Genomic DNA, 72,089 nt, shown 5'->3' with positions numbered 1-72,089 from the left:
ATCAGCAGAGGGTCTCTATGGCCAGTTGCTCCCAGCAGCAGCACTGTTGCTTCAAGGATTTGCTCGTTTTTGTGTTCCTGTATAGGCAATGATGAGCCACCTGTCCCCTATCAAATGCAGCATCTAGTTTAACGGTGCAGTATCTTTAACCAAAGTATGAAGAGGATGTTGTAAATTCCCAGAAGGTCCTTAAAGCTGGGGCACCTTTCAAAATAGATCCCTCCATTCTCATCATTATGCTCAGGACTGTGGCCTTGTCACCTGTTGTTAAATATGTAAAAACCAAGCACTGTGACTGGTGGTAGGGGACACACAAGTGGGCAAATGTGGCAGGTACACCCTACAACGCAGGGTTAATGTTAAAGCTGCCTAGCAAATATTAGGCCTGCCCCCCAGCAGCTTCTCCCCTGGTTGCAATACCTCTAGAATCTCACAAAATCCAGATTGTAGAGCCCCTCTGCATGCAACAGAGCTCTGCCTTATCCATCAGCACTGGCTGTTGCTGAAAAGTGCACCAGTTAATGCTGCTGCACTGTTGTGATGTCTTTGTGATGCTAGCACAAGTCTAGGCACCAATGAAAATTCCACTTGCTTTGCCGTCGCTAGTTTGCACCTATAGTTTGTATAGGTTGCAGTTGCATGTTTGTACCTATAGACTATGCCTTTCCCATTACCATGGCTAATGGTACTGTTCTGACTATTTTTTAAGTTACATGGTACTTTGAAAAACTAAAAGTGTGGCTGTCTGAAAAAGGACCAAAACAAAACCCAATCCTGGTCAGGGATACGTGTGTGAATGCATCTGTAGGGTCACCACATGAGCAGATAATCTGATCATAGGCCTAAAATTTGGTTTCCTGAGAAACTTGGCCTTTATTCCCATATCACAGTTGTGGTCTTCTTGGCTGAGGAAAAAGTGCATCATGTCTGGAGTGATGTCAGTCGCTAAAGGAAAATGAGAACAGAAAGACTGGGGCCGTTGCTCAGGTGCATGTGCTCAGCAAACATGTGATGAGCGGACATGGGCAAGCCATGCCCCCATGGGCACTGCATTTCTTGTGCAGGGCACATGGAAGGCAGCTTTGTGAAGGGGCAAGGCTGTCCGTGGAACTCTCCATACAACTGGAATATGGAAGATTTAGCACTCCAATTTGCATGGAGAGGTGACACAGATCGAGCAAGTTCTCCTCTTCGCAAAGTTGTCCTCCATGTGTATCGCAAGCATTGATTGATTGATTGATTGATTGATTGATATACCACCCAGTAGCTGAAACTGTCTGGGCAGTCAACAAGAGTTAAAAGAAACAAAAACAAGAAAGACATAATACAGTAAGACAACAAACCACAAGCCCACAGCAAATGCAGCCAAATCTGCACAGAGGTATAGCAGTGGTACAGGATAAAATGCAGTATTAAAAACTGAAGTTAGAAAGTTAACTATGAAAACACTAGGCAAATAAAAAGGTTTTCATCCAGCACCAAAGAGAATATAGAGTCGGCACCAGGAGCACCTCTTTGGGGAGCTCATTTCATAGCCAGGGTGCCACAACCGAAAGGGCCCTTCTCCTGGTAGCACCCTCCTTACTTCCTTTGGAGGTGGCTTCCAGGGAAAAACCCCTGAGGATACAGATGGGGCAGAAGTTGGTGGGGCTAATGTGCTCACCTTCTTTGTGTGTTTGTTGGACTCTAATCCCAAGTGCCTGAGTAGAGCTTTTCTGTGCTAGCAATACAGGGCTTGAGAAGCTCTTTAGCCCATGACCATTGTACTGTTTTTTCCACCACATCCATAATTTCTTGGATGGTGAGTCTCCGTTAAGAACCACTGGGCATGGCATTCCGCTTACCTACCTCAGAGCAATAAATGTGGCGATAGAGCAGAGGTGAGGGCTGTGGCCACCATGCTCAGCTTTTAGCTTCCAGAGGCACGCAGCTGGCTACTGTTGACCGATATGCCCCTAAAACAAGAAACACCAAATTTCTTGAATCCCTCTTTCTGATCTAGTAAGGGAGCCTTGCATTCTTAAATCATTATTCCTAGTATCCCTTAATAATGCTCTTCTTGAAATAAGGAAAACATCCAGCTTGGATAGAAAATGTCAGCCCAGTGCTCAGCTGCTGTGAAAAAGGCAAGCTCCATGCTAGGCATAATTAGGAATGGAATGGAAAACAGAACTGCCAAGATCGTGCTGCCCTTATACTTATCTTTGGTACGACCGTACTTAGAATATTGTGTTCAGTTCTGGTTGCTTTACAGGAAAGTTGACAGTATTGAGTTGGGAAAAGTGCAGAGAAGGGCAACAAAAATGATCCGGGGGCTGGAGCAGTTTCCCTGTGAGGAGTGGCTACAACAAGTGGGACTGTTCAGCTTAGAAAAATGGTGAGTAAGAGAAGGCATGATAGCGAGGTTTAAAATTATGCACAGAGTGGAGAAAATACAGAAGGAGGCATTTTTCTCCCTCCCAAAATATTCACACCCGGTCACCCCTTGCAGCTGTTTGGGGAAGGTTTAAGATAGTTGATGATGGAATTTGCTGCCATGAGAAGTAAGGATGGCCACCAATTTGAGTGGCTTTTCCGAGGGGTTGGACAGAGGCATAGAAGAAGAGGCTCTCGCAAGGCTACTAGCCTTGCTGGCTATGTGCTCCCCCCTTCGCCAGAGGGGGCCCGCCTGCATGCACCAGTTGCTGAGGAGCTCGGGCAGGCAGAGGCCTCACACCCTCCTGCTCGAGGGACCCTGTGGGCAGCTGGTTTGCCTCTGTGTGTGCAGAGTGCTGAACCCAGTGGAGCCCTGATCTGATCCAGCCTGACTTGTCTCCTGTTCTTATGTTCACTGCAATCTATAAAATGACATTTAAAAATTAACATGTGGTTATTGTATTGTAAGTTATGATAAATCTGCTATTATTAACACTCTGCCCTTTCTTATTGCCAGTTTAATTTCACTCAAAGTTTAATGTTGTGCTCCTGAACAGTGCCTTGGGGGTTTGTAGTTTAATGGAATAATCATTTTCCTTTCTAATTTTCTATTTAAAATACCAAGCTCTTTTGCCTTTAAAGTTCACAACTTTGGCCTAGTTCTCACTTAGATGGAAAACTTGTGTCTCCAAAATACCACTTCAGACTGCAAATTGCAGCGGGGTGTGGGATTCACATGCTGGAATGCCCTCTCTCTCTCTCTCTCTCTCTCTCTCTCTCTCTCTCTCTCTCTCTCTCATGCGCGTGCGCACATCGAACACAGGGATCTGACTTCACACCGAAAATGCAAGGCAACAACCTTGGGGGATTTCAGGGCTGGGGGTACAGAGGCGCACTCAGTTGTGAGATGTAACACCCAGCTGCAGTTTGTGACATCTCACGGGGAAGTGGGTCTCCTTTTACTCGGTTTCCCTTTGGATCGAGGATAGCATAATCTACAGCCACAATGAGATTGGCAGCCGAGGCACAAATTTGGCCAGGTTTGTAGAACCATGAAATTAACATGTCCTTTGAGCATTCCCCTGTAGAAGCAACTTTATGTTCATTAAATGTCACCTACGATTGTATTTGCATTCTTTTTAATTACACCTAGATGAGTGTATCTGCTGCCTTGTGATGACTTGGAAGTGAAGTCTTGTAAACGTTGGCTAGGCGATGGTTTAACACCTGTGGTGCATGTGCAGCATTTAATTACTCCTGTCAAGCATCCCTGCATCACCTCCTCAAATTGCTCTGCGAACATAATTTATGGTCTGTCCAGATGGAACATCTGTTCCCATGGCAGTTTTCTTTTTCTGTTGTATTAAAGCTAATCAGCAATCATCCTTCCTATGTAATGAAACAAGGGTGCCATCCTATGCTTGTTTAGACAGGGAAAAGCCCGGGATCGCCCAGCCAGCATGGTTACCTGGGGAATGGAGGATGGTTTGCTGTCGAAGCAAGCAGAGAATGGAGCCCGATGGTGGCAGGAGCCCTGCGGCACCTTCTGAAACAGCCTTCAGAATGAACAGGCCAGGTGATCTTCAGACTGACAGACCCTTCCATCCTAGTCGTTGATTTTCCTTTGGATATTTGACTGTCAGAACAGCTCGGCTGCTACCCAGCCTGGCTGATGCCAGCATATTTCATGCCATTTGTTTGCCCCATGCATCTATCTGCTCCCTTATCCTCCTCTTTCCCCCCTGCCTGCCTGCCTGCCAGAAATCATTCCTGCTATGTGCCTTGCTGGCTTCTCATCATATTCTTCTTCTGAGAGAACCTCTGGAGCCCGACCTTTGTGCGATCTGCCGATTGAGTTGTGTTCACTAGTAAAATGCAGGCCTGCCATGAAAGGAATGTGGCGTGACTCCGTGGCAGAGGACAGGATATGCATGCCCACGGCTGCACATTCCCTCCTTGGCAACTGCAGGCTGGGCTAGAAAAGTCCCTGCCTGCAACCCTGACAGCCAGTGTGGTGTAGTGACTAAGAAGGCAGAACTGGGACTCAGGAGATCCAGGTTCGAGTCCCCGCTCAGCCATGGAGGTCCCTGGGTGATTTCAGGCCAGTCACAGACTCTCAGCCCAACCTCCCTCACAGGGGCATTGTTGTGAGGGTAAGATTGAGAGCAGGAGGAGAATGATGCCAGCTGCTTTGAATTCCTTGAATGGAAAGAAAGGCAGGATATGAAATTAATAAATAAAGCAAGCAAGCAAGCTGCTGCCTGCCATATGGGCTAGTGTCAACCATATGGGCTAGATGGACCCTGGGACTCAGCATAAGGCAGCTTCCTGTGATCCTATGAGCGAGGGCTCCATTACATGATTTGCCTGCACTGGCTTTTTAGATTCATTTCCAACACAAATGCATGTTCTGACACAGGCAGCCAAGTGACTGTCCCCCCATCCCACCCCCGGCTGCAAGGCTGTACAAATTGGGTGTTAGCAGTCAGCTGCACAGTGCCTGTAAAGCTGTCTCCACAGTCTAATGCAAGATCTAAGCCACAGATGTCTGTGTATGCCACCCCGCAGTCAGGCAGCCATCGCGGCCTGTTCCGCAGCCATGCCCCTGAGTGGTTAAAGAAAACATGGCTGATGCAAGCTCTCAGGCAAGTGGGCTCAAAGGGATTCCTGTCTAGTCAGCTCTGGTTAGGGTTCCCCTGGAGCATTGCAGCCAGTTCCGAGACCCACAGTTTAAGAAAAAAGCAGATAAATTGGAAAAGGTTCAGGCAAGGGTATCAAGGATGATCAGGACACTGGAAACACAGTCCTAAGAGAAGAGATTGGTAGACATGGACATGTTTAGCCTGGAGAAGGCTGAGGGGACATATCACAGCTCTTTTAAGTGCTTGAAAAGAAGTGGATGAAGGCCAGGAACTGTTTTCAGTCATCCTAGCATGCAGAGCACAAAAGAATGGGCTCAAATTACAGGAAGCCTGATTTCGGCTAAACATCAGGAAGAACTTCCTGGCTGTGAGAGCAGTACAGCAAAGGAACTGATTAGCTAGGAAGGCCATGGGCTCTCCCACACTGGAGGCATTCAAGATGCAGCTGGACAGCCATCTGTTGGGGTTGCTTTACCTCAGAGTCCTGAACTGAGCAGGGGAGTGGGCCTGATGACCTGATCGGGACCCTCCAACTCTACTATTCCATATGAAGCCATCATTTGACTGCTGTCTGATCTGATCAGCCTGCTTGCAGAAATAATTGGATTAGCCTGGAGGGCCCACAACAAGTGATGCACTCAGTACCTCCAGCACCCACTGCTCCCAAAAAGTAACGCAAACAACAAAATTTCCAGCTCTCTTCAGGGCTGTGCCTGTTCTGAACTGAGTACCCTGGAGACTTCTCATCCAGAGCAAGTATCCATTGCTCTTTTCCACTTCTTATTCCCATACTGTGACACATGGATGGGTGGAGTTAAATTGCAAGAAAACAAGGTGCCTTTCTTGCCCCTCTTGCAGATTTGGATTTATTTCCAGATGAAGGCTGAGTGAAGTCAGGGAAGTAAGTGAGAGTTCAGTATCTCAAGATTCACTAGCCAGATGGTTTTATAGCCACTGCTTCCAACTGTCCTTCGAAATATGTAATTCCATTCCAGGAAAATGCTGTCCTGAACTTGATGCATTTGTCATGATAACTTCCTGCCCGCCCCCCCCCCCCCCAAGTATTATGAGCCTATAACACACCTTCTAAAGGCTTTTTCTGCAGGCAAAATTAAGGAATTAAGGAACGGTTTGCTCATTGGTGGTGGCAATGCTGGGAGGAGAAAATCTCACATGCATAGCCTGAAACTAGTCCAAGTAGGTGATCGCTGTTACAGAGGTGAACTGTGCTAGCAGATCTGTGTGGTGTCTGGAGAGGGGCTGGTGTCACCAGGCTAAACGTCACACCGTGTGGGACTGTAGATGCCAATCCTCAAGATCCTTCCTTCACTACAGTCTGCTCTGGCTTATGCAAACAGTGAGGAGCTTTCCACCATACCAATATATGCAGGATGGGTTCTTCTGGTGGGTTCCCCCTACCCTGCAGGCGATACTCGACTGTTGCCTTTGAAATGCTCGATGGCAGGGAGAAAAGAGCAATAGCTGCACAGAGCAGATTTACAAGTCAGGTGTTTGTATCAAGCAGGCAACTTCTCATATTCTTTAGAGCTCAACATTACTATAGTGTTCTTTTTATATGATAACTGCTCCAGTAATGGCTTTCATTTGCAGTAAATCTCTCGTTCTGCCTTTCCCCTCCGTATTAAACCTAGGACGATAACCTTTCCAGGATGCCAACACTGACGTTCTTTGAAGCTTTAAGAAAGAAAGGCATTTGAAAAAAGAAAAAAGAGAATGGTCTGTGCTAAGAGGTATTTAATGAAAAGATGTAATTATACTACCCCAGGGCACCGGAGAAAATCTGCCTGGGATGCAGAACTAAAGAGAAGCTTCAAGCAAGAAGCCCAAGGATATAATCTCCCAATCACGGCTCCTGGTTCAGAACTATCACACAGAAGTACATATCTATTATTGCTTGGAATACTTCCCCTCCAAGGCTAACCAAAATATTTTGAACAAACACATTTTAAGTATTACCGTGGAATAACGATCATGTAGACTTCCCTTATCTGTGATGGAGTTGTCCATGGTATTCAAATGTTTTGGATTAGTGTAATGGGAGCTGGGGGACTGCTTTGCAAATACCCTGGGCTGACTGAAAGGCAAACAAGTGGGTCTGAGATCAAGCTAGAACTTTTCCTGGGAGCTTAAATGATGAAACTGAGTCTGTTGTACTTCGGTTACATCACTGAAGGCAAGACGATAATGCTAGGGAAAGTCAAAGGCGGATGAAGAAGAGGAAGACCAATGATGAAATGGATTGAATCTATAAAGGAAGTCTGGAAGTCACAAGAGTTAACCAGGACTATCAAGGGCGGGGCATTTTGGAAAACATTCATTCATAGGTTCACCATAAGGCAGAGATAACTTGATGGCACATAACAGCAACAATGGAAGCTACCTTTTAAATGACAGCACAGAGGTTACCATTCAAACTGTAGTGTGTCTTCTGGGGAGACACAAAAAGGGACTATGATTTTGTTCCTGTGAAATGTTTTGCTTGTAGCAAGATTTTCTAGGCCCGGTGTTGGAATATAATATCTAGTCCAACCATGTAAGAATAGTTGACTAAGGTTTTCAAATGTCTTGAAATTGAGTCTGATAAAGAAACAATTTTGTTATGATGTCAGTAGCACTTGTTGGAAAGTGGATTCTACACTGAACACTAAAATATTCCTTACAGTTATGAAAAGTTGGATGGACATCTTTTTCATAATGTATGTCATTATAAATTTTGACCTGGCCATTTCCTTGGTCAAGCAAAATCCTCACAAGTGCTCCAGGTTGGTCTTGGAAATGCACCATTATGGAAACTAATTATATTTGCAAAGTACTGAACTGTTATGACACACCTTAAGCTTTCAGTGCTCATTCTCTCTTACAAAATGAGGCCAAATTGTGGAAATATCATGGTCCCCAATATCTTGGTAATTCCTCTACTCAGGAGCACCATATTCCAACATTACCTATGAACTCTGCGGAATGGACTACTGGCACCCAAGGATCAAGAATGCTCTGCAGAATATTCATAGTTTAAGGCCCCACAGGGACCCAATTACAAGAGCCCTTTGGAGTTGTTTCTCCCTTTCCCCATTGCAACCTGCTTCTTTGCTTGCCTCTTGCTCTGGCTCAAACCATAGTAATGGTAAGGAGGCACAACCTGCTTGCTCACTTGTCCTCTGTCAAACAAACAAGTGGTAGCACAATCAGAAAAAGGATGGAGAACCATGGAAGGTGGCGACCGTGGGGGCAAGAGGGGGCAGGCCCATTTGGCTGGCCTTCCTCAAGGGCTCTCAAAATTCTGGAGCTGGCACTGCTCCCAAAGCTCTCTCCCTTGAGTTCTGACCCAACCTGGGGTCTTCTCCTCAGCCTAGCACCAAGCTGGCTGCAGCAGTCCCGAGCCTGCTTCCTGTCCATTTCTGCTGCCACTTTCTTCCGGTGATGGGTCAGGCAGATTAATGCTGCCCTTGGTCAGCACATCTCCCACCTGGGCAGGTGAAAAGAGTGCAGCAGTATTCTGCTGTATTGATTCGCATTCTTTTGTTTTGTTTCCAAATGCACATCTGTAGCTCAAACCAAACCCTCAGCTCCAAAACAAGAAAGGAACCAGTTACCATAGTTACCAGCTCTTGGCCTCTTAAAGCAAGTGATAAGCTTTTCTCTTAAAAATGCACAGAGCCCATTTTAGCACTAGAGCTAGTGGTCAGAGTGCTGGACAGGGACTTGCGAGATCCAGGTCCTAGTCCCCACCCAGCCCTGGAGCTCGCCAGATGGCTTCGGGCCAGTCCTTGGCTCAGCCTCACAGGGCTGTCAAGAAGATGAAAGAGAGCAGCAGGAGACTTATGGAAGCCACCTTGAGTTCCTCACAGGAAAACAGTGTTGGGATAGAAATAGAATAAGTAAAATAAATAAATTTTGCACATCACGGGGCAGCAGGGGAGCTTCTGAGCCTGCACATGCTGTTTGGGCCAGGCAGCTTCAGGGGGAGACTGTACCTTAATCCTAAAAATGTCTACCTTGAAGCATAGGCCCATTGGGTCGATTAGACCTGCTGCCCCGCCTAGTAACTAGTTCCAGGGATACAGTCTGGCAGATCCATGGCAATAATGACTTGCTCTGCTCAGTCACCTGCAACTCACTTTGAAGTTTGGAGGTCCTAATGACAATTTGCCCACATGTTCCAATAGCGTATTAGGTAGAGGTCTCTAAAATGAAGAAAGCATATTCTTGTCCAACCCATTCAGGAAGTTTGGGTCCTCCAAAGGGGTGGTTGTGGTCGTCCCAAATAGATGACAAAATTGGCCTGAAGAAGATGCCTGAAGAAAGTTGATGCACAGCGGCTTCAGATGCACGTTTTAAACTCAGAGCTGTGCTAGGGAATCTTGCACAGACAGAAAACAGCTCCTGATGTTTTTACTGTAGATTCATGTGCACAGTTTGGTCACGGTCCAGTACAAGAGCAAGACTCAGTCCTCTTGTTTACAGTGTGGTTGTCCTTGCCTAATTGGGTGAGCTATACTGGCATTATCCAGTGACTGTCCTGGCTCATAGAGGTTATTGGTCCAATTGCTTTTGTACAGAAGAGGAAGAATTGTTTCCAAGAGGGTCAGCCTCACTGCCATTTTTTTAATCTCTCCTAGCATCTTGGCTCCTATGTTGTCTGGGAAAGGGTTGCAAAATAAGGGCTTAATCATCCAATAAACTAGAAGTACATATGAGCTCTCCTCATTTAGTACTTCCTGCAGTAGGAAGTTTTCTTGCCCTCTCCATAATTGGAACAAGTCCTGTAGGAGATAAGCCAATCTAGTTATTCTGCGGTCATCTGGTTATTCTGCAGTCATCTAGAGTGCCAGTTTAGCGTAGGAGCTAGAGGGTTGGAGTGGATCTGGGTTCTTGTCCCCCCTCAGCCATGGAGTTCATTGACTGATTTTGGGCCAATTGCAAACAGCCTAACCTACCTCACAGGGTTGTTGTGAGGACAAAATAGGAGGAAAAACTTGTAAGCTCTGCCAGGTTCCTTGCAAGAGGAAGAAAGGTGGGGTAAAAATGTAATGTAGTACAAATAAATAAATAAAATCTATTTGTCCGGGTCTATTTGACTTTTAAAATTACATGTGTATTAGTAAAAACCTTTTCAAAAGTAAATCTGTAGGTAAAAACCAGGTTTAAAATATGGTGAATATTTGACTTGTGTAAATATTCTTGTAACCCTACAGGCTAATCCAATGGACATTTGAACATATAGGATCTTGGCCATATTGTGTCTCTTTGCAGAATCCCCTCTGCAGAAGAGATTTCCCCTCCCTACAGATCTGAGCTGGAAATTTTATGGTCTCTCCAGAGCAAATGTTGAGGGTGTGGGGACTCCAAAGGGGAGGGGAGAATGGGAAAAATCCAATACTTTACTGGAAATCCTGCCATGCAATGTTGGATGTAGCTCACAGAATGACCAGGCCAGGCCAGGACATTCCTAATAATCCCCAACCATCTCCCCTTCCCTTCGGACAGCCCTTTTCCACATGCAAAATTTGCATAGCTGTTTCACCTAGCTAAATGTATCCTATACATGGCATATTATAATGCCCATGTATATTAATTTAGGTATTTAAAAGCACATGTATCCCACCACCTAGTAAGAAATTTATCTGACAGAATGATCATTGGCTATTAAAAGTGGGGACTCCAACTATGATTCCTGCATTTCAAATGTTGTTTTAAGCTTCAATCAGAAAATAAGGTAAAATTACAGAGGTTATTTCAAGTTAAGCAAGCAGTTTAAATTCATTTCAAACAATGAATATTTTGTTAGCTTCCCAAGCTTCAATTAAACTATCATTTTCACTCTCTAATTCAAAACATGTACTCCTCTGCTAAAAATCCCTAATAGCTAGAAAATGTGTGTGAGTGTGTGGATACTTTTGACTGTTTCTGTTTAATGGGATTTGATTCTAAATAAAAGAGACAAGATAAAACAGAAAAAGGTACTGATTAGCCACAGTGTGGTATGATTTTATGTTGCTAAAAGTAGCCACTCATATCCCACACATACTGTGGGTAAGTGACTGCCAATTGTAATCTAAATTAAGAGGTCCATTCATTCTGGAAACAAATGCTTCTCGAAATGAATCCACAAGCAAATCATTTTGCAATGTGTTTCAACATACACCTCCAGGAGAACGTTTTAATTTCCCTAGTGTTTAGACAGCATCAGCAATCTTAAGTGTCTGTTAAAAAAATACTGTGAATAAACCAGGAGCCTGGTCCTGTTAGGGAAGGGCTGTGCTTTCATCTACTCATTTTTCAGTTGCCATTTATACCAATTTACTGCAATGCAATCCTAGGCATGTGTATTTTGAAGTAAATTTATGTGTATTTAGTGGAGCAGATACAAATCCCAGATAAATGTGCATAGGATTGCTGCCTCAGTTTGGCTTATAAGTGACCCTTAGTATTGCCCTTTACTTGTACCCCAAACTCTAGGATGAGAACAAGAAAATAGCAGCTTATTAAAATTATTTCTTCATGGATTTGATTTATTCGGCAATGGCATGTGTTTAAGAACATAGGACCATAAGACCAGCCATGTTGGATCAGACCAAACCTTGTTAAGTCCCCCATTCTGTTTATATTATGGCTAGCTAGACATGGGAAGCCCATGAGGAAGATATAACTGCAAAAGCATGTTCCCCATCAACTTTAGATAGATAGATAGATAGATAGATAGATAGATAGATAGATAGATACATACATACATACATACATACATACACACATACATACATAGAGTCATACTGCCTTTGAATCTTAGAAATAATGACCTAGTTTTCACATAACAGTAACCCATGCATTGCTGAATTGTCATGGTGTGTTAACCTGGGCACACTAATGATCCATGGATTTTTAACTATGAAGAGGTAATTTGTGGTTTGTGGTTAAGTTGCGAACCGTGGGTTGTTTAAACCATGAGTTGTCATTATGTATGAACCCACTACTGTGGGTTGTTTATGGGTTATTTCACCAGGCTACACAGGCAGCAGACCATAGTGGTTTAAAAAAAATCAATCCAGCCATTCAGCCTATCAGTACTACAGCTCCTCAGAGGCATTTGTGAAACAGCAAGGGAGTAGGTGAATGAGGAGGGAAATAAACCACCAGGGGTTGGGAAGACAAAGAAAGGTTCAATTGCCTGGGAAGGGCAATAAACCATAGGTTAGCATTATGCCTAAACCAGGTCAGTATATAGCTGCCATGACCAATAGCCAGGGATTGCTTTAAGCTCTGTGAATGTGTCTAAACCCCTTTTAAAGCCAGCCAAATTGGTTGTCATCAACCAATGACTGCATCTCACAGAAGCAAACTTCAGAGTTGATAGCCATCTCTAGATCTTGTGGCAGTAAATCCCATAGTTAAAGTATGTGCTATGTGAACAAGACTTCATTTTATTTGTCCTGAATCTTCCACTTTTCAGCTTCATTAAATGATACTAGCTTCTGGCTGTATGAGACTGGAAGAAAAATCTTTCTATCCACTTTCTCTATTTCATTCAGAATTTCATACACCACTATCATGCTCCCCATGTTAACTAAATAATAAAAATATAAAAAAAAACTTAAGCAGTTCCAGACATCATACCCTTTCTTCAATGTGTAGTTTCTCCAGTCCCTTGAACATCCCCCCCCCATTTTTTTTCACCTTTTCTAACTTTATCATAGACATTTTTTGTGCAATGTCTATATTGTTTTATACTGGAAGTATAAGTGTGTTAGGTTTGCTTTCAATTCCTTTCTTAATGATCACTAATACATTTTCATCAAGTTATTCACCATGTTCCCATGATTGCCTTCTCGGTCGGTCAGCACCAGCTCAGATCCCTTCAGTCTGGGATGATGATGAAGATGATGATGGTTTTGTCCCAATGTGCATCAATTTATCTTTGCTTACAGTGAACTGCATTTGCTGTTTTAATGCATATTGTCACTGTTTGGAGAGAACTTTCAGGATTCTTCATAATTTCCCATAAGCAAAACTGGCCTTTCATTGTTCATTCCTATTTCCAGACCATTTATAGGCAAGTTAAAGGCTACTGATCCCAATAAGAAACTTTGTGGAACTCTGCTGTTTATATTTCCAGTTGTGAGAATTGGCCATTTATTCCTAGAGCTTTTTTACATGAAATATTGACATGCTTATCATTCCCTACCAATTGTTGATTACAAGTTCTTTAGACTATGTCATGAAATTCCAGTTTCACTTCAGCTTTTAAACAGCACTTCCAGTAAGTGGTTTGGTTGGGTTTGTTGTTTTACAGCAGGAAATTGTGGTATAATTTAAAGAAAATTAAAGGAAACACTATGTGTTTATGTAAGTCCATTGCACCAACTGCCATCTTGAAGTTATGTAGCTGAAATGCAGGAAAGAAATTTTTATTTTATTTATTTAAAGTTTTTCCATGCCATCCCATTACTAAAAGTCTCTGGACAGCTTACAAAGGACAAAAAACTAAAGAACAAAGAAACTATGATGACAACAAGACACAACACAATGCACTACATCCAATAAATAATGATAAAAACAAGGATAAAACCAATTAATTGTTTAAATGCAGGGTTTTGTTTTTTGATCTCGATTCGGTTTTAACTTTGTTTTCATTGGCGATATGTTACTGTTGGTTTTATGAATATTCTTAATTATTCTTAATTGTTGTTTTTGATCATGGATTGTTTGTTTTGATTTCTGTAAGCCATCCTGAGATGACTTGCATATAGGACAGGGTATAAATATTTTAAATAAATACATAAAATAAAAAGGTCTTCGCCTGACACTGAAAAGAATAGAGTGATGGTGCCAGGCGAACCTCCCTTGGGGAGCGTATTCCATAGTTGGGGCACCGCTGCTGAAAAGGCCCTTCTCCCTTTGCGCTGCAATTCTGTGTCAGTTCTGTGATGAAAGTGAAAGTAGATGTAGATTAACAACTCTCCTTAGAAAAGCTCTTACCTTCTGTTTTCTTTTCCTTAACCAGTTACCAACCCATACCTCTTCTCTTATTCCATGCCTGCTGTGTTTGCTCAGGGAGTTTTCATGAGGGACTTAATCATCAGCCTTGTGGAAGTCCATATAAACTGAATCTGCAGGATCACCTATGTCCACAAGTTTATTGATATTCTCAGACAACTCTGAAAGGTTAGTGAGGCAGGACATACCTTTGCAGAATTCTTTTTCAGCAGACTTGTCCTTTTACATGCTTCATAATTTTATCTTTAAAGAAACCATCCAGCAATTTATTCCAAAAAGACATTGTTAAAATATAGGACAACCAGATTTCAGAAAGTGAATATCAATGATGCCTGAAATAACCAGTATTATATGTGTGCTTGTATGTGTATAATTCATGAGCAAAGGACAAAATGTCATATTAATTTTCTGAATTCATATAGATATAATTTGTTTGCTGTCAGCTGAACACAAAGCAGAGGGTGACATTCCCTTTAATTCCCTTTGTCTATTGAATGTTTTTACAAATGATCTGTAAAAAGAAGTTTGCATTACATTCTTTCCCTTTTTAATTATTTATTTCATTTTTAAAGTTGCAGCCTGAACACATTTACTTGTAAGTAAGCTGTACTCTACTTGGTACTTGTAACAGAGTGAAATGTGAAAGCATGCATGGTAAATATCCTTCAAATGTTGAGATACCACAATTATATTCTGTTTATATTTTTATGGTCAGAAGATACCACTTTGGGGGCCGATCCTCATGTCACACTAGCCATGAGGAGATGCTGCTGAACACAGATTCCAGGGACACGTGCTTTATGCTTTGGCTCGGATTTCTAGGTTGGTCCCCACTATCATGTGCAGAGTTTCCATACCAGGGCAATTGCTCCTCAGTGGCTACTGGCATGGAGACTTTTCACACCATAGTGATGCTCAGTGGTGATCAGTTCCCCAAACTCTCAAGAAACAAATGCTTTCATGTGAAGCACTCTCCACAGAGAGGCTCTCCATGATGAATACAGTTTGCAAACACGAAAGTGGCTCACTTCTCCTTTGGATCCCACATCTTAGTTTTGAGGAAACTGCAAATATCTCCATTCTTTGGAAGGGTTAACTTTCTTTGCTTGACGGGGGATTTCTCTCATACATTTCCTCAGTATTGTGGTTATATACAAAGACCAAATTCACATGATCACTGTGGGCCACCATGGTTTATTTAAGTTGTGGTGTGTGCCACCTGACCTTCTGAATGTCCAAGCTATTGTGGGTGGTCACCATGGTTTCCCATGTTGTAAGAATACAAGAAAGCCCTGTTGGATCAAACCCAAGATCCATCTTGTCCAGCACTCCATGCACACAGTGGCAAACCAGTGGCCCAGAGGGTCCCTCAAGCAGGATGGGTACCAGATCTCTGCCTGCCCAAGTTCCTCAGCAACTGGCGCATGCAGGCATTCCACCTCTGGTAAGGGAACAACACAGCCAATGGTATCTGTAGAGGCTGTTTAACAGCCATGTGAGTCACCCTTGCTGGGTTCACACAAGACGATGAGCAACACGACAGGCACCACCCACCACAGCTGAAATAGTCAGACAAGCAGCCAGCACACACCGCGGCCCACTGTGTTTACATGACCTGATTACCCACCATGGTTTATAAGCCACGGTGCATTAACATTTTGATCAAAGCCAGCATTGTTCCTGTGGGGTGATTTATAAGCCACCTTGTATGGTGTTTAAGCCACTCCAGTTACTCATGGCTTATACCTTGGATCTCATTCATCCAGTGTGATTTAGAATTTTGTTTGAACCTGGAAGACACATGAGCCACAGTCAAGCAAAAAATGACAAACCCATTACCCGGAGCAGCAAAGCAGTGCTCTTCTCTGGTGAAGGGGTCCTAGCTGATGATGGCCAGCACAGCATGTCCTGTTTCCCACAGTGCAACCCTGCTCTCTCAGTCATCACCAGGAGCCTGGAGGAAGCCGCCAGTCCCACAGCACACTGCCTCCCCAGGTCCCTTATGACAGAAAAGCCAGCCCGTCTCCCTTCCTCATGAGGAAGTCAGGCCGAATGACTGCATTCTGCTTGCTGCTGCCACCACTGTGTCAGGATCTGAGGCAGCTTCACAGCTTCCTCTGCTGGCCAAAGGCCAGAATGACAGGCCTGGTAGTTGTGGGGTTGGACCCACAGCCTACTACAGCTATTAGAGCCCTTATAAGCGGCACCTGGGAGCCCTTAAGCACTGGCTCTTCTCTCATGAAGGTGTCTCAGCAATGAAGGTCTCATGACTTGTGGCGGTCCCTCTTGCTATGTGGCCACTCATGGTCTGGCTCCTGCATCCCTGAGCTCTGTTCCAGCTCCTCCAGTCCTGCGCCGGCTAGGCTCCACTCTTGCCCCAGTCACCCTGGCTTTGTCCCAGCTCTGCTCCAGTTCCTCCAGCCCTGCTCTCGTTCCTGTGCTTGAACCTTACTCTTGTTTCTACTTCTGCACCCTGCTTGTGATCTTGTGCCTGCTCCTAGATCCTGCCTGGCTTCCTAACCCTGGTTTCCTTCTTCTCCCACTCCAGCCCTCAAGGTACCTGCTTGTCCCCTCAGCTTGTCTCCTGGGTTTCCCGATTCCTGGCTTGTTGACCTTTTGAGCAGATGCTGTCTGATGTGCCAACCCCCGGTTCTGCCCTTGGACTGCTTAACTGTGCTTTCAGACTGACTCTTGAACTCTAACCTGGTTGCCAGCCAGTCAGCTGTCCATGCCCCAGATGCTGACACACTGCCGTGGGGTGGGAGTGGGCGAACCAGCTGCTTTAACAAGAAGGCAAGCAGAGTACCTCACCCACCCATCCACTTTCCCTCTTCCCCCCCAGGTGGAGACACAAATGGGGCAAGAGGCGTCTCTTGCCTTCCTTTTGAGCAGCAGAGCTGGTGCTTCGAGTGCCAACCCTGCCAGGCCATGTGGGGTCTCAAACACCCCGCTCATCTCCAAAAGCAATCCTGCTCTGCTGCCATTGGCAGGTGCATTGGACTGCAACTCAGTACCAACCTCCGGCTCCTGTCCTGCTGCCTGCCGTCCTTGGTGCATCCTTCAATAGGACCAAGGCAGGGGAGGGGGGGAAGAGGGAGGTGTGTGAGGAACCCTCCAGCCCAATGTCCCCCAAAGAGGAACAGTGTTCTTCATTCTGTGTCAGGGACAGGGAAATTTTACCTGCAATCACACCAAAAAAATTGCAGGGGAATTTTAATGTGGCGTGTGAACCCACCCAGTATAAGGCAGCTTTAAACATCCATGTACATTCCTACAATTTTCATAAAAGAGTAATATCCTGTCTTTTCTAAAGCACCTTTTTCAGTTGGTGATTGTGAAAGGATGATTGTCCGGCTCCCCACTGCTGAGCCATGGTTGTGCTATCATTGGCTATTGGGCCCTTGCCCATCTTGGTTAATAAATAATGTCAAACATGGGATTGGGATCTGGATCTTGGAAGTGGTTAACGCTTCTCTGAGGGAGGGTTGGGTACCTGCCCCTTTAAGGAGGCGGTAGTCCGACCGGTCCTGAAGAAAGCGTCACTGGATCCAGAGATGGCCACTAATTATAGACCAGTGGCCAACATCCTGTTTCTGGGCAAGGTGTTGGAGCAGGTGGTGGCGGGACAACTCCAAGCTCTCTTGGATGAAACTGATTATCTGGACCCATTTCAGTCCGGCTTCAGACCCGGGTACGGTACTGAATCTGCCTTGGTCGCCCTGTACAATGACCTGTGCAGGGAGAAGGACAGGGGGAGTGCGTCCCTGTTGGTTCTCCTGGACCTCTCAGCGGCTTTCGATTCCATCGACCATGGTATCCTTCTGGATAGGCTAGCGGGATTGGGGGTCAGAGGCACTGCTTTGCAGTGGTTCTGCTCCTATCTCAATGGCCGGTTCCAGAAGGTGGTGCTGGGGGACTATGGCTCTGCACCATGGCAGCTATGCCATGGAGTACCGCAGGGGTCCATTTTGTCCCCTTTGCTGTTTAACGTCTACATGAAACCGCTGGGAGAGGTCATCAGGAGGTGTGGGCTGTGGAATCATCAGTACGCTGATGATACCCAGCTCTACCTCTCATTTTCCACCAATCCAGGTGAGGCAGTGGCTGTGCTGAACCGGTGCCTGGCCGAGGTAATGGGCTGGATGAGGGCCAATAAACTGAAGCTCAATCCAGACAAGATGGAGGTCCTGTTGGTTGGCGGATCGGGCTTCGGAGAGGGTGAATTGAACCTAGTCCTGAATGGGGTTGCACTCCCTCTTAGGGACAAGGTCCACAGCCTGGGAGTGCTCCTCGACCCGGAGCTTTCATTGGAAGCTCAGGTGACAGCGGTGGCGAGGAGCGCTTTCCTTCAGCTTCGGCTGATTCATCAGCTGCACCCCTACCTGGAGTACGACTGCCTGGCGACAGTGACACACGCGCTGGTGACTTCCTGCCTTGACTTCTGTAACACGCTCTACATGGGGCTACCCTTGAAGACGGTCCGGATACTTCAATTGGTTCAAAATAGAGCTGCCAGGCTGCTGACGGGGACTGGGCGTTATGTTCACATGACTCCAGTCCTCCGTCAGCTTCACTGGCTTCCCATTGAAGTCCGGGCCCAATTCAAGGTGTTGGTGATGACCTATAAAGCCCTAAACAGCTTGGGTCCTGGTTACCTGAAGGAGCGCTTACATCCATATAGGCCCGCCCCTTGAGATCTGCGGGAGAGGCCCTTCTCCGGGAACCCTCCGTGAAAGAAATTAGGAGGGTGGGTACTCGGAGGAGGGCTTTCTCTGCGGTGGCGCCCAATCTATGGAATGCGCTCCCCAGAGAGGTCCGCCTGGCGCCGTCGTTATTTGTTTTTCGGTGCCAGGAGAAGACCTTTTTATTTAACAATTAAAATAATTGTTAATATTATTTGCTTATTTTATCTGGCCAGGGCGACTTATTTTATATTGTTATGTCTTGTATTTAAATTTTATGTTGTGAGCCGCCCCGAGGCTTCGGCGAATGGGGCGGCATAGAAATGTTTTAATAAATAAATAAATAAATAAATCATGAGAAAATGAATTCTAAGGTCCTCACATTTCCAGTGCTAAAAATATTAGGATATTTATTCAGAGTTACGTCTGCTGCCTTATCCAAGCCATAGCCACAACATGATTTGACCTGCTTGGGATATGTCATATTTTTTAAGGTTTCCTTCTTGGAATGCCAGTTCTTATTTAAAATAGCAAATGGTAATTCTTTGGTCTTTTCACTTATGAAGTGATCAGAAACAGCATGGAGACAGTATTCAGTGGCCAGCGTACCATTGGGCATAGCCGGCAAACAGCAGTCCCTTTTAAAAAACATTGCATTTTATTTAGTTAATTTTTAACAGTTGCATCACACTCTGGCTCTGTCAGAAATAAAGTACACCATACAGCACCAAGCTGCACACACAAAACAGCATCAGCTGGCTCAGCAGCCTCCAGAGATTTGAAGACACAGAAAAAGCCTTGAAGGGCAGGGAATATCTTAAGGATATGAGGACCCAGTGAGGGCTGAGCGTTTTAGGCCATGCCTAGGATACTGACTGACAGAGGGGGTGGGACATGGCAGGAGAAGGACGGGAATGGCATAGCCAGCTAAGGACTTGGCTGGCTGTTAACTGCCGTACCATTAATGGGACTACTATGTTCTGAATCGTGGTTGCAGGCATCACTTCTTCAAAGCATATTAAGAGTGCAATACTATTCATGTTTAAGCAGAACAAATCCTACAGTTCCCAGCATTTCCCACACTGGCCGACGATGGCTCTGAATTGCACGGCTTTTCTTATTTCTACACCCGTAACACATGCTGCCCTAAACCAAGCTGTCTGTATTGATCCGCCTACTTCTGGCTGCTGCCTTCGCAGGCCTGTTGCCTTCGCGGCCGCATAAGTGTGCTCACAATTGCGGCCCTTCCCAAGTTGCCGGGGAGCGCAGTTATTTGCAGGCTAGGAAAAGCAGGAGCTTTCCGTGTCGCGGACGCGCAAAGCTCGTGCTGCCAGGTGCCGCAGGCCACGGCCCTGTTTGCTGCGGTTTTCGCCGCGTTCATGCCGAATTTAGGCAAACGGACAGCGAAAGTCGCCCGTGCCATTGTAGCCCCCGGGCCCTGGGCAGCCTTGAGCCGCGCGCCGCCCCCTCCCCAGGCTTCCCGCCCCCAGCGGAGGCCGCCCCCTGTACGCTCTGTTTTCTCCGTCGCCGCGACGGGAGCGGGCACGTGCGGAAGGCGGGCGCGCTCCCGCGGCCGGGCCGAGCCCAGCCGTCCCTTCCCCCTCTGCCCGGGGAGGGGAGCAGCCGCCAGCGGGAGAGGAGGAGGAGGAGGACGGCGCGGCGGCGAGGGTAGGTGGCAGAGGCGGGGTCGTGCGCAGCGCGCCTTTCCCTCTCCCGCAGCTTTCTCCAGAGTGTCAAAGTGCGGCGGGAGCGTGCGGGGACGGCCTCCGGAGGCGAGGCCCGGCCTGGCTGGGAATGGCGGGGCCGGAGATGTGGCGGCGACGGCGGCAGCGGTTCCCAGGGAGGGGACTGATCGATCGCAGCGCGGGATGCTGGCTGGCACCGCGACTTGGGCGGGAGGAAGAAAGAGGAGGGCCTCATCTTGTGCAGGCTGGCGGGAAGGCTGCGATGGCGGCGCTCGCAGGCACTTTCCCCCTCCCGCACTTGGTCTTCCCGTCCTGCTCTCCTTTCTGCGCGGCGGCACAGGTTGTTGGCCTAGTTTTGTACCTCCGAGAGAGATGCGTCTGGCGTCTGCATTGTACCGCTGAGGTTGGACGGGGGGGGGGCGGTCACTTGATGATGGGTTGCCACCCCCGCCACGCCACGTAGAGATAGATACATGCACGCCCGCGCACGTTTCCCGTCCGTAGAAAGGAGCGTGCAGGTTGGAGGCTAGGCTTTAAACCTGCTCCCCGGGGTTTTGATTTCCCACAGGTCGGTTTTTCTGCTGGCTTGTTTATAAGAGTGCTCCATCCCTTGAGCCCGCTACCTGCGGCTCAGAAGGGTCACACCAGGGCACATAAAGGAAACTAACATGTCGTGGAAAGCTTTGGCTAGAAGCTTTTTGCCTCAACGAGCAGTTCAGTACATAGAAGGGATAGATATACTACAGTATCAGAAGCACCGATTACTTTTCCTAAGGCCCATCTGCAGCCTTTTAACTTATTTCAGTATTAAACCGCCCGATAATTGAGGCTCGCTTTGTCCTCTCCTGAGCAAGGCGGGGGGGGGTGCACAAACCTGCACCTGCTGCTGCCTCCAAACAGAGCAGAGTTTGCTCAGGTGAGCGAGCTCCGCCCACCTGGCCTGGCCCTTTGTGTGGCAGGAAGCATTGTGCCTTCCGAGTGAAAAGGGTGGTGGCTAGGAAGAAGGCGGCCAGGGGTCACCATGAACATGTTGCAGAAGACTCATGCCCCAGCTTGGGAAAGGTCATGTCTCACTTGCACGGAATATGAAACAGCAGGGCTGTTAAGGGTAATGACCCTGCCTCCCCTGTGAACTGTGACTTGGCATCAACTAGTTCAAAGTAGACTTAGTTCCCAGGGAAGCAATCAGCCGGCTTTGGGATAAACCAGCGCAAACTGCAGGTGGACACTTCCATGATGGAATGCTCCTCCGTACAAATATTTCTTCTACATAGAAACCCAAATGCCAGGAAGAAAAAATAAAGCTTTGCTAGAGCTAGGGAGTCCTTTTGTGCAGGTCTCTTTATTTCATAGCAATACCACCCAATAGCAGAAGTATAGCCCAGACTGCCCTAGCCTCTTCCAGATGTTTTGGACTTTCCAGCATTCCTGATCATTGGCTGTGCTGATGGCAGTTGAAGTCCAAAAGATCTGGAAGGTACCAGGTTGGGGAAAGCTGGTGCAGCTCAAATACAGGTTTGGTTTGGTTTGGTTAGGTTTGGTTTTGTCATCCATGAGAACTAGGACTTTTGTCTTGGCATATGTTTGAGCTTGGAAGCCCACCTGTTAATACGAACAAACTCTGTTCATTCTTCCTGTGGGTTCCCATTTTCTTTATACAAATGGAAAATGTAGGCAGTTTAATGAAACTAGACTATTACTGTATTACGCATGTTTATTTAAAGTAAATGTGCATATTATTACAGCCTTGATACCGCAGTGTAAAACAGATTACTAAATAATTGCCTTATAGAACTCAGCAGGTGATTTCAGTGTATTTTGCTATTCAGATGTCTTGCGTCATATGACTGCCTCCTATTTACTTACTTTGTGTTTGACTCTGCATGTTAGAGAAATCAGTGGCTGACATGTATTTGAATAACAGGCAGCCTTACCTACAGGTCCATACCTGTTGGTACCAGTCATTCTGAAAGTTTTCATCCTGTTTGTCTGATAGAGCTGTATGTATCCACTCACAAACTGAAGGGAGGCTGCTAACTGGGTCAGCTCTTATTTTTTAATATTAACATATGCATGAATACAGTTGTGTACCCATACAGACAAGAATATCTGCTGTGGTGTGCAGCAAAAGGCAGATCTTAAGGTATCTGGGATTTCAGAGTATCTGATAGTTGAACAGTATTCCATACAATTATGAAAACCTACTTAACATGTGAGGGAAGTGTATTTGTTTGTTACTTGTTTTAAAGACTAACATTGTAACAGCAGAGAGGGAATTGGGGCAAAAGAAGGATTAGGTTAGAAACATTTCAAACCATTTTCCTGAAATACACAGCAATTATATTGTAGAAGAGCTAGTCTTTGTTTACATGCTAACAAATTTCATGATGAGGCTATGGTATTGTTCACATTAGTTTAAGAGTTAATTCCATGGAATTAGTAGAACTTGCTTCCAAGTAGATATGCATAGGATTGAGCTGTAAAGCACACAAAAACAAGGTTAACCAGAAGAGAATAAAGGATTAATTGTGGCTTGCTTGCAGATATATGTGCTTCAAGTCTTATTTAAAGAATAGCTCCTGCAGACATACTTTTGCCCAATCTGTTTAGCTTTGTTTTATTCTTGCATGTGCAATTCTGCCTTAGGTGAAGAATAGTGGCTTTTCTTCTTTTGGATCATCCCGAGGTCATTAATCTCAGCCATGGAGCCAGCTGGGTGACTTTGGGCCAGTCACAGACTTTCAGCCCAACCTACCTCACAGGGTTGTTGTTGTGGGGATAAGATTGAGAGCAGGAGGAGGATATAAACCGCTTTGAGTATTTTGAAAGAAAAAAGGTGGGATATAAATCTATTGACTAAATAATAAACTTTTATGAAAGATTCTGAGATATGAAAGAATTATTCTTGTCCAGATGCAATCTCCCTGATTGTTTTAGAACAGAAGTACCAGGGGTACAATGCTGAATTGTATTCCTTGAATAATAAATGTTGTTGTCTTCAGCTAGAGCGCTTTTTTTAGTGAATTCCATATATCAGGAGGAAGTGTTTCATCTGTCAGACATGATCCTGTTTTGTGCCTACTCTGGTCACATGGCCAGTTCCAGAATCCTGTGGGCCGAAGCATCCTTTATTTATTTATTTTCCTGAATGCATTCCAAGACTGCAGCCTACGTATTTCATAAATGTGGCATTTTGGCTTTTCGAATAATGATAGTCACCTTGAAATAATTCTAAACAGTTACAGTAAAAGAGAACTTCCAAAAGGGTGACCAGGTTACAGCAAAGGGGAAAAAAAGATTTTTAGCACTTTGTAGGCTAACAGATTTACTGCTGAGCAAAACAATACTATATAAATATATAGCACTCCACTCCCAAACAATAGAATTCAACTAGATATTCAAAGCTATATTAAAAAACAAAGTCTTGTGACAACTAAAAGGTTGATTTATTATGGAGTAGAGTTTTTTTCCCCCAAATGCAGAAGTGTTATCCAGGTTGACAGGTATATTTACATGTTTGTAGAGGAAAAATAATGTAAATTGTGAGGTCAAATGGAAATAAAATGAAAAAAATGCAGAGCATGATAATTTCATTGAAGCTTATATTTGTGTGATGATTTATGTAGAATGAAGTAAACATATAATGTATTTAAGCTTTAATGTAATTGTCACAATCTGTATTATTTTATATCTCTTTCACCTCACTGCATACATTGTTTTTCTTCTTATCCAGAGTGCTTATATACCTGCCAACCTGGATTAACATTTGGTGCATCTGAGGAATGTCTCTAGTCCACAAAAGGTTATATCACAATAAGTCGGGCTTTATGGTGCCACAAAACACTCTTGTTTTTGCTTCAACAGGCATACATGGCTTCCCATAGGGAAATAATTTTTTAAATGAAGAGATTTTCTGACGGGTTCACTAAGCCTTTCTTCATGTGTAAAGACTCATAAAAACTGTCACAGAAAAAATAAAAAAGTAAAATAAAACCTACTTTCCTCCTGTAATTCTTTGGAGCACAAACTACAATTTTTGTGATTGGAAACATGAATGAATTGAGTGGCACACTTTTTGATTACAAGTAATTTACAGTCATATCACAGGGATCTTGTTAGGAGGATAAAAATAGAGTGAAGAACTATATAACGTGTCTTGGGTTCCTTGCAAAAGGAATAAAGGCAGGATATAAATGTAATGTTTGAACAATAATCTTCTATATGTCTATTGACATTTAAGGTGCATTGGGTTTGAGATATACAGGTACATAGTGTGTACGACTGCAGCCTTGATCCAATTAAAATGAGTGCTCCTGTCCGAAACAGTGGTGTTACTGCAAATCATTGCATAATGAGATGGGTTTTGGCAGGAGGATTCGACACCCCTCATATGTTTGTGGTTTCTTCTCATTTACTGAACTGTGTCTCAACTCCCAAGGGCTTTGAAGGAGCAAGAGAGCATCTGGTAGCCAGCTGTGCAGGATAACATTTTATCTCTTCCTCAGACTTGCTGCCACATGCTTGCTCTAGAACTTTGAAATCTTCTGTGAAGCTGTTCTGGCTGACTTACAGTACACCTAAGCCTCCAAGACCCCTTGACAAGGCTTCAGGATCTCACCACCACCGCTGCCCACCGTCAGAGGCTTCCCAGTGGGGTGTAAGAGAGACAGAAATACATAGTTTATTACCTGACATTAAGGGGCTGTTCATAGATAATGGCAACAAAGCAACAGTTAAGCCAAGATTTGTTGCTGTGTGTGCTGGACAGATTTCACAGCATCTTCACTATTCCGTTCTCAACTGGATCAATGGGGCTTGCCGTTTGAGGTACAAGCCTGAACGTTGGGCTGGTTGACACACAATAGTAGCAAATTGTGTGCTAATCAACATGTTCCAGGTTCATTTTGTGGCCATTTTGAATATTCAGCTTCTGATCAGACTGTTCAGGGGTTGCTTTTTGACATCCTAGCCTGGACACTGTTATTTAATCATGTGTTAAACAAACCACAGTTAAGCTACAGTTAGCATTGAGGTTAACTGTGGGTTGTTTAGCCCACAAGTAGCCTAGAATATTGGGGTACAAACATCACAATTACTATTCAGAAATGCTGCAGAATGTTCTCAGTATGCACCAAGGCAAATTAACCCATGATTTGCTGTCATACTTGTAAGCAGCACCTATAGGTTAACTGCAGGTTAAACAACCCGTACTTAAAGTAACTACTAATTGTAGGTTAATTGTGTGGTACTTAACCTATAATAAGTTTGTATATATGTATCTTTTTGAATGATATGACCATCTTGCCTGAAATAACAAGTAATGAAGACCAGATAAGCCTATTGTATCTGAGTTCTTACATCAAGTAACAGCTCCCATTTTGTGTATTCAAAATGGCTGTGGAAATTGCCCAACAATCACCATAGTAAATCTTAGCTTCATTAACCTACAATTTGCCACCATTACATTATTGTAGTCATAGTTGGTCTATTTCTCACTCCTCTGGGATCATTTTTCTGTGATGGGGATGAAACCAGGGTACTGAGAAAATGAAGTACATTCATTAAGCCATGAATATGGAGTACACACTTCTGAAATTCAAAGAGGTAGACAGAGATTTATCATAAGAATATTGGATTATAAATATATTAATAGGCAAAATGTGACTAAAATATTAAAAAACATTCACTACTAGGTCTTTATTTTACAAATACAGTATTTAAAATGAAAATTCTGCTTGATATTCATCGTGCCTTCGAAGCATTCAGTCAGAACAAAACATCCACAAAATGGGGAAGATTTATGCAAATTGGAATCTTGCTAATTTCCTCAAATTATAAAGGTAATATGATGCAAAAGCTTTCACCTGCATGTCAAAGGAGTCCAACTGGCACATTTGCATTGCTTATGGCATTTTGAAGCTAGTTCTGCGATACTGAGTAAGATTCATCAAGATTCAGTCAGCTTGATGATGGAACAGGCCAATGTTTTATCTCTTTGCTTACAAAAGGCTCACAGGCAGAGAATTTATCAGTATCCACATATTCATATTGGTGTCCCTTTTATCCAGCCTTTTTCTTAAGGGAATAGAGGTGGTTTATCACTGCAATCACTGAGTCCAGTTATAAATGAGTTGGAGATGCATGTCTTAAAGTGCATGACACCTTCCTTGCAACTGGAACTGTGTAGATGTATTGGGCAATCCTGTGCTGTGTTTCCCACTTTTATATAAATCTGTTCATTTGGGGCCATTTCCATAAATGTCAGGGTCAGCTTTTTTTTCTGTCAGTGACATACATATCCTTACCCTCACTTGGTTTTCTTCGCTTGTTATTTCTTATCACTATGAGTCTCCAAAGCATAAAGGAGGGCTATACACTTACTGGTTCAATTTATTTAAATTGTATTATCACTAGATCTCATCTTTGCTGGGAAGAAGAGCAGAAGAGGTCGGTTCCCCTCAGGATCTGTCTGTGAGCCTCCCAGGAGTGTTTGCTTGGTTGCTGTGGGAAACAAGATGCCTGGCTGGGAAGGCCTATCTGAGAGGCCTTCAGTCTGCATCAAAGCAGTTCTGTACCTTCTGAAGATCCCAGAGGAAACTGTTTCTTTGCAAGTGTAAAATAGCTTTGGTTTCTTAACTGGCAAACTGCAGGCCGTTGCTCAGAGAAATAGGGTATTTAAATCTTTCTTCACCTGACATGAGAATATGGAATATTCCGTGTTATATTAGTAACATACCAAAATTGCTTCGAAAAGGAAGTCTCTGTTTTGGATGAAGGTCACACTCTGAAAGCTGTGGCATTGATTTCAGCTAGGAGCTTCCTGCTTTATTTAGTAGCCTGTGGCTATTACTGTTTGAAAAAACCTTTGAAAATTCCCTGTTCTTTTGCGGACTCACCTCTACATCTGAGAAAGAACTTGGTGCATCTGTGGTAGTAGTTTCGGAACTGATACATTTCCTAGCCACTGCTCGTTTGTTTATTATTAAAATAAAGGCATTTGTAGTCTGTTAAAAATACTTCCACAGTAGCTTCTCTAAGATCAGTAAAAACACAACCACCCTGCCCCACAGGCTTACAATCTAAGACACAGCATGGGAGGAAGAGAGGATGAAAAGGGAAGAAGAAAACAAACAGGAACCAATTCTTAAGAGTTATATATTAGGATCAGTTGAAATGGAAACAGTTTGAGGAGAGTAGGAGCCAGGTGGAGTTGTTCTTCCAGCAGAGCAGGTGGAATGGACCTGCTTCCTACATCTCTGCTCTAGCTTGATGGAACAGCTACTGTCAAGTGAATGTCGTTGGCCCCACCAAGTGCTCTGGAAGCATATTTTAGTCTGAAACCAAAATTCTAGTGAATCGTGTTTGCTAATTCCTTAAACCTTACAGTCCCAGCCAGCTCCTTGATAACATGCTTGCCCTCAAGACCCACAGAATTCAAAGAACCTACTTCCTTTCATTTCCTTTTCATTCTATCAACTAGATGAGTCTATTGCATTCACTTCAAAATGACTGTGGAGATTCAAGTCCAATAGTTATAAGAATAATGGTTAGGGCTCTGTATTATGCTAAGACCCCAAGCATTTTGTAGATGTGTTCTTTTCATTCTGCTGCTTCCCCAAAAGGCTCAGAGAGAAATGGATGGTTATCTCCATCTGCCTCTCCCCTCACATTTAATAACCACAAGAACCCTGCCAGGTAGGTTAGACTAACGACTGGCCCAAGTCACTCAATGAGTTTCATAACAGAGTGTGGAACTGAAAACAAGTCTCCCTACTCTAAAGCTCAACCGCTATCCACTGAACTGCATTGGCTCTCAGATGACATTCTGGAGGTTTTTACAACAGCCACGAGTGCAAGCCATCATTATATTTGCTGATAATTCCCTGTTACCTGAATTTCAGAATTGTGTGTAATACTGATAGCATAATCATTACTTAAAGTTTCCATGTAGGGTAAGTGTTTTCAGGGCAGCTTTCAATTAATGTTCTAATATGGCAAATGCTTCCACATAGGATTCCTCTTCAAAAGTATCTGTCATCTTTCTTTGTCTTCTGGATAGTTCTTCCCATATATTGTTTCCACCTTCTCTTTATTTTGTTCTGGTGAGATAATATGTTGATCTTTCAGCATTCCTAATTTAGATTTGAATTTCCCTTTAATTTCTTGTAACTGCTGGAAGAGGTCTCTTGTTTTTCCTCTTTTATTCTCTTTGCACTTGCCATTGCAATAGTTCTTTTTGCTGCTGTTATATTGCTGAAAAGTTGCATTCAGGGTTCTGACCCTATTTTAGTCACCTTTTGCTTTTGTTTCTTGCCTCTCCTCAGCAGTTCTGAGCATTTTTCTGTCATCCAGCTATACTTCCCCCCCTAACCCTCCCCCCCCCCCCCCGCTACAGGCACTGTCTTTTGGCATTCTCCCTTAATAATGTGTCTGGTTTCAGCCCACAGTTCTTCTGGCTTATGGTCAATTAGGTTCAGTAATGCAAATCTGCTCTTTATTTGGACTTGAAGTTCCTTAAGAATATTAAGTTAAGTTGTACTTTGGCACTGTGCTTTGGTCAGTACTCTTTCTTAGCTTTACTCTGATTTTTTTATATTAATAGTTCATGGTGACTGCCACAGTCTGCTCCTGGTCTTTTTTGGCAGCAAGAATAGAAACATAGAAATATAGAAACAGAGCGAGTCAGAAGGGGCCTCCCGGGCCATCTAGTCTGACCTCCGGCACCAGCCGGCTCCGCTCATCACATGCCTACCATGTGCATGTCCAGCCTGTCCTTGAACACCTGCACCGATGGGGCCTCGACGACCTCTCGTGGAAGCCCATTCCACACCCTCGGGGTCCTGACTGTCAGGAAGTGCTTCCTGGCATCCAAACGAAACCTTGGCTCCCTGAGCTTTGCTCCGTTGGAGCGCGTCCTGCCTTCCTCTGCAGGGGAGAACAGGTCTCTACCCATCTCCATGTGACATCCCCTCACATACCTGTATGTCGCCAACATATCCCCTCTGAGTTTTCTCTTCTCCAGGCTGAAGAGACCCAGTTCTCTCAGTCTCGCCTCGTACCCCATCCCCTGCAAACCGGCCACCAACCTTGTGGCCCTACGGTGCACTGACCCCAAACTGGCTATATCCTTCCTGTAATGAGGGGCCCAAAACTGAACACAATACTCCAGTTGCGGGCGCACCAGAGTTGTGTGGAGTGGTAGTAATACCTCTCTTGATCTAGAAGCCACACTTTTGGCTATGCAACCAACGGTGGCGTTCGCCCTCTTGACCACCGCATCACACTGCTGACTTATGTTTAGCCTGCAGTCAACCAGCACCCCGAGGTCCCTTTCACAAGTGCTGCTCTCCAGCCACTTATCACCTAACCTGTACTTATGACAGCTATTCCTATGCCCCAAGTGCAAGACCTTGCACTTATCCATATTGAACGCCATCCTGTTGTCTCCTGCCCACTTCCATAGTCTGTCCAGACCCTTTTGGATCTGGAGTACCTGCTCCTCAGTTGTGGCCACTGCTCCAGTTTTAGTGTCGTCTGCGAATTTGATCAGCAGACTGTTCATCCCTTCTTCCATGTCGTTAATGAAAAGATTAAACAGGATCGGCCCCAGGACAGAGCCCTGAGGGACCCCGCTTGTCACTGGCCGCCATCCCGATGATTCCCCGCTAATGGTTACCTTCTGCTTTTGGTCAGTCAACCATGCCCTAATCCACTGGACACTGCTTTGGTGTATCCCAAAACTCCTCAGTTTCTCCACCAGGATATCATTGGGCACTTTGTCAAAGGCCTTGCTGAAATCCAGGTATACCACATCCACTGCATCCCCTCCATCTAGCCATTGCAAAACCTTGTCATAGAATTCCACAAGGTTTGTCTGGCAGGACCTGTTTTTGCGGAAGCCATGTTGTGTGGCTGTCAGCCTCCCTTCCCTTTCTAGCATCACTAGATCTCTATTATGAGCCTTTCCATTGTTTTTCCTACAATGGACATAAGGCTAACCAGTCTATAATTCCCCATATCCCTTTTACTACCCTTTTTGAAAACTGGGACCACTGATGCCACCCTCAAGTCCTTTGGAACTTCACCTGTTCTCCACGAGGTCTCAAAAATGGAGGCCAGCGGGCGTGAGAGAACCCCTGCCAACTGTCTAAGTACTCTCGGGTGTAACCCGTCAGGGCCTTGCGCCTTTGTAATGTCCAGTGCCCTGAGGAGCCCCTTGACTTCAAGGGGGGTGACTCTAATCTGTGCCCCTAGGTCCCCGGCCTCATCTAATCCCCTATGCGGATATCCCCCATCCTGCTTTGGGGAGAACTCAGAGGCAAAATAGTTGTTTAGCATCTGTGCCTGTTCCCTCATATCAGTCACTGGATCTCCTTCCTCCTTTTTTAGTGGTCCCACCACTTATCTCCCCTTCCTCTTCCTATTTACATGCTGAAAGAAGCCCTTTTTGTTGCTCTTGATATTCTTGGCAAGTCTCAGCTCGTAATCAGCCTTAGCCTTGCGAAGAATCCTGCAACGGGCCTCCTCTCCCCGGTATACCCTTTTGTCTATTTGCCCCAGTACCCATTTTCTACGGAGGTTCCTCTTTTTTCTAATCCCTCTAACCACCTCCTTTCGCTTCCATGGCGGCACTCTCCTCTGCCTCTCCACCTTACTGACTAGAGGTATCGTCAAGGCTTGTGCCTCCAAAACCTCCCTTTTGAGTGCCATCCACCCCTCCTCAACTCGCTTACTTTCCAGTAACCTTTCCCAGGAGACATTCCCCAGTCTGGCCTTCAGTTGGCCAAAGTTGGCCCTCTTGAAGTCCCAGCTTCTAGTGCTTGACCTGCTGCACGTCCCCAGTCCCCTGATCTCAAAGCAAAGGATGGAGTGATCACTTGCATCCAGAGCTCCCCTAATCTGTACTTCATCTATCAGCTCCTCCCTATTGGTCAAAACCAAGTCAAGGATGTTTCTCCCCCTTGTCACCTCTCGGACCCTCTGTGTGAAAAACCCTCCCTCTATAGCTGTTAGTGTTTCTCCATCTCCTGATTCCAATACATTTGATTTGATTTCTGTATTAGCCATCTGATGGTGTCCAGTGTGTACAGTTGTCTGCCTTGAGTTTGTATCTGCAGTAAACATATGGTTGGCTTGACAGAATTCTATGAATCATTTTCCTGCTTCAATTCTGACCCCCAGGACAAATTTTCCCACAGCATTTGATTCTGCTTTGTTTCCTATTTTTGTGTTCCTATAATTATCAGCATGTCCTGTTTTGGTCTATTATCAATTTCCTCTTGGACACTTGCAGAAATCTTTCTGATTCTACTTCAGCATCTATTGTTGGAGCATAGACTTAAATAATGATTATGTTGATAGGTTTTCTGGAAATTCTGATGTATACGATTTTGTCAGGCTTTGCATTATAACCACTTACTGCCTGTGCGACATGTTTCCCCAGTACACAAATCTACAAGGAGAAAGCCTCAGAAATGAAAGTAGCTAAATTTTACCAGAATTGGGTCACTAATAAAGGAAAATTAAGTCCTGTGTATTACTTGGCTCCAGTTACCAAGATACAGCTTCAGGTCAAAATTGTATCGAAATAATTCAAAATGATGAACAGGATGTGCAATTATGCTCCATAACTTTCCTGCAAAATGTGATATAGCAATGAGAATGGTGCCACACCAATCATTATAAACTTATCTTTTTATTGATACCAGTAACATAACTTTCCATTCATTTATTGGTTTTTCATGTGACATTTTCATACTTTTTGCATGAAAAACGGACAAGCTCTAACATCTTTATCATCATCTGAGTCTAGAGAGTAGGATTCCGGTGAACCTGGAATTGACAAGTCTTCACCATGGGGTACAGGACGCAGTGTGGATATTCCATGGTCCACTTCTTCTTTCTTGAGATCCCTTTTGCAGTTGGGGGAACCATGCAAAAATGGCAGTCGCTGCTATGATTGGTGGGTTCCCTCCATACCATTGTGACTGCGAAAGGCATGGACTTTTTCTTCTTGTTTAGCCAATGATGCAGATAAGTTGCTCATGTAATGCAACAATAATAAGGGGCCCAACTCTTGTCCTGATCCCCTATTGTGTATCCAAAATATAGGTGATACACCTTTTTTACCACTGCTGTCATACTGCCACTTTTGAGATGCAAATATAACCTCACCACAAATGTAGCAGAAGTTATCTGCGTTGTTTACACGGTTTCAAGGGCATCTTGGCTTCTGAGGAAAAATATCAGGCAACTGTTTCTTGGAAATGTTAGGCAAAGACACTTTCACAAGCCACCAGATGTAGCTGTACAATGTGTATATCTGACCAAGACAAATGTACCTTGCAATAAAAGAACAATAAATTACAGTTAGGTAATAATCTTTAGTCTCAAAGTGAAGATAAATTTATACACTTCCATGTAGTACCATTTTCATTGTTCTACTTTACTTTTTCGAGAAGTTACGAGGCATCATGATCATCAGACACCTCCCTCCCTTGTAGGCAAATATACTCGCCTGTGTATAAATCTTTATTGTGAAATATCTTGAAAACTTTAGTCAACCAGCACCTTTACCACCTGTTTTTTAATTCATCTAATCAAAATATGTAAGAATTAGCACATTTTATCTCAGAGGTTGATAATTTCCCAGAATTTGTGGACCAGTGATATTAAAGCTACAAAATTAGTTTTATCATTTTCAAATTAAAACACTTTTTGGCTATGTGGCTGAAAATGCCCCATTCCAGGCCACTTTACTTTGCTCATACCAAGCGCTGGAATGTTTATCCTTTGCATTTCTTGCTTTATGGTTTCCACTTGGCCTTGATTTTGTCATGGGCAGGACTCTCCCTATTTTCCACTTCAGCTGACTCAGATGAAACTTCAGGAGCAAAACCTTTTATTAAAGCTTAACAGGTTATAAAACACTATAAATCAACACAGTGTTCTGTGAGAGAAGCATCAGCCCATGTGAAGAGTTGAATCCAAACTGGAACTTCTCCTTTCCTCCCTTTTTGAAAAGGTTTTCCACCTTCAGGTGGCTCCTGCTATCTAAGGACTAGATGGTGGGATTGTCAGACACTTTGTAATTTGTCCGCTCTTCGCCTGTCATCTTCTAACTTTTACAAGCTGGGCCAGTTCTTCTGCTATATCCAAGAATCTTTGCTAGGTAACCTTGATGCTGCAGACTTACCTGCCTGACTCTGCCTCTCCTGCACCTCCTCAGAACGGGACAAATCTAACTGTGTAGACAGTTTTGCAAGAGCTGGACCCCTTCAGAACATTTTTATACTTCTCATATTCTGTATTTCAGTCATGTGTGTTGCACAGCACTGAACTTTCCTTTCACCTCTATGTATGCTGGCTGCTAGACTTCCTTTCAGCTTTGATTTAGTTGCAATATTAGCAACATGTTCGTATTTGCAGTTTGCTCTTCTCCAGTAGCAGGTTGGAGTGTCTTCCAACCTGGGGATCTCACCTTCTGGCACTATATCTTGATTCATTTTGGATAGATTTACCATAGTGTTTCGAGGTAAGAAATACTAAGCAGTGGTGAACCATTGCCTTCTTCTGAGCAGCAATAATCAGAGATAGCCTATCACTTCTGTTGTCAGTGAAAGATCCTCCATCAGCATTGACTTCAACCACCACTGCTGCCCAGTGGCTGTCCCTCAGGTGTTTCTTCACCCCATCACCATTGGAGATATTAATTCTGAATGGTACTGTGACCATTAGCCCTGACAGGGGTGGATACCTCTTAGTCTGGTGTCTTGCTCTTTGGCCTTCGGTGACTCTGCTATGAGACCAGCCTAGTGAAAGAGCTTGGCCTCCTGCAACATTGCTATTGGCTTCTCTGACACTCTCAAACCCCCTTATCAAGTGAATGTGTGCACTGAGGAGGGAGAATTAATTGTATTATGAAGAATCACATTATGCTCTGAATTTATTGGGCATGGGGCAAATTTTCCCATGGACAGTGGGAAAATAAGTACTGAAGTACTGCCATGGTGGTAGAATCACACATCATAGCAATGAAACTTAAAATGTCATTCCATTTAAAGTCTGGTGGAACAAAATGAGACTGTATGCTAATTAGTCTGTACACAATTTCAGCTCTGAAGGTTCCATCTTTGTGGCACTTTACCTCTCCCAGCATAACATGGATAACTTTAAAGGAGGATGCAGAAGCAAATGGAAGAAAGAAACATCAATGGGAATCAAATCAATATAGAACAGCAATTAAAAAAGAGGAAGTAAGGTATCACGCAAACGTTTTAATTAATTGTATTTTGTGATTACAGACAAGATTCCCTAGGACTTTAGAAGGAAAAGTTCAATGGAAATGTTGCTAAAGTAGGATTGCTACTGCTTTTATATCTGAATATATACAAAGCTTTATTTGAAAATAATTTCATTGGACTACTTATAAATATTTTAAGACATGGCATCACTTCCTTTACATTATTTAGCTCTTATAGGGGGAAATAAAGGCACTGAAATTAATCTACTAATTTCAGCATTCCTGAAGAGCTGTGCCCATTTATTTATTTTTTAGAGATAGTCACCTGAAAAGTTCTGTATTATATTCATTCATCATAACCAGTTTTATCCTTTAGTACTAAAATAGGCTTCCAAAAAGTGGAAGTCGTTCTTTGGAAAAATACATCAGTGGACAGTTTTCCACTCCTATCAATGCTGGGGTAGAAATACCATTAATCTAATTCCTTGTCAGTGTGTGTGTGTGTGTTCCTTCTGTGTACAGTTCAGGGTGGCTAGCAATAGAGATTATAAAATGCTAAAGCTAAAATTCTCAGTGCTGTGGCACAAGATCATGAACAAAGGGGAAAGACAAAATTTCTGCAAACATTGAATTCCAAAATTTGAATATACTCACACACAAAAACCGCCACCTTCCTTGTTGCTACACTAAGTGGTCTTTCAACCAACACAAGCAGCTTTCTTGATGATCTTACTGTGCAGGCAGCCTCACTTAGGAATAGGTTATCATTCAGCTGTCGTGATCCTAAACCATATGAGGCTGTAAAGCTCATAGCCAGCAACTTGAATTGGACCTGGAAACAGATCCGGTGCAGTTGTTCAAACATTGCACTGATACGTTCTTGATACAGCCTCTCCACCATGTTTTTGAAGGCAGCTGAGGTTTAGGGCACGTTTCAAAAAGCACTAGGCCTGACACAGTGTGCATTGCAGTAGTCCAGTCAAGATGTTGCCAGGACATGGGTTAGTTACCATGGCTAGATGTGCCTTCTATAGAAATGGGCATGGCTGGCACATCTGCCTACACTGGGCCAACTTGCTCCTGGCTATGGCTGCCACATAATTATCTAAGGTCAAAGCTGGATCCTGGGGAATACCATTAACCAACATGCGTCTTCAAGAGGAGTTTTGCCTTATCTAGCACAGGCCAAACCCTCATTTTTAGATTGGCTGTTTTACTGAGTAGGATCACCTCTGGGTCAATTTGCAGTGTAAAAGACTAAAATCAAGGCTCCTTTATGTCACGTCATGTTGAAGATCTATTTTGGTAATACTTATTTAGTCACTTCAAGGACCTTGATTTGGAGCTACACGAGCAGGGCATCAATTTAATGGCTCATCATTGGATATGTCTCTGTTGGAAAGACTACCCACTTATTGCTTGTGCTAATAAAATCTGTCTAAGCTAGTGCCATAAATGTGGTTCATAGCTCTTGGGAGTTGAACTACAGCTCCAAACCGTTAGGCTATGTTTGTGGCTATTGTTCTTGCCAGACATCCATTCTCCCTGAGCACCTTTGCTCTCCTGAATCATGGCTTTCAGTAATGGCTAGCAGCAAATAAGTTTTGGATTGTAATAAAGCAGATAATATTTTAGCTGAAATTGATACTCCACCCCACCTTTCTCCTCCCCCCCCCACCCCCTTTCTTGGTACAGTAATTTATTTAGGACCGGAGAAATGTTGCCATAAATGTTTAATGCTGTGTTTAGGAGTCTATCTTCTGCACTACTTAAACTATGCACACTATTGTATTGTGCTGCATTCTGGATAAAATCACAACAATAAGGAGCATTTAGTGTGCATTCTTGCAGAATCTCAAAGGTTGTTTTGAATTCTTAGGATCAGTGTCACTATAGTATTGTGGATAAGTACCATTGCATTATGATTGCAAGAGGCAGCAGTGAAGTGCTGGGTAAAGGTGTTGTTAGGTATCAAGTCTGATGAGCAGATAGGGCTAATTTATCACTAATCTGCAGAACTTTCTGGTCCATGCAATAGACAGGATAGTAGGTAGCAGATGTCCAGCTTGTCAAATGATACAGCTTCCTTTTATGTCTGAAATGCATATTGTGTTACAGCTATACAGACATGTAGGTTTAAGATGCTGTAGGTGGAGCAACAACCATTATGGAAGTCACAAGCCCCATACTCAAAACAGCACACCTACCACTGGTTTCCTCTTTGTTTGTAGATGTGTCCTCATGTCTCTGTTGCGTTTCTCCACCCAGTAATGGCACAAGAGGGGAAACTTAGAGCAGGACAACACCTCATCCTGCAGTAAGTTTCTTCAGAATGTATATGGAAAGTGGGGACAACATTGCACAGGGATGAAGTTTTTGGTGGCATCCACAAGGGCTAATTCTTTCAGAAGTCGCTATCCTGCACTGATGCACCCACGCTGATTTACGGAGTGTGCTTAGTTCTTTTGCAGCTCTGCTCCCTGTCTGGAGGTCATGGGACAATGTGTAGGCATCCTCCCTCTGGTGCAAAGGAAGAGCTTGTTACTTGCCCGGCACCGCCTGTGCTGTCTGCAGAAGATGTCTTGTTGCTGCTTGGAGAAAGTTTCCGTTTCCCTTCGACTTTTTATGTGGTATCTTCTGACCGACAGCACTTAAACTAGACCAGGCTGTTAGTATCTGTAATAGTATCTGTGAGCTTGATACGCTTGAATACTCACAGTGGTGGTCCCTGAGCATGTATATCCTGCAGTATTAACCCACTATAATTTGTTGAAGAAGGAATATGCCTCAAAGTATGTGTCATACGTGAAACTCCTGTGATTTGCTTCAAGACTAATGTAACTACCAAGTTGTCTAACTCTGTTTCTTTTATGGGGTAATTGCTATATTCCAGCAGTCTTGCATCAAACTCCTTTCTGTATCATTACCTTGTTTACAAACCTGCTCATATTCAACCAGTAAGCACACTGGCAATCTCTGCGGTGCAAGCTGCTGGGAGTGGAGAAAGGAGAAATCAGTGGACAGTTAAAGGCAGTTTGGTATTTATTAGTAGCATCACTGCAGCCCAAAGTTACTGGGTTGAAATTTCTTTGTGAGGGTGATGGCCTGTTCCTGCCAGCATCTTATGGAGGTATAGTGGACCAGAGACAGTGAGGAACGTGCTTGGCATTGTATTTTTGAGCATTATTTCAGCAATTCGTTGGCACAGCTGTGTTCTGGAAGTCAGGAATGCTCTAGTATGTGGTACAGCAGAAGGTCTGTTGATGCGTACCTTAGGCTGCAGAACCAAAGATATGAGGGTATGGGGGAGGGCAAGAATGCTCTGTGTAAGACTGTGAGCTCCGTTCAGGTACTGAACATGAATTCCCGGGCTGAGCAGGGGCGCCCCTTTCTCTCATCTCCGTTCTGAACAAGTATTGTTGCATCTGGTTCTGGCTGGTGAAAGGCCGGGTTCTAATAAAAAACAGCATGTAAAAAATAAAAAATGATTCTGCAAGCCTAAAATCCACCCGTTCCTGCTTTAGCTCTTTGGGTACAGTGTAAGCAGCTTGTGACAGCTCCTCCCCTGTATCCTGCTCTTTCACTCTGCCTGAAGAAAATCTTCTCATGAATGAAAGAATGACACCGGCCTCAGAGCAAGAGATGAGCTGCTCCTTTGTGCCAGTGAAAGATGGGTAGCCCCAGATCCTGTACTCACAGCCCCCCCCCCTTGGGATGAGTTAAGCTGTTGGTCATCGTGTAATAAATTTTAGTTGAGACCCTTTCAGTTGAAAGATATTTTTTTCTTCTCTGCACAAAATTTAACTGTATCTAATTAGATTTATTTGTATTGGGTATTCACATGTAGAAGCTTTGCTGTGATGCTATGCAATCATCTCTTGTATAATTTGGCCTAATTAGCTTCTCTTTAGTGATTAGGGATGTCTATCAAGGACTGTTAAGTTAGCAGGAAACATAGTGAGTTAAAAGCTAATGTGATGACCTCATCTCTATTCATTAAGCTCTAGAGTATAAACTGCACCGGAGAGGGACTGTTAAAACTGTACCAGTCCATTTTATACTGCAAGTTAATCTGCTTTAATTTGGATATGAAATCCATCTGATTTAGCAGTTTCTATTATAGGGAAAGACTTTATGGGCAGAGGGGAAGCAGCTCTGTGCACTTGCTTAATGCTGTGCTTGCAAACATTTGTCATTTTTGCTCAGACAGAATCCCTTTCTTCATTCTTACTTCCTTCTGGTCTCTGAAATGATTTCCTTGTGTGAATATTGAGATGGCATCAAGGGAAATTTATTAGTCGAGGACCTACATAAAACACACACATTTGTATCATTCACTTTGTGCAAGCAGTTGCTCTGACTCTTTAAACCAGTCATTAAACGAGAGTGCAATTGCTGCCTCTTTAATATTAAAAGGATGCACTTCTACAATAGGTGTCACTGTGCTGCCGGTCCAATCGCTACTCGTGACTTCAGCTATTGGCTTAGAGCATGGCTTGTCTGACTCCATCTGCAGGGCTCTAACACCTCCTGCGCGCAGATCCATTCAACACACAACTCGAGCCAGCCGACAAACAGGCAGCTCATCTTGCTGCCCTCCTCGCTTTGCCACAGCATAGCAGTTTCAGGTGGTCCAGTCTGCAGACGATTGGGGAAAGCTCTTGCAGGCAAATGAAACTCAGAGTCACGATGGGGAGGAGTTTAACTGATGAAGTACTGGATCAAACTTAAAGCTAATACCTTATTCAGCACACTGGAAAAGGTCACCTTGCCTTGCTGGAAAAGAAGCACAATCTCAGCTTTGTTGCTTTCTGTTTAGTATCTCCTGCGCTTGCTGTTTACCTAGTTAGGCTAGCTGATTACACAGACAAGGATACTCATGGTAGATGACAAGGGAAAGAACATGAAATGTCTCACCTTCTTCTTGATGCTTCCAGAGACAGTTAAGAACCGGTCCAAGAAAAGCTCTAAGAAGGTAAACAGTAGCAGCAGTGGTGGCGGTGGCAGCGGCAGCAAGTTACCTCCAGTTTGCTATGAAATCATTACCTTGAAGACTAAGAAGAAGAAGAAGATGGCTGCTGATATTTTCCCCCGAAAGAAGCCAGCCAACAGCAACACGACTGCCATCCAGCAGTACCACCAGCAAAACATCAATAACAACAATATTATTCCAGCTCCAAACTGGCAAGGGCTGTACCCTACCATCCGAGAAAGGTAAGGATGTTGCACATGGTTTCTTTACTATGTTTTCAGGTCCACGGGCCATGCGTAGTGCATTATGTACCCTGTTTTAGTACCGTACCTTTTCTTCTTCCATTGTGCTGAAAAGACAGGGAAATGTTTCTTTTTTCCAATTGTGCACTTGTTTTCTTCTGGCAAAAAATGCATTCACATGCAGGCTGGCTTGCTTTAGCCTCTTAGCTATCTGTAATCATGAAAGCACATTGTCACTGTATTAATCTTCATAGTTGCTCACACAATTTAGCATATTTTATTTACTTCTACAGAAGTTCTTCTGAAGTTCTTCTAATAGACTTAAAACACACATAATAAGGGTTAAGTACAATAAGCCGTTTAAAATGTATTCTGTGTTTTTGTTTTCATGGTTACTGTAGAAACATTGAAAGTTTTTAAGGGGCAGAATTGTAGGGATCTGGGGAGGGAACTGGATGCTAAACAAAATTAACACATTGCCTCTGTTTGTAGAAATGCAGTGATGTTCAACAATGACTTGATGGCAGATGTTCATTTTGTGGTTGGGCCACCAGGTGGGACCCAGCGTTTGCCAGGACACAAAGTAAGCAACAGCTGCATTACCAGTTCTGACATGGGAAAAGTGAAGGGAACATCTATTATTACCATTCTAACTTAATGTGGGAGGTTTCGGGTCTGGAACTGACCTAATTATAGCAGCTTTTAAGCATATTTGCCTAGTGAAATGGTTTAGCAGTCTCCCTTCTAGTTAAATAACTGTGATAGATGTTTATCACTAACAAAATACTGTTTTCTTGATTTTTTTTAAACACCATCCTCTCCTCCTTCCAATGGCCCTATGAAATGGACTGGACAGTGGTTTGTTCAAGGTCACACCATGGGTGGGATTCGAACCCAGGAATCCCCACATGACATGACAGCACACTGGCTTTCAGTGTGGTTTGCACTGTTCTAGGAAAGCAGTATACTCAAAAACTGTGCAGGTTTTTCTAAAAGCAAAAGGAGAACGCAACAATTCTCTTAGGCAGCTTTCCTATCAACACTGAGAGTAAAAAAGTGAAAATAGGCCATATTCCCCCATTTCTGATTTTTGCCTTTATGGTCTCATTTTAATGGTCACTGTGACTAGCTTTTCTGCTGGCAATGGATTTTGCTCTAAAATGTGAAATATTTCCCTTTTTGAACAGTATGTCTTAGCAGTTGGAAGCTCTGTATTCCATGCAATGTTTTATGGAGAGCTTGCTGAAGATAAGGATGAAATCCGTATTCCAGATGTGGAACCTGCTGCTTTCCTCGCTATGTTAAAGTAAGCGTACTTCTTCATTGGTGGAACTGAATTTGTTTGTATCTGCTAGTAATGTCAAAGCCCAAAAGCTGGGCATTATAATAAACTAACAAACAGAAACAGAAATTCAGTCATTGCTCAGAAAACTGGTGCCCATAGTTGTATGCAAATTACTGAAAACGTTTTATTTACATATTCTGTTTCTCTTCCCCCTGTCCACACACTCATAGCCTGCCATCTCAGCTGTCAACTTTGGGTAAATTGTTTATTAATACAGTACATGAAGAATGGGATAGCATGAGGAACAGTTTGAAAACATGGTGAAAAGGAGAGATTTCAAACTGTTGTTTTCTTCTTCATTTTATGCTACTTTTTTTTTTTTTTTTGGTAAATTCATGGTTCCTTGATATTTGTGTTCACTTTAACTCAGTTTTCAATACTGTGAAATTATCAGATATAAAAGAACATATTTTCTGATAGGGTGGGTGAATGGTAGCAATATTAAAATAATAAGTTTCTCTAAATGAGGTTGCTGCATTTTAAACTTAAACTGAAAACAGCACGTGCAATTTTTGTATGTATGTGCGCGCGTCTGTGTGATTCTTCACTCCATCTGGCTTGTTTCTCTTTGCATGATGAGTGGGATGTAAGAAAATGCAAGTTGCCTTCCTACTGTGCTGTCTATAAATTCAGGATTTAAAGTTGAAGGGCATATCTGGAAATTTCCTATAGACAAAGTATTCATTGATTTCTTCTGTGGTGTATTTTATTGTGTCTGCTGTTTGCTCATGTCTGCTAAGAATACTTTCAGCATGCCATTGATTTTTCACCCCTACTTTGGCTAACCATCTAACTACTAGGTATTAAGCTCCTGACCAGGTTGTTCTGACAGTAGTAAAGCTTTGTCACTTTCTTAGAATGTTTATGTCGCTTTTAGTCAGCCCACAAATTGTTTGAGGTTTTCCTATAAAAGGTTTTCCTATGAAAGAGATGATGGAATGGAGCATGCCAGCAAAATGTTGCTGTATGATTACTTGTGGCTAAATGTTTTTGAAATCTAAAGATGATCTTGTCTGTGCATTTAGTATTCAAAGATGCATGCTAGTTCTTGATGAAAATGGTATCTTGCCAGCTAAAAACTATCTACATAGCTTATTTGCACTGGTAGAGATATGTGAGCTTCATAGGAGATACAGGAGCTTAAATTTTTTTGGCATATACTAATAATAGTCTCAGAAAATGATCTACAGAACTCAGCTGTACATAGTTATCTTTTGCTAAATGCAGGTTCTAGGAGAAATACTCAAGTAGAACACAGTTTGTTAGATATTCATGGACACTTAGCTCCCATTGATTTCAATCTGCCTTTGATTTCAAAAACCCCCAGGAGTATTCATCTGTGTACTTGATGTTAACTTGCTGTTAACAGTATTAAAAACCTGGACTTAAGAATAGATTGGTTGATTCATCCTAATAAAATTATGTTTAAAATTCATCATTTGCCTGATGTTGGACTCCTGTCAGATAAACTAACAATGGAACAACATGAACTGCATAGTTAGATAGATTTCTGCTGGCAACATGAGAAATGCAGAATTGTTCAGATGGCTGTGTTTAGCCAGGGTTCAGCAAAACAACCACAAGCCATAGCAAGGCTTGGTTCATGCACTAATCCTTCATTTTCCAGTGCAGCTACAAGCAGAAATGTGGAAGCTTTTGTTTCCAGTTTAGACTAACCACTGCTTGTTGTGACATCTGAAGGCGGACAAAGTGAAGTTAGTTTTAATTAAGATTCATGGGGAAAAAGCCAGCTTCAATCCAATCACAGTTTAAAGTTATTCAGAAGTAATATTATACCATGGCTAATCTAAAATGGAAGCAGAAACATCCACTGAAATGAATGTTATGCAATTAGTGATAATTTAAAGTCCCATTCATTCCCATGGATCTTCTCTCAGTAGAGCTAACATTGAATATAACCCCTAGAAAGAAAACTGTACATTTTTACTTTCCAGACACAGAAATGAAAACTAATACGCCATACTTAAACTACTGGAACATTTATTTGACAGCTGCCCTTAATCCATCAAAGAATCCTGAAGCAATTCCACCGTTAAAATATTAGTTTCATTTTTTTAGAAAATAAAACAGAGAAATCACCCTGCGGTTGCTGTAGATTATTGTCTCTTTATGTGGATGACTGCAAATTAGATCCTCACCAAGGAATGCTAGGAGGGATTTGGGTGGGAGGAGCGATGTGGAGGATCTACCACACATCCGAAGCCCTGTTGGCTTGTGCCAGCCAAGGCACAAGGTGCAGGGGTGTGTTTGCGTGCTTGGGGCAAATCTTTTGGTTTTGAATCTCCTGTTCCCTGAGATGAACTACATGAGCTCTGGGCAGGTGCAGGGACTCATAGTGGGTAGGTGCATTCTTGCCCCATTTGCGGCACCTGTGTTCCCTTACCACCAGAAGACACACAACCAGTGGAAACTTTCCACATGTGGGACTTCACTCCTGCCTAGTTCCCTTGGGAGGACACTCAGCAACAGGCCTAGGAGGGAAACTAGAAGAGGAGGTGGCAGCTGGGTTAGCTCCCTTGAGTGATCTGATTACTTTGGCAGCTGTCGTAGGAAACAAGAAAATACGTTCTGACAGGAGGAGTCCTCGTAATCCAGTATCTTTTCCAACATCAGCCAGCTGCTAGGGAAGCCCACAAGCAGGGCACAACTCCCTCCCTCCCTCCCTCCCTCCCTCCCTCTCTCTCTCTCTCTCTCTCTTGCATTTGAGGATACACTGCCATTGAACCTGGAGTTTCAGTTTAACTATCACGGCTAACAACCATTTAGAGGGATCCCCAATAGGAATAAATTTGTCCACACTTCTTTTTAAGCCATCAAACCAGTGGCCAGTGCCCACATCCTCTGACAGCAGATTCCAAATGTTAACCGTGTGTTCGGTGAATACCATTTTTTCCCTGTAATATCCACTATAGTTCATCACAGGGCAAATTAATGGAATAGCTACAGCGGGTGGGTTTGAAAGTTAAGAACCCACTCATAGGGCAATGCAGAGTTCATGTTGACAGGTAAGTAAGTTGCTGTTTTGGTTAACTGTGATTTCTTGGAGAAGCTGCAGTCATTCTTGGGGATGAGCAAGGGCAAGCCCCATCTTGGCTAGCTTTTCCCCACATGCTCTAGCAGTAACTGGCTGACATCCCAAATACTTCACAGTGCTCCTGGGCTGGCATTGGCCTCTCGGCATTGCCTGGCTCACAGATGGGTGGGGAAACCTCCTGATCTCAGCAACTCTCAAGCAGACCACAGGCCACAAGCCAGGCAAGCCTCCCCAACTTTCCAGGCATGCCCAGAGTTGGTTAACCCTTTTCGACTACTACAAAGGAAAATACCAAGTTTTCTCTGCAGGACTTCTCCCTGCAGCTGCATGGGTTTTCATGAAATTAATTAGCAGCCCCAGCAGGTGTCTCATCAGAAACAAAGAGACATCTGAATATTTATACCATGGTCATTTTACCACTAAGAGCCAGTTCTAAGGGAAATCCACCCCCACCCTTAGCGAGAATGTCTAGCATCCAATCAAGCACACCAGGGTAGATTTGTGTCATTTATTCCCAAAGGACCACACAGAAAACAGACTTGTCTTTATCTGTTTTGCTCCCCGACAACTTCACGTTTTCAGACAATCATATAGCTGCTCCGTGGTGTGCTTGCGCACGCAAATCCACTGTCTGCAGCATCGCTGGATGCAAATGAAGTCAGCACATGCCTAAGTCCAATTCATGACCTCCCACCCCTACCAGCCTATTTCTGCATCAGCCGTACCCACCCAAGTATCATGGTTTGGTTCATAAAGAACCTTTTGTGGGTCACGGATAGAACAACAGATAAAAGCAATAGCCAGTATGGGGAAAAAGAAAAAGATAACTTTCACTAGGAAATATTTACTGAAATTAATATGGTTGGTAGCCCTACGAATGAAGGGTTGATGCAAGCAGGCACCAAACGGACGTGCGAGTGTTTTCATACATGCCCCTTCTACTTTCTGGAATGTTGACTAGCCTGTGTGTGGCTTGTTCACTCTGTTCTGTGTGCTGAATTATAGGATCACATGTGTATCTTTTATTACAGATACATATACTGCGATGAGATTGACTTGGCTGCTGATACAGTTCTGGCAACTCTCTATGCTGCCAAGAAGTACATCGTTCCTCATCTCGCCCGAGCGTGCGTCAACTTCCTAGAGACGAGCCTCAGCGCAAAAAATGCTTGCGTGCTGCTCTCCCAGAGCTGCTTATTCGAGGAACCGGACCTGACTGAGCGCTGCTGGGAAGTGATTGATGCCCAGGCAGAGCTGGCTTTGAAATCGGAAGGGTTCTGTGACATTGATTTTCAAACACTTGAAAGCATTCTCCAAAGGGAGACTCTGAATGCCAAAGAGATTGTGGTTTTTGAAGCAGCTCTTAGTTGGGCCGAAGTTGAGTGCCAACGACAAGAATTGCCTGCCAGCATTGACAACAAGCGCAAAGTCCTTGGGAAGGCGCTCTATCTGATTCGCATCCCTACGATGGCGCTTGATGACTTTGCAAATGGGGCTGCTCAGTCTGGTATTCTGACCCTCAATGAAACAAACGATATCTTCCTCTGGTACACAGCTGCCAAAAAACCAGAGCTGCAGTTCGTCAGCAATGCCCGGAAAGGCCTTGTCCCGCAACGCTGCCATCGCTTCCAGTCTTGTGCCTACCGCAGCAACCAGTGGCGCTACAGGGGCCGTTGCGACAGCATCCAGTTCGCCGTTGATAAAAGAGTTTTCATTGCCGGCTTTGGCCTCTACGGCTCCAGCTGTGGATCAGCAGAGTACAGTGCAAAGATTGAACTCAAGCGGCAAGGGGTTATCCTAGGGCAGAACTTGAGCAAGTATTTCTCAGATGGATCGAGCAACACTTTCCCAGTGTGGTTCGAGTATCCAGTGCAGATCGAGCCAGACACATTCTATACGGCCAGCGTGATTCTGGATGGCAACGAACTCAGCTATTTCGGACAAGAAGGGATGACGGAGGTTCAGTGTGGCAAAGTGACCGTGCAATTCCAGTGCTCTTCAGACAGTACCAATGGCACTGGAGTTCAGGGAGGGCAGATTCCTGAACTCATCTTTTATGCGTGAAAGTGAGGACTTCCACCCGAAGGAGAATGCCATCTCGTGATGTATGGGCCTGGTTCAGAGCTATTTGATGCTTAGCTTGTTGTCTGCAGATGTGTGATGAGTCCAGGTAATATGTTCCTAAGTGCAGTGAACAGTCCAACACTTGCTGTACTTTTATAGCCTGATGTGAAATTCTTCTTGTATTGGAAGCTTCCAAGGACATGCAAGCTAGCAAATTAAGGGTCCGAGTAGTCCAGTCGTACCATAGATGGAATGGCCTTAGTATAATGTAAGAAAAGCAAATCAGTGTTCTCCTTCCATGCGACATGTCTTCTTTTCTGTCTCTAGCTTGTTCCTGTTTCCTGCCTGTTGATTTATATTTACATCTCCTTCATCTTGGAGGCTTTTCCAATGGCAAGTTTCTTGGTAGTTTTAGGCCTCTGTCACTTGGATGCTCACGTCACTTTTACTCAGTGCTGATTCAGCAGCCATGCGCCTTTGCCACACAGGCCAGTTCTTATCTCTGGGGTCTTCTTCCACACGCCACCTTGATGTTAGCAAGGTGCAGTAATTGAACCGATCTGCCTCTTTTAACACGAGGGATTCGTGAAAGGAAACACCTGATTTCTAAAGCTGCAGATAGCACTTAGCTGCCCTATGAATACGGGTCTCTCCCATTTAACTGTGTCGGAGTAAGTACAGCGGAGGGTGAGTGGATACCTGTAAGGAGCAGAGTGGTTTGGGCACAGCTGATGATCCGTGTGCTGCCTGCAAAGTCCCTTCCCAAACACATCCTGTTAAGCGTGGGAGTGCTAGCCCGGTGTGGCCTTCATTGCTGGGAAGGAACAGCTGCACCCCCCAGCCCCTCCGACCTAGAGCTCCCACACTCCCCGGCCACTGGGCATGCGGGCAGGGCTTCTGTGGGGCGGGGTCAGTCGGTTAGTCCAAAACATCTGGGGGGCACCAGGTTGCCTGTCCTAAAACTAGTGCATTGAAGTGAATGGTGTTTACACCATGGCGGTGCCTCAAGGATAGCAGCTATTTTACTTTTTAAAAGAGCATTTCCTCATTTCATCAAGCTTGGCAGCCATTACAGTGACTGCCTTTTATGGCACTAATCCTTTTTCCATTAAGTTAGACAATCTGCAGCAACCCCTCCCCCCCCCACACCGCACACAAATAATTAATTTCATGAGCTGTATTTTCCCAAAGGTAGTTGAAAACCCTTTAGTATGGGATTTCTTTTCCCAACCGAGTAAAAAACAGAAATGTTTGGAGGATTATATTGCTGTAAATTGCAATGGAATGTATTGGGTCTGTGGTGACATTTGGTTTCTCCCTTTAACACAAGCTTGAATATTATTAATGCTACACAAATTAAATTAACTAATTGGGTAATTAAATGGGTGGAAGAAAGTAGGTTACTAAGACTTCTTCATTTCTAAGGAAGCACCTAGGCTGAATATAATGTAGCTGTACCTAGAATGTTAATATTAACCCTGTTTTGTTGGTTTTGTAGATGCTCCAGATCTCTAGGTTTTAAGAATGTCCCCAAATACTGTGCATCTCTGAGATCAGACAGTAACATGACTTGGGTAAATTATGCTTCAACTACTGCAAAGTACCTATGACAGCTATAAGTGGTTGCTCTGCTTTGAGTAGGATCCATAGGATAAATCTCTATAACACTTACAGTAACCTATTTGTAAATATGAGTTTATGGGTAGGCTCTGTTTTTGTGTGTTTATACTGAATGTGGTATCTGCCAGCACTGTGTGAAAAAGGGACATTTGTGATGCAAACTTTGCCAGTTTAATTTATCTCCGTTCACATCTGAAATTCAGGTTTTCATTGGCCAGAAGCATTTTTCCCCTTTTAAAAATTGGGTGTCAGGCTCCCCTTAGAACAATCTGCATTCTTGGCAGGAAAGGGCCATTGGCTGACTGGTGGTAAAACCTTTTGCAAGGAAGCAAACATAACTGAAGGATAAGGAGCAATTTTTTTGTGTTGATGAAGTAAAGGGCACACTTTGAAAAAGGCAAGCCATAATTCATACAGCTAGGAAGTTGCTTACACTAGTATTCCAAGGCTGAGTTGTCCCAATTTTCTGTCCGCGAAGAGAATTTGAAATGTCTTTCTCCTACACCATGCTTTAAGCTGAACACCAAGTAAGCACCAGTGCTTCTTGTTGCACTGTTCAAGGTACTAGTGTACTCCCCTAACACAAAACTTAATAGAAGAACTATTAAAAAGATGCTTCTTTCCATGCATGCCACATTACTGGTTAGTGTGCTGCTTCTGTAAAAAAAACACCTGCTGTAATCTTGATTCCTGGCAGTCTTGAAGTGCCATTAAATATCTGCAGTGTCCAAAACATGATAAGTAAATGCAGCTTGACTTGGACATGGGAAAATCTCATCTTTCAACCATCTGTCCTTAGCCATGCTGAACATTAAGAAAAGCATGGGGCGGGGCATTCTCCAAGCCCAAATGTTTCCTTGACATTTAAATGATGTCAGGTTCTATACTATAAATATTTTGCTCTGTTTTTCAGGTGTGCAGATCCTCCCAGAAAGTGCAGGCAGTGCTTGCCAGCCAGATGCAAGGCTGGCATCTGGGACAGGCATGGGGGGATGCCTGCCAAAGGCCCGCCTTTCAGCAGGGGACCACTGACAAGAGGCCCCTGGAATTGCTTCTCCTCCTTGCCATTGTGGCTCCCTTGCTCATGCACCTCTCGCTGTGGTGCAGACAGCAATGTGTGGTGGGGGGAGCAGATGCCGCTGCCAATCCGCTTCTGGGCTCCCTGCCTGTCAAGAAGCAAGAGGTAGTTGTGCTGGGGCAGAGGATGAGCAGCAGGAGCAAAACTGGGGACCACGGCTGTGAGAAGGTAGGCTCACAAAGTTTGGCGTTCACTTGGGGTGACTTGCCCCAGGGCCTTCCAGAACCCAGAACTGGCACTGAGTGGATGTAACGGAATACAGCCGGCTTCAACCCGGAAGCCAAAGAGGAAGTGGGAGACCTGAGCTAAAATCCCTGCTCAGTCCCAAAGTTTCCTAGATGTCCTTGGCTCAGCTAGTCTCTCTCAGCCTATCCTTCTTCAGATGATAACCACAGGGAGAAAAATGGGAAGGCGGGGGCATTTACACCACCCTGAGCTACTTGGAGGAAGGGCAAGATCAACATATGAGGAAACAGTCTCTATATAACACAGGAGCGAAGCCTCTGCAGATCTTTTTATTTGGGATTCCTGGAAGACACATAAACATAATAACACATAAACACATAAACATCCCTGGAAGAACATAATGTGTCTTCCAGGAACCGCAAATAAAAACATGGCATTCCCTGCTCCGAGGAAGGAAACAGTGGTGCTTAACCCATTATCAGATGTCTAGAAGTCAGTTGTCTTGCTTGGATTGCGTGGCATTTCTGGTGCCCTGCACCTTTTCAGCCTCTAGATGGCGGGTGCAGACTGCTTCTTTTCCTTAATGCCCCATTGAAGTGCATGGCTGGCCTGAGGTCCCCTATTCCTCCCTGCAGAATGGTATCTGCATGGAGTGCTTTATCTTTCCCCTAAACACAAATTTTTCCACAGAGAAAAATTACCTGGGTGCAGGTAGGAGCGTGGCTGGGAAGGGAGATTGATTCAGCTCTCTGATGTTGGGTTGCACAGCGCAGCCTCTCTTTCCAGGGGTCATGGAGATGCACTGCATCCTCACTCATCTCCTCCCCTTGTTGGTTGTAAGGAGGGGCATTTCGCTCGTTTAAAGCTGAAAACTGCAGTGAAAATCATACAGCACTTTAATGCCAAGCTGTGAATAAATATTTGTCTCACTTTGAGGAGTAGTTCTTGCACCATAGCGCAATGCTAAAACACATGCTTTTGTGGCCGTGCCATTCAGCACACAATCACTTTCACTATAGGAGTGTAATGCCAGTGAAAATAAAAGGTTTTACCAGTTGTCAAAAAAGGCTAACACATACATGTCTTGGGGTAATATAAAAAGTGTGATATTAGTTACATTCAAGAAGAGGAGGGTAGAACAGACAGCTTTGGGAGAGGTAGAATATGATTACTAGAAGCTGAGCCACTTAAGTTGATCAAGAGGCCTGGAATTGTGCATGATTGGGGGTGGGGGGGCAGAATAATAATGAGATGAGTTCCTGGTTTGAAATGTGTTAAATTTGGCTTTGAATTGATAACATTTTAGCCAGTGTGGTGTCGTGGTTAAGAGCATGGGACTGGGACTCAGAGGATCTGGGTTCGAGTCCCTGCTCAGCCATGCAGCCAACTGCGTGACTCTGGGCCAGTCACAGACTCTCAGCCCAACCTACCTCACAGGGGTATTATGGGGATAAGTTGGAGGAGGAGAATGATGTAAGCTGCCTTGAGCCCTTTGTAGGGAAAAGGCAGGATATAAATAAATATATAAATAAAGGCTTTAAAAAACCCCAACTTGCATTCCAGGCACAGACTGCAAAGGGGTTTAAAAATTCTCTCTGCAACCATAAGAAATTAAAAAAAAAAAAAAGTCACAGCTTTCATGAGAGTGCCCCTTGCCGGTTTGAGAACCTGAATCTTTTTATTCATTCCTGTGCATTTTATCTTTGGTGCCTCTTCATGAGTTACTGCACATGTCTACCTGGGACTTTCTCCCAGGGAAATATGTATGGATTGATGCTTTAAACACTAAAAGTGAAGGTAGACATTTTGGTAATTTCAGTCCTTTTAAAATGGCAAAACTAAGGCCAATTCTAATATGAATTATCTTTATTATTTTCAGCGTGCCTTTCTAACATATTCAGGGGGCTTGCAATCAAAATAAAGGCAATACATATTAATAAAAATATCACTAAAACTAGGAAATGCAGAGCACACTTTGTAAAAGACTAAAAAATAAAACCCCTCAAAGGCAGTGGCAGTATTTTGAAAAGCCCTAAAAAGTCCCCCCACCCTCCGGAATAAAACTTGCATTACTGCCTGCCTAAACACAAGCAGTGATGGAGCCAGCGAGGCAGACTTCCCTTGAGAGGCTGTTCAGATGAATCACTATGAAAAATAGCTGTGCGATCACAATGAAAGCTCAAGAGGACTAATATATTGATCCCAACGTGCTATCTGAGATGGGCTTTCCCCCCTCTTTTATTCGCCTCTTGAATACCCAGAGAACTAAAAGGTAAGCCTGCATTTTCAGAGTAGGGAATAGGAACGAAGGCATTCAAAATTGGTTATGTAGAGAACACCATGAAATTCAGCCAAATTAATTCTTCCTAAAGTCACACTTTAACCCAAACAATAGCAACACTACAAAGAAGGGAAAGAGGACTTCTAGGATTCTGCTGTTTCCCCTAGAAATGGTCAAATACTGCCCTCCATGGAGGAACCTAGTGAGCGTCCTGGGTACAGCCTCTTTCCCCAAATAGTTGGCGACAAGTGTGCTGGCCTGTACTGCATTTACTTGGTCTCAGGATCTTTGTATCCAAGTTTCAATCCCGCTGTATCTCCAGGTTTACTGCCTGGAACCCTGAAGAGTTGCTGACAGTCGGTGTTGAAAGTAATGAGCTGTACCGACCCTTTCTCGACCTGGTTCCCTCCAAGCATCTTGGATGACAACTCCCAGCATTGCTGACAGGTGGTCATGCTGGCTGAGGCAGACGCCAGTCCAAGACACCTGGTGGGCAGGTTGGGGAAAGCTAGGTTGGATGACTCAGTGTAAGGTGGATGTTCATTCGCGCCTTCCTGTGGATCACAAAACATTTAGCCAGTTGAGTTTTTTGCTGCAGATCCCCATCCGTGATGGAATTCACTCTAGAATTAATAAAGTGCCCAAGGAAATGTGCCTAATTAAAAATAAGTACGCTGTCATTATTCTGCATCTCTGAAGTGCACAAATGGCCGTGTGAAGAGGCTTCCTTGTTTTCTTCCAAGAGCAAGGCAGTGCTTCATTCTCCCTTTGGGAAATCTCCAGGCTGGTGCAGAACATTCCCCTGTGAACAGGAGGTCACCGTGAGCGTGGGACTTTGCATCCTACCCCAGACCTGTGTCTATTGCGTGCATAAAGCGGCCGCCAGGGATGCAGTTCATATTAACACTAAGCTCTTGTATTCAGCTTTACCCTTGCGCTTTTAATGAAGTAGGTGGTGCTTGCCACCCCACCCCCACTACAATGACTGCCTTTTCTGTATAGCAATGAAGCAGCCTTGAATTCTGTCCTTGATCTTTCCTAGGTTCCCTGGTTGGGTTCCATTCATCAAACTAGGTTGCCCCAGATCAAGGGTGGAGAGTCCAAGGACCTGCAGATGTGGCGGACGCTGATTCCCCTCAGTCCCAACTCAGCCAGTGTACTGGGCTACTGGGCAGTACTGTGTACTGCGTCTCAACAGCCAGTGTCAGGAATGATGGGAGTGAGGGCTCAGTTGTGTGCAGAGGACTGCAGGTTCCCCACCTTGCCTTAACTGGTTTGTGGATTGGAGCATAAGGTTGCTGGCATCACTCTGGAAGTAACCCAGTAAAATGGTTACCAAGTGAGAGATTTGCACCCTAAAGAGAAAGGCAGCATCCTATATTTGTGCATTCTGACCATATTGACTTATTCTTCTAAAGCACTAAACATCATAACTGGAACAAAACCTGCGGTGATGAGAAAACAACTGTGGATGCCATTTAATTTATGTCCAACCTCTCTTTACATTCTAAGCTGGAAGGGGAAGGGAAACTCTGAGTTGAGCTGTAATATACTTTAAGCATATCTGACATACTATTTAGGTGATGTTCTAATTCCTACAGTACTATTGCACTGATTTTTTATGTTATAATTGTTATTTCAGACACAACAGCACCACAGTGTGTTTGGAACTGTGCTTGACTATAGCAATTGATGGCATTATTTATGAAGGACAGATATATATAAATATGAAGTACCTCAAGTTGAATGTTATCGTACTGTATCTTTAATGTAACAGTGCAGAATTTTAGTAAGACACTTGAATGTGTGTAATCACATTTAAAAGACAAAATAAAAATTAAACTGGTTCTTAATGTATGTTCCTAGTGTGATTCTGAAACTTTGGTGAAGAAATGGGAATCTTAATTAGAAACAGTGGGGTTGGGTTGGGAAATGTCTTTCAATGTCCCTATTGGTCTGGATGCCAACGTTGATCCAAGAATATTTCTTGGATTGGGCCCAAGAAATCTTGACATGCTTATGTTAAATGTGAAGAAAGAATTATGGATATGTTGACCATTGTTTTCTTACAAAGCTGGATCAAAGCAGACCCAGATAGAAAGGAGGAATGCATTTGAACACCACAAAAGGTTTAAATGAGAATAAAAGAGGCATTCACAAAGTGAAAGGGCAAAATTTCCACCCATGGGCAAAAAAGTACTTCTTCATGCAGGGGAAGGAAAATTTCTTCCAAGGGCAGGCCCATGTGTGGCAACAATGGACAATTACTACCAACACAATACTGGCATATTTGCTCCTGGACTCATATTTCTGTCCTTTTCCAAAGGTTGCATTCTCTCACCAGTCAGAAAGAGTTAAAAAAAAACCCTCAAATACAAGCGCTACTCCCTCAAAAGAAGAAAAATCACTATCCTCGGCTTGCTTCTCAAATGCAAAATTTCTCTTCCTATCATTATTCATACAAGACAACATACTAAAAATAGGAGCTTCCCAATCAGTGTTTTGAAACGCCTGCTCCAAGTGGAGTCTGTTTTGTATGTTACAGGAGTCATGGTGACATTGCCTCACTTCATGTACAGGGTGGATGAAAATAAAGCAAAGGTGAGCATTAGTCCGAAGCTGGGACATCCGTTGGACCAGAGTTTGCATTTCAGGGGACCGCTCCCTATCTCTGCTAAGATTGTAAAAAACAGCAAATAAGTACTGAACTTTCAGCCTAAGGCCCAAATTCCATTTTGGAGATGCTCACAAGAGATAGGTGAATCTGAAGACAAAAAGGGGCGAGCTCAGAGGGGAAAGGGGGTGGTCCAAACATACCTGCATATTTTAGCCAGAAAACTGCATTAATTGAGGCTTAGGAGAGACATTGCAGCCATATAAAATGGGGGCAGGGAACACACAAAAGCGGGGAAACTGCCCCCGGGTTGGTGGCTGAGGAAGGGGGAGAGTGGGGTCTGGGGGGTGTTTAAACCATGGGGGGAATTTGCTTCTGTCACGCCTTAAGTTTCAGTACCTCTGCTATTTATGTTTTTATTATTTTAATATGCCATCCAATACTATAGCCTCTGCTATTTATGTATTTATTCTTTTAATATGCCATCCAATATACTATGGAAGGCTAACAAAAAACAACCACATACAACACACAACACACTGCATTCAACCATTAATGATAAAATCAAAGATAAAACCAATGTTAAAATATTGGGGAAATTAAAAAAGTCTTCACCTGGCATGGAAAAGAATAAAGCTACAGTGCCAGGCGAACCTCCCTGGGGACGTTATAGAGCCCTTATAGTCTTGTAAGCCCTTATAGAGCCTCGTATTCTAACGTCGAGGCTCTATAAGGGGATTTCTACCCAGCGAGGGGAGTTCACAAATAGTTGGCGTCCCCTGCCTCCAAAGGTTCAGCCAGGGCATTTCTAGAACCACAGGGAAGAAATGGCTGCCTCCACAGATCATTCCTTTTAGAAGAGCCGGATCTCCTCTTGCCAAATGAGTGCATATAGAGTGGTCTGGCCTGGAAGGTTCCCCCAAAACACCAATTTCATGTAGAAGGGGAACCACTGAGACATGCAGGTTTGGATCCAATATTAATCCTACTTCGAGTAGAGCTCTTGAAATGACTGAGGCTTACAGTAGACTAACACTGGATAAAAACCATAGTCTCCTCCCTGCAATGGCACAATCCCAGCAGAGTAAATTACCAAGTGAGTAAATTATGTGCAGTTCAGTATTAGCTCTAAATTTAACATGAGCCTAAACAACAAAAATTGATATCACACTATAAAACCAGCAAGCTCTTGCATGAATCGTATATACATTTTTAGAAGCAAAGCTAAAAATTACTAGCATTTAAGGCAGAATATGACAGCTTTGCTTTAAGTTTGTCTTTCCGCCCCCTACCTGAAAATATGCTAGGATTCTGTGACTTAACATATTCAGAGGAATAAACTCAAAGTCAAGCAGGTGAAACCTAGAAAGGTGAGAGTTATTTTGAAGCTTGTGGATTTGTGGGGTGTTCTTACATTAACAGGCATATGTAGGAACAACGACTCTTTTGAACAGCATTAGCAACATCATTAGTCCAAGCCATTAGTGGCAGTATAATAATTAATTTGGCTGTAGAATGTTTAGCCTTGTGAGAAAGGAGGGACTGAGTTGGGATCTCAGTTTAAATTTTATAGCAGTAATTAGTGTCACTCTCAAAATATGCACCTTAGAAACAAGCTTCATTAGACTCTTCTGCATGTCCACTCGGCAGGCAGTCCCAATGGATTCAGTGGGGATTACGCACAGGTAAGTATGTACCGATGGAATGTCACCTTCATCCACAACCATTTTCATTAGGTATAATAGCATCAGATATTAAAGACAGTGAAAATGAAGCATGCCAATCTTAATATCCATGGTGGTCACAGCTGTTCATGGCATGTATTTACCCCCACTGGCAAACTGCTTTTCCATGACTAGGGCATGAGCCATTCCTGAACACAAACAATAGGAGAATTTTGCTCCAATGTGCTATGGAATTTGCTCCCCACTGCTGACCCTGGCTCAGATCTGTTAGAGGACAGGATACCGCCTGCCTAGCAAAGCTGACCCAGCAGCTTGCATGGTAACCAAAATGTACAGGAGCAAAGCACGCGTGACTTGAAGTCAACATCTAGGAAGCAGAGTGCCCTTGTAAGGTACTCAGAAGCGACAGAGAGGTTTCTGGAAATTGAGTTCTATTGAGAAAGTGGAACAAATCGCAAAGTAATGGTTAACTGGGAGGACTGCTCTAAGGAAAGGTGGGAGGGAGGGAGCATATAAAAAATGAAGTGGCTGCTAGCCAGGGAGGCCCCTTGGCAATGCTTTGGCTTATGGGAAAGGAGAATGTTGCAGAGGGAATTGGAAAGCAGGTGGGGGCGGAGAGAGAGAGCTGATGAAAGAATGAGAATAAAACCCTTCCTTATGCTCTATCTGAAAGATGAGAAGGGGATCCCTACCTTGATGTAAACCCCAAAGAAGGTAAACATACAAGACTTGCCCAGCAAAGCTTAACTGGACAAATTCCACGGGAATTGGTTGGGCGGGGAAAGCAAGACTCAAAGAAAGTCTTGGTCAGGTTACATTTAGCACAGCAATGCCCTGGCATCTGCTGGAATGTGAGGGAGGCAACCCCCTGCGAGGGCCCCAAATCAGTCATACAGAGTATCTACATACACAGCCAATGCTCACAAGGTGTTAGAGACATCGGTGCTGCATCTCTTTCAGTTTTAACTCAAAGGTAAGTGCAAGAGTCTTGTTCCATACTGGAATCCACATGCAGAAAGGCCCTTCACCACCCTTACCGATTGCTAAAGAGTGATCTGTTTAATAGATCATCATTTAGCAATACCAATTGCAGGCCAGGATGCCGCTGATCCAGATTAGAACTGCAGCGGGGGAGAAGGGGAGAGTTAAAGGCCCTCTACCCTGCCTGCTAGGATCCTAATGAAGATCACTCACTCTACAGAGAAAAAGAGTCATGTGTACTTTGGATTGCAGCTCTGGGGTTCTTACAGGGTTGGATGACAAAAGAGCAATGAAAGAATTGGGCAGCCCTGGAAATTTCCGAATGGGCTTAGGAAAAAGAGAAAGACATATTTCCCCCATTTTATAGAAGGACTAGTACACAATGCTACTTATTAGCAGAGTTATTTCTTAATTATGCCTATGAGAGTTGGTCCATTGCTAGACTGAAGTGGGCAGGCCATTCTTCCAGTTTGTTCCTATTTATGTGTACAGAAGATCTCAAGGAGTGAAGATGGGACCTGAGCTATAGGTCAAGAACAGGTCTTGCTGGAAAGTGGGGTCAGCCTACCAGGAGAGGAGGAAGCGAGGTATATGTGCTCGTTGTGTATCAGTGATGTGAAAAAAGGCACATGCTGTAACAAAACAACATCTCGATAACCAGCTGCAATCTGTTTTTCAGCACAACTTCTGAAATCAAATTCAGTGAAATGAAGTGCCCAATGAAATGGTGATGGGGAGCGCAGCTTGATCTAGGAAAGGGACTGGCCGTAATTATACCTGGAGAACTAAAAGTGGTATCTCTCTGAAAAAAGATACCTTGGGGAACAATAATGAAATGGGATACAAATGGCAGATGAATAGGCTTTCTACATCTGTAATATTGATGTTTGAGAGGAGAACACTGGGAAAATAGGAAGGGTACAGAGGCCCAACACCGTATGTTCCAGAGCTGATAAGGGCACTTACATAAATAAAAAGAGAATGTGGACAGCCAAAGAAAATCACAATGGAGCACAACAAAGCACATCTCTGCCCATTTGTCATGCTACTGGAAAGAATGGGCAGGTGACACCTGGTCTTGTGGAGCTCCTGCTAAGACACCCTATTTAGAGAAGCAAATTAGCCAAGGAAGGGCAGAATGAAAGGCTCTTTCAGAGGTCATTAGTGGCACTGGTCTTGTCAATGCACCACTTGATTGGAGAAAGGCAGAAAATTACAGAGCTCTGACTGTGGAGGGGAAGCTTTTAACTGCTTCCTGCAGTTAAATTTGGTGCAAGCTCCAAGTGGTCAAATTAACGTCGTGTCATGTTTCTAACTCCCTGACCACAAATCACTGTCTTTCAAGCTAGGATTAAAAAAGCAACAACAGAAAGGTTGCACATGCTAGGATGCAGAGCAGCTAAAACGTTCATTATGAAATCCAGGAAAATGGCACCCAAAGGCCATCAAGTGAACTAAACGGGGATTATTTTATTTTAAGACGGCATGCGATGTGTTTCGTAAGAGCTTCAACTGAATTCAAAAGTTTCTCCTAGGCAATCTATGAGACCAAACACACTGATCTGTCATTTCCGACTGGCTGCTACATTTTTCAGCAAATCATTTCCACGCGCACAAAAGGAAATACTCAGGAGCGAACCCATTAGAGACTCCATTGTACGTAGACCAATCCGTGAGGTCATGTTGACTGGGCAATTTCACAGTTCTGAGGAAAGAAAGGAAACCAGAAGAAACAAATAGCCAATAAATCAAATTCCCTTTCATAGCCTTATTCAGGGTGGATTCATGGCATGTGCTTTTCTCCAATTAGGAGGTTATTGTTTCCACTCATCCTCTGCTGGGCGTCTTTCTCTCTTGTGGTTACCTTCACAAAAGAAGTTGAATCAGTGATGTCACAGTGGACCTCAGCTACCTGCATTCTGACTGCACAGGTGAAGATTTGCTCTGTATTTGTGAAGGAAGTTAAAGTTGCACTAGAATTTCACCATGAAGTTTTTGGGCATAAAGGAGATGGTGCGGGGAAAATGTTTCAAAAAAGCAGCACTTATTTTTTCTTTGGGAAGCCAGTTCAGAATAAGAAATAGATGTTGTCCGTCAAAATGGGTCATGTAATGACATAATCAAGCCAAATAAGAACGCTGCCCTTTCCCTTTTTTTTCCTTCGTGTGCTTTGCTACCTCCCCTTCTCATATGCCATATGCAGTTTACCATCTATAGGCATGATTTATCTATCCTCTGCATATTTGAAGAAAAAGGCATTTCTTAAAAGAGGTTGGCAAAACAATACAGAGAGGATGGTCAGCATTGAGGGATTTCAAGAATTTGGTTGAGGAGGGCTTTGCTATGCTCCATTCCTGGAGTAGCAGAACTTTTCTGTTGCTGTGATTAATTGGTACAGATGGGGGAGGGGCCGCATTTGGACATTAAGTTCTCTCACTGTTTCTAACCAGTAATTTGCTCACCTGAGGATACATTTATTTGTTAGTTCTCAAATGTATGTATGTCCTGTCCTTCAAAAGGATTTTTCCCAGGATGACGTTTTACATATTGAAGATAAATCTATACTAGCACAGCAAAATTGATTAAACTTTTCACAAATTGAAAATAAAACTGCCAAAATCATCCTTCTCTTATATAAATCTGTGATGCAAACCACACAGTGTAAAAGTGTAAAAAACCAATATTGTCGAATTGGAGAAAGTACAGAAAAGAGCAACTAAAACGATCAGGGGGCTGAAGCACCCCTCCATGCGGAAAGATTACAACCAGGATTGTCTGGCTGAGAAAAATGGTAAATGGAGACACGATCGAGTTGTACAAAATTATGCATGGTGGGCAGGAAGCCATTTTTCTCCCTCACTCATAATGCTAGAACTCAGGATCAGAGCATGAAGCTGCTTGGAACGAGATTCAGGACAGATAAAGGGAAGGACTTCTTCGCATAGTGCAGAGTTAAATGCTGGAATTCACTTGCGCAACAGGTAGAGGTGGCCACCAGACTGGATGGCATTGGCCAAATCAGTGGAGAAGAAGACTATCAATGCTTACTAGTCCTTTTGGTTGTATGGTATTTATTTAGTTAGTTATTTAGAATATTTTTATCCCATCCTACACAATCCAATTGTCCCAGGATGGCTTACAATAAATAGGCACGAAATACCCAACAATCAAAAAATACAAGTACAAAATACAGTTACAAAATAACAAAATGCAACTGAGAATATAATAAAACCAGATTAAAATGATTTAAACCTTAAAATGTTAGGCAAATAAAAAGGTTTTTACCTGGGGCTGAAAAGAACATAAAGTCGGCACCAGGCAAACCTCTCCGGAGAGTACATTCCACAGCCAGGGCGCCACTGCAGAGAAGGCCCTCCTCTGGGTGTTCAGTCTCCTAACCTCCTTCAAGGAGGGTTCCTAGAGCAGGGCCTCTGCTGCAGCATCTTAGGGGGTAGGAGGGTGTAAAGGGAAAAAGGCGTTCCTTCGGGTATCCTGGTCCCAACACTTCCAATATTAGAGGCAATGTGCCCATGCACATCAGTAGCAGGGGAACTTGGGGGGGGGGGGCTTCTGACCACATATCCTGCTAGCAGGTTTTCCATGGGCAGCCGGCCATGTCTGGCCATGCTGTGCACACAGAATGCTAGACAAGGTAAATTCTTGCTCTGACCCAGCAGGGTTCGTCTTATATTCTCATGCTCACAATTCACCTAACGTGAAAGCACAACACAGATTGAGCCCATTTATATTTGGGTATCTTGTCTTCGCAAAAGGTCCACATATTGTGCCTTAGGTTCCTGCATCACACCCACCCCACAAAATAAATTAAGGGCTACACCACAGAAATACAAGGTTAGATTTATTTAATATGATAAACCCAAATGAAACTAGTCGATATTGTTTTAGTCACTGCATTAATGCAGAGAGAAAGCTCAGAACATTATTTTCAGATTAGCGGGGCTTTAAAGAATGGTGCTACAACTACAAGCTGGCAATACCCAGTAAAGTGCCCTGGAGGTGCATTGTGAAAACTGTTCCTATGGTGGACTGTCACTCTGAATGCTTGCTCACTCTTGATTGTGTGTGCAAAGCACCTGGTAGGTATTTCCCAGCTGGTTTTGCTACCCAAATACCTCCATTCCAAACATTTTATTTTATTTTATTTGCATTTTCTCTTGGGTTTTCATTCTGTTCTCTTTAGCTTTGCTTTTGATTGCAGTTTTTGACTTTCATCTCCATATTTGACCTGTCTCTTCACATGCATTTTACCCTCTTCTTCCTAATCCCTTCCCTTTCCTACCAGCTGGTGTCCCTGAAGGTTAACCCACCCATCCCCTTTAAGGGCCTTAGTACTTTATTTTGCTACTGGTTTTGATTTGGCTGTATTCTTTGCCACTGGGATTTTTATCTTGGTTTTGTTCTGCACTGCTTTTAATTCTTCATTTTAATAATTCTATTTGATGTTTTGCATGTATTGTACACTGCCCAGGGAACTGTGGTGAGTGAGCACTTCTGTTGAACAGTACATAAAAATGAATAAATAGCCTTCCAGTGGTGCTGTTCCCAGAGCTGTCCTATGAAGTGGGGTTCAGGGTGAACACTTCCACTCCTGCCCACAAAGCCCCCTTTCTTCTCCCGACTCCTCTTGGCCAAAGGCAGGCAGCCTTCTGTCTTCTCCCCCCTGCATTGCTCCTCAGCCAAGCAGCTGCCATCCAGCATCTGTTTCGCAAGCGGAAGTCCCTTCCTGATCAGGAGCGTGAACCGATCCGTTCTTCTGCCCACCCCATTGCCTTCAGACTCCCTTCAGACTCCCCACTCGCCCTCTCTTCTAATCTCCCACTATGGGAGAAACCCACAAATCATTCATACATGGACCTCTTGTCTTTCCCCCTCTTATAAGGAAGGCTTCCATGGGTCTCCTCCTCTCCATTTTATCCTTGCGAGAACCTGGTGAGGGAGGCTAGGCCAGTAGTCTGTGCCCACTGAGCTTCATGGCCCAGCGGGGACCAGAACCTGGGCCTCTTGAGCCTCGGTCCATCCTTCCAATCTCCACACCACACTGGCTCTTGCTGGCAATTAAAGCTCCTCCGTCTGTCATGTCAGTGCTTGCGATTCTTCTTGTCCCCCTCAGCCCGCCACAGCTTGCCTCTCAAACTGTGTCCAGTTTGGGCAGATTCTATAAGCAGTGGCTCGGTCAGGTCAGGGCTGTGCTTGCTCCTGCCGTCATGATCCTGCCTTTCTTTGCTGCTGGGCCACCATGGGATCCGTAATGGCAAGTAGAAGCCTTGAAGCTCCGTCTGCAGATCCTCTCCCTTGCTTCTGCTCACCTCAGTGCCCCACTCTAGCAGGAAGTGTACTGGACCAACGTCGAACACACCCCTCTGGTTGCTCCCCCACCGAGCAGGACTGCGCCCGGCCACTCCTGCACCTGTCCAACTCAGAGAGAGCGCGACTGCACCGCCCCTTGCCCATGCTCCCTACTTCTGCGTAGGGAGTGAGGCGGAGAGGGAGAAAGACGCAGACAAAGTGGCCTCAGACCAAGCCCCAAGGCTCAGTTCTGTCCACACTCACAAGCAGCCGTTCTGTAGGTTTCACACGGGGTTTTCTTTCTTGGTCTACCTAGTGATGCCAGGGATGGAACGCCAGGCACTGAGCTACAGCATTTCCCATGGCTCCCACCTGCCTGCTCCAACAGGAGAGAGAGACTGACTGGGCAGGTTCACACAGAATGCCATCCCGTCATGGGAAATCATGGCAGCAGTTGCCCCTGAGCGCCAAGCAGCCCCAGTGAGCCCAAGGGAAGATCAGGCCCACCATGGGTGCTTTACCCCCTTGCCCACTCCTTCCCTCTCATCCATCCTGGCGGCATCCCGAGGAACGAGGCTCCTCACCTTGACAGACCTGATCCTCCTGCCAGAGAGGCCCTGCTGCACCCGCACTGCTCAGGCCCTGGGGCGCCACACAGAGCTTGTGTGCCTGACCCACGCCATGCTGCTGCCCCATTCCTGGGACAATGCACCAAGTGGGCTGCCGGTCCCCAGCCAGGAGCAAAGCATTCTCAGGCAGGGAAAGTGTTTGTGTGGCAGGGGTGGCAGCTATCTGCGAAGCGGCATTGCCTCTGCTGAGCCAGTCACTGTGCCAGAGGGGGCTGTTGCCCACTCTTGCCAAGCAGCTCAGCTGCCCAGGGCCTTGACCCAGGATGGGTTGTGTCACCCGAGTTGGATGGCACAACAAGCAATACTGCTAGTGACCAACCTGAGAACAGACCCCCACGCCTTGATGTGGTTCACCATCACAATAGGTCACCACGGTTGGTCACCACAGCTGGGTCTGGACAGCATGACAGCTTGTCACACTAATCTGGTCATTGACTGGCAGACGCTCCCCTCCCACCCCATGCAAATGCTGCCTGCCTGAAGGGGAAACACTGGCCCTTGTGGCTTGTACTGGAGCTGCTCACCCAAAGGAGGAAATGGGGGTGCTCTCATGGGGATGTGGCCTGCTTGAAGAGGGAAGCCTGGAAATTTAGTCCTCATGCCGATGCTGCCAGCCTGAGGACCAGGCTGGCTACTCACATGGAGGAGAGACATGCTGGCTGCTCACCTGGAGACTGACCACTGTCACCTCAGGCTGGGGCTGCCTGCCTGGCTACCTGTCACTATGACCTCATGCTGCTGTCACCTGCCCGGAAAGAAAGGCACTGGTCAGTGTCTCCCTCACCTTCTGCCCACCTGAAAGCAAGTGAGGCACTGGACCTGCGCCCACATACTGCTGAACACTCTCGGGAACGGCGTTCTTTGTGTGCTGGAGCAGACAGAGGTTTAAACTCTTCTTGCTCCCCATTCTCTCCAAAAAAATTTCGTCTCTCTTCAAGTGGACAGGAAAGGAGGCAGCAGGACACGGTAGGAGCGAGTCCACGCCGCCCCTCCCAGCATGTATTGATAGTGTCTTTCTGTGTTATGGTCCGCCCTCGGGGTGCTGCTGAATAGTTAACAGGCAAAAGCATCAGAACGTGCTGCAGTTATTCTCACGGGATGCACTGGAAGTGGAAACAGAATTTAAAACAAAGCCAAAGCACTAAAAGGAGAGTTCACAAATAATACCTCCTGCGCACAGGGGTGCTGTGGAGCTCCTGCCATCAGGCTGCATTCACGCAGAGTCATTCCTTGTACAAACCAGAGCCTGGAAGGTGGGCCTAGGACTGCAAGTCCTTTCATTTCCTCTGAACTTCTGGGGCTTTAGCTTCCTTCCCAAGGCCTCCAGTTGAGCTAACTGGGCTCAACTGGCTTGGCCTTGCAAGGCTATGGTGAGCCAAAGTAGAAGATGCCAGGAAAATGTCTGCTTCAAGAATGTTTTCCATTCCTTTGCAATTGCTAAGCAGATGATTGCAGGTAAAAAAAACACCCCTTAGTCACTGCAGCAACTGCTAATGTTTGACAGCAACAGCTACTTCAGTGACAGGAGGAAAAGATCCCGTCTTGCCCCTCAAAGGTGATCTCTCAGTGGGGATTGAGGGCCAGTCTCTCTTCCCTTCTGCCTCAATAGCCTTCCAAAAGTGCCCAAGAAAGCTGCATTTCCTGGCATTCCAGATTCCAGGGTGGGAGAGAGAAGGAAAGAAGGGAGAAGGAAGAGGGAGACCCAGCGTCTTCTTCCTGCTTCTGTGCCATCAAGTGGGTGGGATTGGTGGCTGGCAAGAAAGAGTTTTGGGGGTGGGAATGCTTATGTGCCACCAGGACACGCACCCAGTCTCTCTAGGCTCCCCAGCCCACCACTTATCTCCCAGTTCCTCTCTCCGAATCTCAGTTGTTGGGACACCTGGCAACTTTATGTTTGTCATTCTCACAACTGGCACTTGTTGAAACTCCTCTCAGCAGAAATCATTCTGTTAGGGTGAAGTCTGGTCCAGTCCGACCATGAGTCGAATACCACCTAGTTTTCTTTGCTCAATCAGCTCATCACACCTTCTCGTTCTTCCATTCACAAGCAAAAAGATATGATCGCTTTAAGGGTAGGCTCCCTGGTTCAGAGCAGCTACATCTTCTGAGATGCAAGTTTAGGGCCATTAGGAAAAAGGGTCCAGCCACTAAGTAATTTTCTGGTTGGCTGGCTACTGACATCAGAAATGGAGGCTGTCACTGGTTGGAGAAAATGGATTGTCCTAACCTCAGATTCTCATAAAACTGAAGTCTTCTCAGGCACGCTCAAAAGTGATGAAACACACAATGCGAGCAGGAGACTTGGTCCTGCTGAGCAGCCATGTCCCTTGGTGGCATGCCATGAAAAAGGCCTTCGCCTAGGCATCCACACCCAGAACGTGGAGGCCTGTGCAAGGAGGCCTTTGCCCCTGCCCTCCACATGCCTCAGCTTCCCTGCGATCCAGAGCCCCAGCACCGCCTGCTCCAGCCTACAGCCCCACAGGAGCGGACGCCTACTTCAGGGATGCTCCTGGATGCGGCTCCTCACAGCCAGCCCAGCCGACTTCAGCAATGGCGTCTACTCAAGGCATCTGACCAGCACAGCAATGCCCAAACCACCGGCCCGTTAAGTGACGCTCCCCCCAGTTGCTGCTACTTGTGCTGCCACTGCCATTACATCCCAGATTCCTTCAGGACAGTTAAATCACTGCTTTTCAATATGCTGCCATGTCCCCCATATATGCATCAATGTGTGCTAAATTTACAGCACTGTTCTGGGCCAGAAGGAGAGGCTTCATCAGGATGATGGGAAACTGGAAGCGGGGCTTCAGCAGCAGAAAAGAATCCTTAGTTGCTCTTCTGTCTCCCTAGTCCCTCCACCCACTCAACTTCTCCTGCTTCTTTTGTCTTTCTCACTTGCAAATCCAGTGCTGCTTTCCCCTCCCTTCCCCACCCTGGAAAAAAATACAGTTTACAATCTCTTTTCCAGCCCACCTGATTGTCTCCTTTGTCCTCTTGTTCAGAAAATGCCCAGCCAAAATCCCTGCCTATTCAAAAGCAAATCATGTTATCTTCAATCGCATGGCTTCAAAGGAGCTTGCTTGTGTGCTTGCTTGCTTCGGGGTGTGAGGTGCTGGCCCTACTCGGGAGCAAGCATCACCCCAGCATCTCTCCCTTGTTCTGTCTGTCTCCTCCATGACTTTTGTCATCAAATAAGTATAGCCTGAGAAGTGAGAGCTCTCCCACAGTTGGAGTCACTGTTGAGAAGTCATCCCACAAGTGCGGATGTCAACATCTGCCAGGAAGGCCTCCCAAACTGACCTCAGGCAAAAGTGTTCCTTCAGCCTTCCCCAGCCTAGCATTCGTCCGAAGTTTTGGAATTTAGCTCCCACCAGCCACAATCAAGATGGCCAAATGATCAAGGTGACAGGAGTCACAAAGTCAGTTCCGGAAGCCTGGTGTGTCGGATTAGTAACACAACTTCAGTCGGCCATGCTGATGAATGGCTGCTTGGTGATGGTTGAGATTTCTGTTTTGAAATCATATCTGCTTTTATTTTACTGTTGCGTCCTCCCCTGAAGACACATGTAATGATTATATTCATCAATATAAATTCTATATGCATAATACTTACAAACATATATTAATGGTAATTAAATTGGGGATGACATTACTTTCAGCTGGAAAGCCCATCAAACCAACTCTGTAACTGTCCTTCTATGTCTGCTGTGAAACAACAAGCACCTTGCCAGCAAATAAATATAAAATGTGAAGAATCCTTCCAGGGTCTATGAATCTGCTTTTAAAGGCCATTCATTTAAATAGCATTCATGTGTGTGTGCATGTGTGCGTGCACAGAGTCTCTCTAGGCTTATATTTCCTCAGTTTTTATCTTCCTGAATTCCCTTGAGAGGAGTCACCAGGGAAGCAATTTGTTTCTTTTTAACTAAGACAGAAACCTTTGAAGTCATGGAGACTTCTGCCTCCCCAAGTATCCCATTTAATCTTGTGAGGAGTAGTAGGGAGAGTGTCAAATTGAAGCTTGCCTGAGTTGTTAACTACTTGTGAGACTTTTACATTATTTACAGCTCCCGCAAAGCAATTTCCCTCGTCAGCAGACAGACTACATACAAAGCTCAGTCTGAAATATCAGTTAGTCTTCAAGACTGAATGAGTTGCTAATGATAATACACCTGGGATTCTGTGAGGAGGAGAAGAAGGCATCTTTACCATTCATAGCACTAAAATCAACTGAGTGACCCACTTTCTGTCTCCACTCCACACTGTTCATTATCAGTATTGGCTTGAGTGGAAACCAATTAATGCAGTTATTTCAGCATTCCCTCAAAAAACTGAAAGATGCTTTTGCATAATGTGCCAATGTAATCAAAGTTTATTTCCCAGATACGATACAGCCTTCACTGAACGTGCATGTCTGCACATGGCTAGTCAAACATACACATCCAGTCTCCTATCTAGCTTAAGGGCAAACAATGATGATAGGAAACGACAAAATTCCCCACATTCCCCTTTCCTTTCTTCAAACTGCAAAGCAGTTCATAAAGTTATCTGACACGATGATGTGCAGGGAAGCCTCCAGGTGCTGAGTTTACTCTTTTGTTGACTAAGTATAAAACTGAGCCAAAAAGCTCTTTCATTCCTCAGAGACTTGTTTCCCCACAAACTGGAAAGAGCCATCTTTTGTAATTTTATCGATTTCACAGGGGGAAGGATAACATGTGTAACAACAACAACCCTGGATTGAGGAGACACGATTAGGGAGCATGGAGGCTCCTTCCAGAAAATGACATTGTCAGCCGGTGCTCCCTGGAAGTGAACTTCTGCTGGTGACAATGAGTGGCCACAATTTTTGCCTCTTCTTATGAACTCTCTGCTTGCTTGCTTGCTTGCTTGCTTGCTTGCTTGCTTGCTTGCTTGCTTGCTGCATTTGTACGCTGCACTCCATAGCCGTGAGGCTCTGTGGACAGCTTACATTATATTGCATAACATGAACAACAACAATAAAACAAATCAATACAAGTGATAAATCAATAAAAATTAAACAATAAAAACAGGCATTCAAATGATGATGAAATCACACTAAAATAGTCAAAAACAATCCTAAGCGCAAAGGTGTTTGGTGACTAAGAACCCCTTTCTTTTTAACATAGCAGTTAGCATCAATAAGACCCATAAAGCAACCATAATAAAACCAATTCCACCTACTCACCAAAATGATTTCAGAGAAGAAATGTTTTTAGTACACATCTTACTGTAAAAAGGGAAGATGCCTCATGAATCTCAATTGGGAGGGTGTTCCACAAATGTGGGGCTATTACAGGAAAGGCCCTTCTCTTGCCATCACCCCACTTACTTTACTGGGGGGAGGAATTGGAAGGAGGACCTCCAATGGAGATCTCAGTGATTTAGCAGGGATATATGGAGATAGGCGTTGTAACGGTCCACCACCCTGGAGTCCCCACCTCCTGGTGGCTGTCTGGGCTTCAATCTCAGCCCACCTCCTCGTGGGAGCAGTAACAAAATCCCATGTCACTATTCACAGTTCCCAAACGCCCCCTCCCTCACCAGTCCTCTTGGCTTCCTTGGACTTGAAAATGACTACACTTCCTCCACTAACTAAACACACTGATATGCACCAAACACAGGTTCAGGGGAGCACAGTGTTCCTCAGCAGAGCCTCCGGCAGCCAGCATGTAACCCCTCCTTAGTGGCATACCCTGCTCTAACCTCCACTCTTTTTATTCCTGCGTTCCAGATCTCACCATTCCCAGGGTGCCGTCACATGATGGAACCCAGGTGAGGACCATCTGACCCCTTATTGCCTCAGTCTCCCGTCCTGCACCAGGGAGTACGCATTCCCCTGTCCTTGGCCATGATTTACAATAGCTTCCCCTTTTGCATCCCCAGATCTGGCTGCACCATCCCACGAACACCCCAGAGTTCCCCTGGCTCACCACCTGGCAATCGCAGCATTTCTTCTGCACAACTAGTTAACCCCTCACTATCTGTTGGTAGACTTAGCCAGTTCGTATTACAAGTGATTCCCTCAGATATCCTGGCCATTTAGGACTTTGTATGTCATTGTAAGCAGTATGAATTGGGCCTGGACAGCAACAGGCAGCCAGGGTAGCCTGCAAAGGACTGGCATGAAGTGCTCGCAAGGGCCAGTCTCCATCAGCAGGCAAGCTGCCCTATTTTGGACCAGTTGTGATATTTGGACCATTTTCAAAGGTAGCCCCACACAGAGGCTATTCATTGTTTGGAAAGCCTTCAGCTTAGCCCAAACTTGACTGCCTCCTAGTTTAAACCACAGACATTATCTAATCATGCTATTGCACAAGTGGAAAGGCTCCCTAGCACAAGAAAAGCTAGAGCTTGCTAAATGAACCCCAGAAGCCAGTCCAAGCTAGCACTTCCAGAACAGAACTAATCAGGGGACCTCCTGAAGCTCTGCTGACCATTTTGAAATACTTGTTTTAATAAATGGAATTTTATTTAATAAATACAGAAACACAAAAGCATCCAGTCCTTCTGTTTTACAGGAATCCTCGGGCATAATACACAGATGCCATTTTTGAACCAAATCCATTATTTTGTCAATATTTTGAACCATGATCTTTAATTTAATTCAGGAATTATTTAATTCTGACCAGTTTTGCTATTTCTTTATGGTGGGTACAGATGGATCTGTCAAATGTCATACCAATAACATAATTCTTGTGAAAGGAAGATCCATAATTAACGCCCTGCCTGCCATAGGAACAGTGGAGGCTGGTGCCTCGGATGCTAGTGGGGTGGTATTCCAGCCTGGAATCTAGCGCAAACTTTTAATGAGCTATTCATGGTCCTGAACCAGAAGTCCGGGAGAGATTCAGGACCATGGACAGCTCCCGTATTTAGTCTTCGCGTGACATTGCTCAGAGCTAACTTGGTTGTATGAGCAGTATCGTTAAAGTCAAGGTTCTGAACAAAAGAGGTTGGGAGCATTTCAGCACCATGGATAGCCCCTTTAAGGCTCCGCCTGAAACGTGATGTGGCTAAACCATCCCAGTAGCATCAGATCTGCTGGTTTCCAGTGCATCGGAAGTTCCCTTCTAGACAACCTAAAAAAAAAAGTGTGCGGGGGCGGATATAGAAGCACAGTTCAGTCTGTCAGCTGTCGCATGGGAATTAAATGACCCACCTGCAACCGACAGGACTGAATTACTGGAAAGGACTCCCATGTATAGTGAAAATCTGAATTCTCAGACCTACATTTCCAGCAACTAATGTATTTAGGGTGAATCTACAGCTTGATCTTCGAGGGGACATATATAGGCATGCACAGATCTATCTTTCACTTATAATACTGTTCAATTTTTTCAAGCACAACTCGATTCTCTTTGGATTCTCCATCAGTTTGTGAATGCTTCTTTTAAATGTTTGTGTGAACATTTTCATGCACATTTTAAGGCACAGAAGTTTGTAGACATTTTGAATGTGATTTCCCACAATATATGCCTTTTTGTATGACATTTTCCTAATGTACAGATTATTTTTGAATTTTTGATTGGTGATCTACAATGCAAAATTCAGAAAATGTGCAAACAAAAGGGAAATGGTGTTTTGGTTAATGTATTAGCTCAGGAATCACTGTTTAAGTCACTTGGTATTAAAAGTATGAACCAGATAAATTATCCTCCATCTATGGTAATATAGCCTGAAGTGCCTAATCTTGTCTAATCTTGGAAGCTAAGCAGGGTCAGACCTGGTTAGAATCTGGATGGGTGACTTGCATATGTGATTCTATGCTTATTGTTGTAAACCACTCAGAGAATTTTGACTGCAGGTGGTACAGAAATGGATAGAAGATAATAATAATAATAATAATAATAATAATAATAATAATAATAATATCATCTAGACCTCTAGATTTTAGAGGGTAGATTTGTGATCAGGTGTGGCACCCCAACTTTGGAATGAGCTCTCCAAATTGGTTTGCCTGGTACTCTCTTTGTATTCTTTTCCATACCGGGCAAAGACCTTTTTATTTACCTGGTATTTTAATTGTTAGATTGGTTTTAATGGTTGTATATTTTAATATAGCTTCTGTTAAACTTCTGTTAATATATTGCCTTTTTGAAATCATAGCTTCTGTTAAACTGTGACATCACTGTGCTTTTCATTGTTTTATGATTAGAGTTTAATAATGTGATTTTTGCATTTTATTAAATTTTAAATATGATTTTACTAATTGTACATGTTTGTAATCTGCTCAGAGATCTTTCTGGCTAATGGGATGAGCTAAAAATCTAAATAAATAAATCTCGTGTAGCTACCTTGAGTTCCACAGTGGAAGAAAGGTGGACCATCAGTGTAGTAAATAGATGAACTACCCTATGTTACTTCACATCAGACTTCTCTCACAGATAAGCACACAGTTCAATGTCTTTATTTCATGGATTTCTACCCCTTCTACCACTCAAGACTTATTAGTAGATTGACCACATATGCATCACTTTTTTAAAAAAGGAAAGACATCCTCACAAATAGGACAGATTTGCATATTGTGTGCGTGTGCAGATTTTTTTTAAAATAATTGCTATAATTTAAAAAGAAGTGCAGTACGACTTGTCTGTTGACGGACAACTATTACTCTCCCTCCTTGTGGCTCTTTCTCTTTAAACTGGACTTGAATTTAAAGGGCTGTCTTCAAACAGAAAGCTGTTTCTGAACAAGAGGACTGACCTCAGCAAAAAAGATGACAACTTTGAGTACTGTATCAGAGATGCCAGTTCCTACATTCCTGACCCTGAAGGTTTCATACCAGTCCCATCTGTTTTTTAAATGATATTATAATATGGTATATTTGGAAATAAAACCTGCCAATTTCAGTATCTATTGTTTGAATGGATCATATTAAACATGGTGTCCAGCTCAGATCATACAAGGTATGACATCCAGACTTAAAACAAGCAAGTAATTGAAGTCCTTCAGAAGAGTTTTTTTTTTTTTTTTATTTTAGCTGAGGCTTTTACTGTGTGTTTTTATTGTGTAATTCTCAGTAGTTTACCAGTGTTTCAGGTTACACCATTATCCCCCAGGGTCTCTCCTGCCTTTTCAAAGCCCCTTTCTGGGTTTTTTTAGTGTAGGGAAAATGCAGAGCTGTTTGGATATGTGAAATAACAACATGCCATTCTCCAGCAGTGTTGTTGCTTTATTTGTTTTGTCCCAGGAAACCACACTGCCGCATTGGTGTTATGTAGCCAAAAGTACCTGTGGTCAGAAAAGGAGAAAAGCCCCTGTGCAGAATTCAGTTGTTAGTCCTGCAAAGAATCTAGAAACCGCTGTAGCAAGTTAAAAAGGCTTGCCT

The 72,089-nt window shown here is 44.1% G+C and overlaps 1 protein-coding gene across 2 annotated transcripts; it reads left to right on the top strand.

Moving 5' to 3' along the window:
* The first annotated feature begins 20,309 nt into the window (after positions 1-20,309).
* Positions 20,310-50,669, top strand: BTBD3 (BTB domain containing 3). 2 transcript variants are annotated; one of them, XM_044454485.1, is made up of 5 exons: positions 20,310-20,419; positions 39,616-39,892; positions 40,385-40,475; positions 41,080-41,198; positions 45,324-50,669. In XM_044454485.1, exons 2-5 carry the CDS (start codon positions 39,750-39,752, stop codon positions 46,354-46,356), a joined length of 1,386 nt encoding a protein of 461 aa, XP_044310420.1. In that variant the 5' UTR covers positions 20,310-20,419; positions 39,616-39,749; the 3' UTR covers positions 46,357-50,669. The 2 variants fall into 2 exon arrangements, with proteins under 2 accessions (XP_044310420.1, XP_044310419.1); XM_044454484.1 differs by lacking the exon at positions 20,310-20,419 and having other exon boundaries at positions 39,528-39,892.
* The last annotated feature ends 21,420 nt before the right edge of the window (positions 50,670-72,089 follow it).

This window comes from Varanus komodoensis, unplaced genomic scaffold, assembly GCF_004798865.1.
Source record: "Varanus komodoensis strain SLA01 unplaced genomic scaffold, ASM479886v1 scaffold7_3, whole genome shotgun sequence".
In the NCBI taxonomy this organism is placed as follows: Eukaryota; Metazoa; Chordata; class Lepidosauria; order Squamata; family Varanidae; genus Varanus; species Varanus komodoensis.
This window is presented reverse-complemented; position numbering and strand designations above follow the sequence as displayed.

Excerpts from the sequence above, each read along its gene's own strand:
- BTBD3 (XM_044454484.1), top strand. The coding sequence starts at position 39,558 with ATGGTAGATGACAAGGGAAAGAACATGAAATGTCTCACCTTCTTCTTG. Across the intron at positions 39,893-40,384 it reads TACCCTACCATCCGAGAAAG|AAATGCAGTGATGTTCAACA; the intron begins GTAAGGATGTTG and ends CTCTGTTTGTAG. Across the intron at positions 40,476-41,079 it reads AGCGTTTGCCAGGACACAAA|TATGTCTTAGCAGTTGGAAG; the intron begins GTAAGCAACAGC and ends CTTTTTGAACAG.